General features: G+C 47.3%; 1 protein-coding gene across 1 annotated transcript; it reads left to right on the top strand.

The window, feature by feature from the left end:
• KIF14 (kinesin family member 14) lies at positions 13,836-68,376 on the top strand. Its single transcript, XM_021064497.1, is given in 33 exon segments — positions 13,836-14,316; positions 17,370-17,914; positions 17,917-18,166; positions 18,168-18,563; positions 19,693-19,947; positions 20,633-20,720; positions 23,863-23,961; positions 25,472-25,524; positions 26,960-26,990; positions 28,004-28,111; positions 29,688-29,804; positions 30,136-30,251; positions 31,848-32,020; positions 33,185-33,332; positions 33,607-33,670; positions 34,342-34,526; positions 38,118-38,137; positions 38,140-38,219; positions 39,205-39,365; positions 41,431-41,578; positions 42,219-42,371; positions 43,693-43,819; positions 46,062-46,155; positions 47,055-47,187; positions 50,551-50,651; positions 55,570-55,664; positions 57,607-57,831; positions 58,003-58,184; positions 60,783-60,941; positions 61,495-61,617; positions 64,523-64,597; positions 65,649-65,787; positions 66,140-68,376. Coding segments are annotated over 32 exon segments (4,971 nt in total). The 5' UTR covers positions 13,836-14,316; positions 17,370-17,418; the 3' UTR covers positions 66,517-68,376.

The raw sequence follows: 71,282 nt of genomic DNA, 5'->3' as shown, positions 1-71,282 counted from the left end.
AGCAAGCTGGGCCACAGCAATGACAATGCTGTATCCCCCCCCCTTTTTTTTTTGTCTTTTTCTTTTTAGGGCTGCACCCGTGGCATATGGAAGTTCCCAGGCTAGGGATCCAATCAGAGCTGTAGCTGCCAGCCTATGCCACAACCACAGCAACACCAGATCTGAGCCTTGTCTGTGACCTATGCTGCAGCTTGGGGCAATGGGGGATCCTTAGCCCACTGAGCGAGGACAGGGATTGAGCCCATGTCCTCATGGATACTAGTCAGGTTCATTACCATGGAGCCACAGTGGGAACTCTTGGATCCTTAATCTACTGAGCCACCAGAGAACTCTTCTCAATATTTTCAGGTTGTCCATTAACAGATGACTAGGCAAAGACAATGTGGTACATGTATACAGTAGATTACTACTCAGCCATCAAAAAGAATGAAATTTTTGCCGTTTGCAGAAAGATGGATGGACTTGAAGGGCGTGATGCTAAGTGAAACAGGTCGGACAGAGATAAACAAATATTGAATGATATCAGCTACATGGGGAATCTAAAAAATACAACAAGCTGGTGACTATAACAAAAAAGAAGCAGACCCACGACATAGAGGACAACCTAGTGGTTCCCAGCGGAGAGAGGGAACTGGAGAGAGAACAAGATGGGGTAAGAGACTAAGAGATACAAACTCTATGTAGGCATTCCCATCATGGCTCAGTGGAAACAAATCTGACTAGTATCCATGAGGATGCAGGTTCGATCCCTGGCCTTGCTCAGTGGGTTAAGGATCCGGTGTTGCCGTGAGCTGTGGTGTAGGTTGCAGATGCAGCTCCGGTCCTGTGTTGCTGTGGCTGTGGTGTAGGCCAGTAGCTTTGCTCTGATTCGACCCCTAGCCTAGGAACCTCCATATGCCATGGGTGTGGACCTACACACACACACACACACACACACACACACACACACACACACACACAACACACTATTTTTAAAATAAATAACCTGCAAGGATTATATGGTTATACAGCACAGAATATAGTCAGTATTTTATAATAACTATAAATGGAGTGTGATCTTTGAATCACTATGTTGTACCTCTGAAATTTATATAATATTGTAAATCAACTACACCTCAATTTTAAAAATGTTATGTTACTATGTATTGAAATGGTATTTCTGAGATGTGTTAGATACAGTACGTTGTTAAATCGAATTGCCCTTTTCTTTTACTTTTTTTCTTTTTTTCCGTCTTTTTAGGGCTGCGCCCACGGCATATGGAGGTTCCCAGGCTAGGGATTGAATCAGAGCTGTAGATGCCGGTCTACACCACAGCCACAGCAATGCAGGATCTGAGCCTCATCTGCGGCCTACACCACAGCTCACGGATCCTTAACCCACTGAGTGAGGCCAGGGATTGAACCCGCAACCTCATGGTTCCTAGTCAGATTCGTTTCTGCTGTGCCACGGTGGGAACTCCTTCTTTCACTTTTCTTAATGTGGTCATTGCAAGATTGAAAATTCACATGGGTGATCGTACCTTGGACAGCCCTGCTTTAGAATTTCAAAGAGTGCAACCGGCATCTAGAGCTGTGGTTTGCATGCCCCTTGTTACATTTAGAAGAATGTAACAACTCAGGGTGCTCACTCATCACCCAGAAGTTGATTTTCCTGTTCTTTCCTTTGAAGATCATCTCTGATTGCTCTGGCGTCATCACTGTCAACTGGAGTGGGTGTTTGGGGCCACTGAGAGGCTATGGTGCAGAAATGTCACGAATAGTATTGAAGACATGCAGCGGGGAGGAATGCAAGACAAAGCGGAGAAGACTAATTCTTTGGGGATTATTTCACATGAATTAAACTAGTCCCGTGAAGTCCATACAAACCCCTGTCACGGTCCTCACAGAACACAGAAAATGCCAGCCTTCTTCATCTCTGTGCTGGGGGCACTGAGGGACACTAACGCGACAAACACTAGACCCTCTGTTGAGCCCCAGACCACTAGATATGGAAAAAAAAAAAATGCAGAGCTCTTTCTATGGTGGATTTATTTTATTCCTGAGGGAGTCAGAGAACAGACTGTGGTCTAAACCAAAAGAAAAAAAAAAAAAAATGAAGCTTTCTGCAAACGGGTAGAGGCCTGTGGACGGGTGTGGAATTATTCATGGAGCTGCAAGGCTGGCAAGCCTGCCCTTTCTCCCACTAAAAAGGCTGATACGATGGATAATTCTTGCAGGCCAGGTGGCCTCTTCTTTGGCAGCTGCCCTTTTAAAACGACAAATAAGAGAAGCAGTCCCTTGGAACAGTGTTGTCTTATGATGTTTTTTAAATGAGAAAACGGATTTATTCAAACACCAACTAAAAAGTGATTATAAAAACAACTGAAGTTGTATCAGTTTAGACAATTCTAGATACTCCTAGTATTACAATTTACTCATAAAAACTATGTGATTATAAACGACTTTGGGGCTAAGATGGACAGCTGAGGGAATTCCTGTCATGACTCAGTGGTAACAAACCCGACTAGCAGCCATGAGGACGTGGGTTCGATCCCTGGACTCGCTCAGTGGGTTAATAATCCGGCATTGCTGTGAGCCGTGGTGTAGGTTGAAGACACAGCTCAAATCCCTCGTTGCTGTGGTGGTGGTGTAGGCTGGCAGCTGTGGCTCTGACTCGACCCCTAGCCTGGGAATCTCCATATGCCACAGGTGCAGCCCTAAAAAAAAAAAAAAAAAAAAAAAAAAAAAAAAGATGGACAGCTGAATGATTTATACACATTTAATTCTTTAATGAGATCATCTAATACCTCTTTTTACTTTTTTTTTTTTTTTTTTTTTTAGCCACCCTGAGGTCCCAGGTCTGATCCTAGCTGCAGTTTTGACCTACGCAGCATCCGAGGCAATGCCAGATCCTTAACCCACTGCACCAGGCTGCAGATGGAACCTGCATCCTTTGTGCTATAGAGATGCCTCGGGTCCTGTTGCACCACAGTGGGAACTCCTCATACCCCTTTTTAAACTTGTTGAAAGTGAAGTGACGTGAAACTCTTTCATTCTCTGCTCGAGAAAAGCAGCCTCCATTCCGCCTGGAAGAGACAGCAAACTTTTTAACAGGGTGTCCACATGACCTCGGGCCCTGTTGTCAAATCATGGGGTGGAGGGGAGAAGACACCTGACGGGCAGTCAAACTTAGCCTCTCTTTACAAAAACTGTTCTTCCTGGAGTTCCCATTGTGGCTCAGTGGTTAAGGAATCCCACTAGGAACCATGAGGTTGCAGGTTCAATCTCTGGCCTTGCTTAGTGGGTCAAGGATCTGGCACTGCTGTGAGCTGGCCTCGCTCAGTGGGTTAAGGATTCAGCGTTGCCGTGAGCTGTGGTGTAGGTCGCAGATGCAGCTTGGATCTGGTGTTGCTGTGGCTGTGGTGTATGCCGGCAGCCGTAGCTCCAATTGGACCCCTATCCTGGGAAACTCCATATGCCGAGGGTGTGGCCCTAAAAAATAAAAAAAAAATAATAAAAAAAATTAAAAAAAGGATTATGGACTTAATGTAATTGTTTCTTTTAAAATTCCTGGCAGTGTTGCTAAATATATATATATATATATATATATTTTTTTTTTTTGTCTTTTTGCCTTTTCTGGGGCCACTCCCGCAGCATATGGAGGTTCCCAGGCTAGGGGTCGAACCAGAGCTATAGCCATCAGCCTACACCAGAGCCACAGCAACGCGGGATCTGAGCCACGTCTGCAACCTACACTGCAGCTCACGGCAACACTGGATCCTTTACCCACTGAGTAAGGCCAGGGATCGAACCCGCAACCTCATGGTTCCTAGTCGGATTCGTTAACCACTGTGCCACCACAGGAACTCCAGCTAAATGTATTTTTGATTATGTCACTGAGAGACCATAAAGATTTCCTTGGTGGCATCGAAAATTACCAGCCTATGATAGTACATGCTTCCAAGACTCTTGGTCTTACAGGCATTTGAATGTAGAGATGAAATACAAAATATGGCAAATTTGTTTTATTTATTTATTTATTTTTGTCTTTTTGCCGTTTCTTGGGCTGCTCCCACGGCATGTGGAGGTTCCCAGGCTAGGGGTCGAATCAGAGCTGTAGCTGCTGGCCTACACCAAGAGCGACAGCAACACGAGATCCGAGCCACGTCTGCAACCTACACCACAGCTCACGGCAACACCGGATTCTTAACCCACTGAGCAAGGCCAGGGATCAAACCCCCAACCTCATGGTTCCTTGTTGGATTCGTTAACCACTGAGCCACAATGGGAACTCCCAAAATACGGCAAATTTGAAACCACCTGTATGTTTGTTTGACTCTTATGCTTTTCACAGAGGTATGGAAATGTGGGGACCAGAACTATAAAAACAGTTGTTCAACACAGTGGTACTGACTTCTGATCTGCCTCTGTGACCTAACAGGCCAATAATACCAGGCAGGTTATCCATCTGAAAATTGTTTCCCTCGTCTGCAAAAAACCAGCAGTAATCACCATAGTACCTACCTTATGGGGTTATGGATATCGAATGAGCTAATGTAAGCATCCTGCTTAAGGAAGGGACTCAGGGAGTTCCTGCTGTGGCGAGGTGGGTGAAGAATCCAACTTCATGGAGTTCCCATCATGGCTCAGCGGAAATGAATCTGACTAGGAACCATGAGGTTGCGGGTTCGATCCCTAGCCTTGCTCAGTGGGTTAAGGATCCAGCATTGCCGTGAGCTGTGGTGTAGGTCAAAGTTGTGGCTCAGGAGTTCCCGTCGTGGCGCAGTGGTTAACGAATCCGACTAGGAACCATGAGGTTGCGGGTTCGGTCCCTGCCCTTGCTCAGTGGGTTAAAGATCCGGCGTTGCCGTGAGCTGTGGTGTAGGTTGCAGACGCGGCTCGGATCCCGCGTTGCTGTGGCTCTGGCGTAGGCTGGTGGCTACAGCTCCAATTCGACCCCTAGCCTGGGAACCTCCATATGCCGCGGGAGCGGCCCAAGAAATAGCAACAACAACAAGAACAAAAAAGTTGTGGCTCAGATCTGATATCCTTGTGGCTGTTGTGTAGGCTGGCAGCTGTAGCTCCAGTTGGATCTCTAGCTTGGGAACCTCTATATGCCGAGGGTGTGGCCCTAAAAAGCCAAAAAAAAAAAAAAAAGAATCCAACTTCAGCACCTCCGGTTGCTATGATGACTCTGGTTTGACCTGGGTGCAGTAGTTAAAGGATCTGGCATTGCAGCAGTTGTGGCTTGGGTTTGATCACTGGCTGGGAACTTCCATATGCCACAGGTGCAGCCATAACAAGTGTGGGGGTTGTTGGTTTATTGGATAATTTAATGCAGTAATTAAGTACTGTGCAGGGAACTGCACAGGGAGATCTGCCTATGCCCCCCCCCCCATTAAACTGTGACCATGCCCAGCTCTTACTTACTTCTCCTCTTTTGCTTGGACTTTAAAATTCATTTTCACAGTCCTGTTGCTCTTTTTCAGTTATGGACCAGCAAATGCAGCCAAGTGCAAACACCTACAAAGCCAGAAAATGCATGCTTATTTAAAAAAATTAAAAATCATGAAATTGTAATATATTTTTATCCTAAAAGACCATTCTTTAGCAAGAGTTGGTTATTTTTCTTGAAATCTTAACATAATTGAAGGTTTCAAATGCGTTTGCTTTGCTTCTGAACATTTTTTACATGTTTTCTTTTGGTTTGTCTCCCTCTGGTGGATTAAAAAAATACTTTGATTTTCAGAATATGGATTATTTGGAATAGGATTGGCTCACATCAAGAGTTTATCTGGGAGCTCCCACTGTGGCTCAGTGGGCTAAGGACCTGACATAGTCTCCGTGAGGAGGCTGGTTTGATCCCTGGCCTCGATCAGTGGATGAAGGTTGCTGTTGCTGCAAGCTACGGCACAGGTTGCAGATGCAGCTCAGATCCAGTGTTGCCATGGCCGTGGCGTAGGCCCCAGCTGCAGCTCTGATTCGATGCCAGAAACTTCCATATGCTTCAGTTGCAGTGGTTAAAAAAACACAGAGTTTATCTGTTGTCAGTCTGGTTCATGTTGTGGAACTTCTAGATGGGAATCTCTGCAGAGGTTCCGAATCAAGGAGGGCAGAAGTAGGATAAGACCCTGCTCCCCGATGCTAAGTTCAGGCCAAGACACAGAGGTTTATTCAGAGAGTGACAAGTGGTTCTGAAACCAACAACACTTATGACTTAAACCTAGCCCGAACCAAGCTTGGGTTCTCTGAGGCCAGAACTAAACAAGGGCTTAAATGAACTTTTTTTCTTTATTTTTTAGGGCCCCACCTGTGGCATACGGAGGTTCCCAGGCTAGGGGTTGAATCACAGTCACAGCCCCTGGCCTACACCACAGCCACAGCAACACCAGATCTGAGCTGCGTCTGCGACCTACACCACAGCTCAGGGCAATGCCAGATCCTTAACCCACTGAGCCAGGCCAGAGATCAAACCCACATCCTCATGGATCCTAGTCGGTTTTGTTACGGCCGAGCCACGACGGGAACTCCCTCAAATGAACTTTTAATGCACCCTTGGCATATGTAATTCTCTGGCCAGGGATCAATCTACATGGCGACTGAGCAATGCTGGATCCTTTAGCCCACTGTGCCAGGCTGGGGAGTGAACCCATACCTTGGCAGTGATTTGAGTCACTGCAGTTGGTGTTTTTTTTTTTTTTTTTTTTTCCAGTCTTTTGTCTTTTTAGGGCCACACCCTCAGTATATGCAGGTTCCCATGCCAAGGGTCTAATCAGAGCTGTTGCTGCCGGCCTACGCCACAGCCATAGTCACACCAGATCCAAGCCGCTTCTGTGACCCACACCACAGCTCACGGCAATGCTGGATCTTTAACCCACTGAGCGAGGCCAGGGATTGAACCCGCAACCTCATGGTTCCTAGTTGGATTCATTTCCGATGCACCAAGACAGGAACTCCGCAGTTGGTTTCTCAATCCATTGCACCACAGTGGAAACTCCTTTAATGAAGAGTTTAAATGAAAATTTGCCGCGGGTGGCAAATGAGGCCACAAAGAAAAAAAATTTTCCAGTAGGGCTACCTTAGATGATGGAGCCACAGGTGGTTCTGATTTAGTTGCCATTTCTGGAGGCTTTATGCTCCATGTAATGTGTGCGCAATTTTCATGTACATTAACTGTTATAATTCTCATGTATATTTGAATTAACTATATACAGTCAAAACATATCAATTTAAGTTTATATATAGTAATGTTTCACATGCCTTATCTAATTTAATTTTTTCTAGCTGTTTTTTTTTTTAATTAAAAAATTTTTGGGGAGTCCCCGTCGTGGTGCAGTGGTTAACGAATCCGACTAGGAACCATGAGGTTGCGGGTTCGGTCCCTGCCCTTGCTCAGTGGGTTAAGGATCCAGCGTTGCCGTGACCTGTGGTGTAGGTTGCAGACATGGCTCGGATCCTGTGTTGCTGTGGCTGTGGCGTAGGCCGGTGGCTATAGCTCTGGTTCGACCCCTAGCCTGGGAACCTCCATATGCTGTGGGAACGGCCCAAGAAACAGCAAAAAGACAAAAAAAAAAAAAAAAATTTTTTTTTGGCTGCACCCATGATGTGCAGAATTTATGGGCCCAGGGATTGAATACTCACCACTGCAGTAATTTGATTCACAGCAATGACAAATCCAGAACCTCAACCCATTGAGCCGCCAGGGAACTCCTAGCTATTATTGATGTATCATCTCATTTTACAGGTTAAGAAGCCAAAAGTCAGAGTTCCTACCATGGCTCAGTGGGTTAAGAATGCACCTGCAGTGACTCAGGTCACTGTGGAGGTTTGGGTTTGATTCCTAGCCCGGTGCAGTGGGTTAAATGATCTTACTTTAACCCATGGTGTTGCTGCAGCGGCTTAGATTCAGTCCCTGGCCTGGAAGCTTCTATATTCTGCTAGTGCGGCTAAAAAAAAGGGGAAAAATAAAAAAGAAGTCAAGGGTCAGAGTGATCTCTGAGACACAGCACTGAGTGATGGCTTGATGTGACATCTTAATTCTCAGCTCAGGAATTGAACCTGGGCAGCCTGCATGAAAACCAGGAATCTTAGCCACTAGAGCAGCTAGAAACTAGAAGCAGAATTGCCCTGATTCTTGGCCCCTGTTGAAAGCAAGAGTGTTTCAAGGAGGCAAAGACTGTAAAAACAGGTATAAAGTGTATTGTTAGAATCACACGACAGCATGTGGGAGAGCACACAGAGAGGCAGTTTATCTAAGTCAGAAGCAAAGAAGCAATGCACACCCTAAAGAGGAGTGTGGGTGCAGCCCTGCCCCCGAGAGAGAAGTGCCCCAGAGAGGGGATGTAAATCACAGTTCTTCTGGGTCTTTGTTTTCTTTTGGCCAATTACCTTGTTTTATTTTTATTTTATTTTATTTTATTTTTTGTCTTTTTACCATTTCTTGGGCCGATCCCGTGGCATATGGAGGTTCCCAGGCCAAGGGTCCAAATGGAGCTGTAGCTGCCAGCCTACACCAGAGCCACAGCAACGCAGGATCCGAGCCGCGTCTGCAACCTACACCACAGCTCACGGCAACGCCGGATCATTAACCCACAGAGCAACCTCATGGTTCCCAGTCAGATTCGTCAACCACTTCGCCAGGACAGGAATTCCCTTGTTTTAGTTCTCACACCCGTGTGGGCACAGGCCCCTCCCCAAGATGCGTGCGCACCTTTTGGCAAAGATGGATTCCAGGGCAAAGGATGCTGGGAGGGTGTCAGGACTTATTATGGCCTGGCGCCCCCTCCCTTTTGACGCCCTCGGGGTCTTTCTGCGCATGTGTGATTGGGGAGGCCTCCTTGACCCCAGGAGTGCTTGACCTGGTCATCTTATCTTTCTACTCCAGCAGAGCTCAGCTCCTGCCCTCACCTTTCTCCTCGACATGCCAGAGAGAAGCCAGGCCCAGTATAATTGGCCTAACGAGTGCCAGCTCTTCTCAGCCCAGGGACCCATCGGCCTCCTACCTCAAGAGAAGTAAGGAAATATGAGGGGCAAACAGGTCTTATGACTTTAGAGTCCCAAAGGCAGTATTCTTTTAATGAATCAGATCTGAAAATGGGGCTGAATTATGGGACATTTGAAACAGCTTCTCTATCAGCAGTGTTCCCTCTGTCTGAGCTGGAGAACAGGGCTCTGACACCACCAGCGTTTTGTGGGTGTTGGTGGGGGCATGTGGCTTGTCACAGACTCAAAGCCCCAAGGCTTGGGATGAATGAAATGAGATTCCTTCAGGCTGCTCACCCTTGAAGTTTGTGTGGTCAAATCTGCATTTCCTAGATGCCTTTTCCTTGTCGTCCATCAAAAATGTAGAAAAGGAGTTCCCTTTGTGGCACAGCAGAAACGAATCCAACTAGGAACCATGAGGTTGCGGGTTCGATCCCTGGTCCCGCTCAGTGGGTTGAGAATCCAGTGTTGCCGTGAACTGTGGTGTAGGTCGCAGATACGGCTCAGATCCCACATGGTTGTGGCTGTGACGTAGGCTGACAGCTGCAGCTCCAATTAGACCCCTAGTCTGGGAACCTCCATATGCCATGGGTAAGGCCCTTAAAAAACCCTAAAAAAAAAAAAAAAAAAGACAAAAGACAAAAAACAAAACAAAAAACTCAAAACGTAGAAGAGCTCAAGTTCTTAAAAAAAAAAATTAATCGAATTAAAGCAAAATGGAGATTAGTTGTGCTTCCCCTGGAAGACGGTTTTTCTTGCTCCTGCCTGATTTTTAATAGCGTCCAGTGAGTCCAGTACAAAAGGTCTGCCTGTTTTCATCTTGTTATTTCTACGGATTTAATCATAATCCTCAGCTTTTATAAAGTAAGATGTGTCATTATCATAACAGAGAGCCTGCAACATGCCTATCGAGGTTCTTCAGCCCTGGCCATGAACAGGGCTTTGCAGCATTTTGGAGAGTGCTTTTAGGAGCTTACATTTATGGATTGAAATCCTGTGCCTGGCTCTAAGCTAATCACTCTACAAGCACTATCTAAATTAATCCTCATGCAGCTCTTTAGGGCAGGGAGCATCATTTTTATTTTTCTTTCTTTCTTTTTTTTTTTTTTTTGGCTGCACTGTGGCATGTGGAAATGTCCAGGCCAGGGATTGAACCCCAGCCACAGCAATGATCTAAGCCACAGTAGTCACAACACCGGATCCTTAATCCCTAGGCCACCAGGGAACTGCTGGGGTTGGGTGGTGGTAGCAGCTGCAATCCCCAGATGAGGTCCCCAGATGAGGAGGAGGCTTCCCCTGCTGGTTGACTGTGGGCAGGATTTGAAGAGAAGGGCCAGTGTGGTGTGATGAATAGAAAGACCCAAATCCCTCTTGTGTAACCTGGAGGCGGCTTCCCCCTTGCCCTTAATTCTGCAGAGTATTATCCTGGTGCCTGGAATTAAACTGCGAGTTTCTAACAGGGAGAGAAGAGGGAGTGTGGCTAGAGTCTCTGGCCCGGGCACAGGAGAGACAAAGGGACACAGACTCATTCTGTTCCACTTGGGCTCAGAGTCTTGGGGAGGAGGGGTCTGGCCTTTAGACCACACCATGTCTGGTTCTAGATACTTCATATTGTACCTTTAATGGGCAGTTAATTATTGTAATAGAATTTATTATTTTTGCTCTCTTTTTTCCTTTTTTCTGTCTTTTTAGGGCTGCACCCGAGGCATATGGAGGTTCCCAGGCTAGGAGCTGAACTGGAGCTATGGCCTAGGCCACAGACACTACAACGCAGGATCCGAGGCATATCTGTGACCTACACCACAGTTCACAGCAACCGGGGATACTTAACCCACTGTTCGAGGCCAGGGACCAAACTTGTGTCCTCATGGATGCTAGTCAGATTTGATTCCCCTGAGCCACAATGGGAACTCCATTTTTTTCTCTCATTTTGTACCATTTAAAGCATTCTGTCATGATTGGCTATTGAGAGTTTTTCTGCTTTGGGGCTTGCATGGTTTTTTGGTTTCTACTGAAATATTTTTTTAAGAATAAATGTTTGTCAGAGTTCCTGTCATGGCACAGCGGAAATGAATCTGACTAGCACCCATGAGGTTGCGGTTTTGATCCCTGGCCTCACTCAGTGGGTTAAGGATCTGGTGTTGTGTGAGCTGTGGTGTAGGTGGCAGACGCGGCTCGGATCCTGCATTGCTGTGGCTCTGGCGTAGGCTGGTGGCTACATCTTCGATTCAACATCCACATGCCACAGGTGCAGCCCTAAAAACACCAAAAGACAAAAAAAAAAAAGAATAAATGTTTGTCTTGCAGTTAGTAGGTTAGAGAAGAAAAGCATATTGCTTTCTAGAAGGGTTCGATATTTACTCAACAAATATTTATTAAGCTTCTTTTTGTATTTAAAAAATTATGAAAGTATAGTTGACTTACAATGTTGTGTTAATTTCTGCTGTACAGCGAGGTGATTCAGTATTCAGCATCTTTTATATATCAGGCCTTGTATGAGGTTGGGGGGGGGGACACTGTGAGTGGGTGTGGTGGTCCCTGCCCTCAAAAAGTTACCAAGTCCTGTCATTAGAAATGTGTCCTTTTTTTTTTTTTTTTTTTTTTTTTGCTTTTTAGGGCTGTACCCATGGCATGTGGAGGTTCCCAGGCTAGGGGTTGAATCAGAGCTGCAAGCTGCAGGCCTACACCACAGCCACAGCAATGCTGGCTCCTTAACCCACTGATGGAGGCCAGGGATTGAATCTGCATCCTCAAGGATCCTGGTTAGGTCCATTAAATACTGAGCCACATAGGGAACTCCTAGAAATGTATACTTTGAATTTTGATGCAAAATCACCAGCTCCAAAACTAAAAAACATTTTTTTTACTTGTACCTAATTTTTTTTAACATTTGCATTTAATGGCTGGGTTTTACATTCTCCTTTTATCTATTTTTTTTTTGTCTTTTTTTTTTTTTTTTTGTTGTTGTTGTTGTTGTTGCTATTTCTTGGGCACTCCCGCGGCATATGAGTTCCCAGGCTAGGTCGAATCGAACTGTAGCCACGCCTACGCCAGAACCACAGCAACGCGGGTCCGAGCCACGTCTGCAACCTACACCACAGCTCACGGCAACGCCGGATCGTTAACCCACTGAGCAAGGGCAGGGACCGAACCCGCAACCTCATGGTTCCTAGTCGGATTCGTTAACCACTGCATCACTACGGGAACTCCATCCTTTTATCTATTTTGTGATATGCGAATTCTTTATTGTGAAAAATTCCTTTGCCAATTTTTATATTTTATTTGTTTTCTTATTCTATTTATAAACTTATTTTCCTTGTAACACTGAAAGAGATCTTTGTCTTCTGCTATATTTATTTTTCTAGTTTACTGCATTTTTGTGTTAATTTGAACCATGCAGACATTTAAATTTTTTTCTGTATTTTATTTATTTATTTTCTGCATTTTAATTTGTCGATTTTTTCCTTTGCCATATTTTCATTTGCTTCTAGACGTGATCATTTTCCTATAGGTCTGATATTGTAATTGTTTCTCTGATGGTTTCTCTATAACTTAATATTAACACATTTTAGAATTTTTTTTGAGTGAGTTTTAGCATGAGGACTTTATCATCCATTCAACTTTCTATAAAGTTGGAGTCAACTCTGGTTTCTCTTTTTTCTCCCACTGAATCATTCTCATTATCTGCACTTTTTGCTCCTTAAAAAATATATAGTTGCTTTATAATCTCTGCTTAAGTAGATCTCTCTCACTGATCTGGTAATTTTTCAGCATGTATTTTTGTATTATTTTTTCCTGTTTCAAACTCATTGCAATATTTACAGAAACTGAGTTATATCTCACGACATGGGCTTTGGAATTCTAGTTACATCACTTCTGCCTGTCTGATTTTCCACAAGTTTAACTCTAAACCTCAGTCCCTTATCTGTAAACTGGGGATCATATTAACCTTTACCTCCTAAGATATTCATGATTAAGTGAGGAATTCTATAGAAGACACTTAGGATACTTCCCATCGCCAGGCTTTGAACGGGAGAGCCTAGAAAAGTGTGAATGTGGTTAACTTGGGGGGAAACAGCCATTTCCGCACTAGGAAGTCCTGGCTGTGAGGCGGACAGACTGCTCATTTTACACCGAAGCTGGACAGCGTTGTTGTCACTGTCCTCGCTCACACCCACCCAAGCGCCCCGCCCTGGGAAGTGAGTCCTGCTCTGCAGCCGCAGCCCAGGTGGGTGCGGCCGTTGCCTAGGAGACCGAGCGGCGGGTGGGCGGGAGCTCGAATCCGCGCGTCCGGCGAGCGCGCTTCCGGGAGTACGTGCGTGCGCGACGCCCGGCAGCCAATCAGAGGGCGGGGCGCGTATTCAAACCTTGGTCGTGCGGCGGAGGGGTGTGCGGAGTGGAGACTGACAGGTAGGGGCCGCGGGGGCGGGGGGGCCCAGCACGGAGGAGGGAGGGGGGCTGCGAGGAGGGGCTGCGGCGCTGGGGCCGGCGCGTCGGTGCCGAGAGGGGGCAAGCGGCTCGGGAGTATGGGCTGGGCTGGCCCGCGGCCCCAGTGGGGCCGGTCCCCGGGAAGGACCGGGGTCCCAGAGTGGGGCGGGGCCGGGCCTGGCCCTCGGCGTCGCTGACCCTTTCCCGCCCGAGGTGACAGCTGAGAACCCTTCCGGTCTCTTGGCCACCCCGGCCCCCGAACAAAGAACCGTACAGATCCTTTAAGCGGCTGTAAGTGGCAACCGTTTTGTTTGTTTTTGTTTGCTTTTTAGGGCCGCACCTGTGTCATATGGAAGTTCCCAGCTAGGGGTTGAATCCGAGCTGCAGCTGCCGGCCTACACCACAGCCACAGCAACGCCAGATCCTTAAATCACTGAGCGAGGCCAGAGATAGACCCCGCGTCGTTGGCTCCCTTACCATTGAGCCACAACTGGAACGCCAGCCTGCCGGTTTTCAGCCCAGTGCAAGGTCTGGAATCTCTTCTTGCCATTATGTTTGCTTCCGTATTAGGAAGAGTCAAAAGGTTGACGGGAGATGCTTAGAGTCTGGCGAATTTAGAGGTAATGATTGTGCATGATTTTAGAACTCTGTAAGACTTACTTAAAAATGAGCCTCTATTATTTTGTTCCTCCAGAGCCATCATCTCTGGTGTGGACTTTAAAAATACAACAGTCAGCTTCTGTGTTAGCAGGAAGAGTTTATGTGGGACCAGCAGGGAGGGAGCTGCAGTTCAGGAAGACCTTGCTGTGCAGAAAGGACAGACCAGTCCCAGAACAAAGAAGAGGGCTTCCCTGTCTGGGCATCTCCAAGCTGTTGTGGGTTCTGTTGGGGCCACCTACAAGTCCCAGGAATGTTTTGTTTCCCAAGGTATATAAAAGTTATGTTTATGTTATACTGTAGCCTATTCAGTGTGCAATAGCATTGTGTCTTAAAAAAAAAAAAACAATGTATATACCTTCATTTAAAATACTTTATTGGTGGGCGTTCCCATCGTGGTGCAGTGGAAAAGAATCCAACTAGGAACCATGAGGTTGCGGGTGCGATCCCTGGCCTTGCTCAGTGGGTTAAGGATCTGGTGTTGCCGTGAGCTGTGGTGTAGGTTGCAGACACGGCTTGGATCCTGCATTGCTGCAACTGTGGCGTAGGCTGGCAGCTGTAGTTCTGATTCAACCCCAGCCTGGGAAACTGGGAACCTCCATATGCCCTGGGTGTGGCCCTAAAAAGCAAAAAATAAAATAAAATACTTTATTGGTAAGAATGCTCCCCATCATCTGAGCCTTCAGAGAGTGGTCATAGTAACATCAAAGATCTTTGAACAGAGATACCATAACAAGTAGAGTCTAATGAAAAAGTTTGCAATAGTGGGAAGATTACCAAAACCTGACACAGATATGAAGTGGGCAAATGCTATTGGAAAAATGGCACTGATTTGCTGATGTAGTGTTGCTACACTACATCAACTTCCATTTTAAAAAACCCAGTATCTGGGAAGGGCAGCAAAGAACCTGAGACAGGTCTGCCTGTGTGGAGGGAACTGAATGACGGTCCTTGGAGGTGAGAAACAGCTGGTGGTGATGGCCTCTTTAGTGGCTAAGCTATGAATTTTCTCATTGGCTGGGCTGTTGCTAGGCAAAGAGGAAATCTTTCTTCCTCTTTGCCCTGGGATATGAAGGAGGTTCTTCCAGCAGAGTCTGTCAAAAAAAAAAAAAAAAAAGGCAAGGGGTAAAACACAAGAGCTCCTGTTCAGATCCCCGCAACTCTATCTTAAATGAGGTCTCCCGTATTTACTTTCACGATGAAGTAGTTTGATCAGGCGTCATTTTACAAGTTAGGATCGGCATAGATGTGTACAGGCTTGTTTCCGTCTGTATAACCAGTTAGATGCAGAGTGACGAGAAGCCAGACCTCTTCGCTGTCGCTGCTCTTCTCTTTTCTCTGAAACATTAATGCTGGGTACATACAGTTGACACGTGTTTCCATAAACACTTGTTTACTTATGGTCTAACTGCTAGAGGGCAGGCTGTCTGCTTAACTAATCTTGCGTGATTTTTCTTGACACAAGCAATTAATATACAGTTCTTGTCATAGATATTGTCTCTGGTGCTTATTTGGGGATAATCTGGCTGGTGGCACCTTGCAACTTCATCTCCACAAGGCCTTCTTGCATGTAATGTGTGATCAGTGGGTATAAAAATGCATCACTCCCGTCTTTAATTTCAGTGCTAGAGTGTCAGTCCCCCACCCTGCTCCCCAAGCTGGGGGGATGCTTAAAAAAAAAATCTTTGTTGACATGTACTCTTTTCTAACTTTCACCATCTCAACCATTTTTAAGTGAACGCTCTTAAATATGTTCCTTTTGTTGTGTAGTCATCACCACCATGGGTCCCCATAAGTCTTGCCGTCTTGTAAATCTGAAACTCTCCACCCCTTAAACCATAGCCCTCCCTTCCCCCAGCCCCCGGCATCAAACATGAGACTTTCTGTCTTGTTGACTTTAATACTCTAAGTGCTTGATAGAAGAGAAGTCATGTATTGTTTGTCTTTTTGTGACCAGCTTATTTCCATTTAGCAGAATGTCCTGGAGGTTCATCCATATCGCAGCGTATTGCAGAATTTCTTTCCGTTTTAAGGCTGAATAATATTCCATTGTATGAGTATACGACATTTTGGTCAATGGACGCTTGGGTCGCTTCTCCATTTTAGCTCTTGTGAATAATGTTGCCATGAACCTGGGTATACACTTATTTCTTAGAGACCCTTTTTTTCAATTCTTCGGGGTATATACCCCGAAGTGGAATTGCTAGTTCTTGTGGTGATTTTATTTATAATTTTTGGAGGAACATTGACACTGTTTCCATAACAGCTGTACCATTTTACATTTCCACCAGCAGTAGACAACGGTACGAAATTCTTCACATCCTTGTCAACACTTGTTTTCTGTTTTTTTGCAGTAGCCATCCTAATGGGCCTGATGTGGGATCTTATAGTTTTGATTTGCTTTTCCCTAATGATTAGTAATGCTGAGCTTTTTTTTTTTTTTTTTTTTTTTTTTTGCTTTTTAGGGTCGCACCTGCAGTATATGGAAGTTCCCTGGCTAGGGGTCGAATCATAGCTGTAGCTGCTGGTCAACACCACAGCCAGATCTGAGCCACATCTTCGACCTACATCACAGCTCATGGCAATGCCAGATCCTTAATCCACTGAGCGAGGCCAGGGATCAAACCCGCATCCTCATGGATCCTAGCTGGGTTCATTAACCGCTGAGCTATGAAGGGAACTCCCTTGAGCAACTTTTTGTGGGTTTATTGGTCATTCTTATATCTTCCTTGACATCTTATAAGTCACCTGGCACATTTGGCCCCTTTTTTTTTTTTTTGTCTTTTTAGGGCCCCACCCATGGCATATGGAGGTTCCCAGGCTAGGGGTTGAATTGGAGCTGTAGCCACCAGCCTCCACCACAGCCACAGCAACATGGAATCCAAGCTGCATCTGTGACCTACAGCACAGCTCACGGCAACGCTGGATCCTTCACCCACTTATCGGGGCTAGGATCGAACCCATGTCCTCATGGTTGCTAGTCGGTTCATAAACCACTGAGCCACAATGGGAATTCCACATTTGGCCTCTTAAAACGGTTATTTGTGCATTCCTTCTCAACTTAGGAAGTGAAAATAGGGGTCTGGTCTTTGAAACCCATAGTATCCATCAGAGGGCCTGGCACCTCATGGGCGCCCAGTACCTATTTGTTGAGTAACAGCTCTAAGCTCTTTGCGGTCAGAGACTTGTCTGAAGCTGCTTGGGAACAATGTCTGAGCCAGAGGTCACCATCTATTCTAATGTATTCCTCTGAGACGTGACCATCACTCATACCTTTAAGGCCTGTAGTCTGTGCAATTTAAATTTATTTTATTTTATTTTAGCGGATACTTTTGGGAGCTGATGCATAAGAAATGGCTGGAGATCAAATGAATGTCCAAAGGAGAGCTTAAGGTTTCTTCAGCCACATTCCTTTTCAAAAAAATTGCTGCCGCAATGTCGGTTTACACGGCACATAATACCCGAAGCGACAGCACTCTCCTCGGTGCTCCTTCCTCCAGGAGTTCGTCCCTGCGCGTCCTCACCGCCGGCAGCAGGCGGAAGCTGCATTCCACATCGGATGTGTCCAACTGTGAAAATGACGATCCGCTGTCGAGGTCTACAAGTAAGATCAGAGACATAAATCGCACTTACGTTATTTCTGCCTGTAAAAAGGCCGAAGATCGGCCCCTCTCCCCTGACCCTGAGGGTAAACTGACGCTTCAGAGGAGAGTCACGAGGTGCAAAGAACCCGCTCCACTTGGCAGTGAGCTGGGGGACACAGCAGAGAAAACGGCCGAAACGAGCCTGGCATTGTTGCAACGCACTCAGACGGACTCTTCGGAAAAGTGGAAAACAGCGCAGAGTGTGGGAGGTGAGACAGAGAAAAACTGTGCTCTGCCAGGAGCCGGTGCAGATGTAAAGACGTAAATAATGATCAGAGCTTTTTCGCGGTGCCATCTGCACCTTTACCTGTAAACCCGAATGGCATTGACGTGAAGGCTGATGAAAAATACAAAGAAACGCTTTCCACCCGCAGAGGGGCAGGTGGAAACAGAGCCCTGAAGTCCTTGACTGATAGGGGACCCGTTGGCCCTCGGAGTCAGATGGCAGTTGCTGGATCGGGGTGCTTGGCAGCAAAACTCTTCCCAGCAAGGTGGACGTCAGAGCCTCGGACCAGGAAACTTACATCCCAGAAGTACTGGCCCAAATTCTGGGAAACTCTCAGATAAGTTGGGAAGTTTGGAAAAAAGAGCACCTTCGAAGTGTAACACAGAGCCCAGGCTGGCGCCAAAGCGTGGCGTCCCTCAGCCTGAGAGCCCAGCCACGTGGGTCCTGAAAAGCAGGGTGCCTAGGCTTCAGGTTCAACACACGCCCCAAAGCCCTCTTCTCGCAAGTAAAAGGGAGAGGTTACAAGAAAAAACGTTCCTTCTTGAAGGAGAAACCACACTTCAGAAAACCTTTGCAGAAACAGACCCCTTAAAAGTGGAGAACTGTCAGGTGACTGTGGCCATCCGCGTCCGGCCTTTCAGCAAGAGGTATGTCACATCTTTTCATCTGGTGGCAGGTGGCAGGTCTAGTTCCCCTTCACCTGGGCGTCTTCAAACGGGCTGGTGATGTGTCTATAGAGAGAGAACGCCTGGGTTTAGTTGGGGTATGTTAATTCTTTTTATTTGATTTTAAAAAATTTTTATTTTGTCTTTTTGCCTTTTCTAGGGCCGCTCCGTGGCATATGGAGGTTCCCAGGCTAGGGCTCTCATCAGAGCTGTAGCCGCCGGCCTACGTCACCGCCGCAGCAACGCCAGATCCCAGCCGCATCTGCAACCTACACCACAGCTCACCGCAACACCAGATCCTTAACCCACGGATAGAGGCCAGGGATCGAACTTGCAACCTCATGGTTCCTCGTCGTATTCGTTAACCATTGAGTCACAACGGGAACTCCATTTGATTATTTTCGTTTCGTTGTGTTTTTAATTTTTATTTTATATTGCAGTCTAGTTGACTTACAATGTTGTGTTCGTCTCAGGTGTACAGCACAGTGATTCAGTTACGCATATAGCCACTCGTTTTCTGAGTCTTTCCCATACAGTTTATCATGGAATATTGAATAGTGTCCCCCGTGCACTTTAGAGGTCTGTATTTCATATGGTAGGTTGATTATTTTTGACATTGGCTGTAAAATTAAAACATCGAAATCACCATATTTTGCAAATTTAGATATCTCTAGTTAAACTGCTTTCATTTTTATTTATTTTTTGGTGCCTGTGTGTTTTGTGTCTTTTTAGGGCTGCACCCATGGCATAGGGAAGTTCCCTGGCTAGGGGTTGAATCGAACCCCTACACCAGAGCCACAGCAGCAAGGCCGGATCCGAGCCGCGTCTGCGACCCACACCACAGCTCATGGCAACGCTGGATCCTCAACCCACTACGCGAGGCCAGGGATCAAACTCTCATCCTCAGGGACACCATGTCGGGTTCTTAGCCTCTGAGCCACAGCGGGAACTCCTACACACTCTTTTTACCATATTCTTTCCTGGTTTATCATGGGAGGCTGAGTGCGGTTGTCCGTGCTGTGCAGTAGGCTTTGTCGTCAGCCCCTCTGTGTACAGCAGCTTCTGTCCGCTAACCCCCTCTGCTCCCCCTTTCTGTGTGCCACTTTTCAAGAGAGAAGAGTGCCGAAGAGCCCCAGGTGGTCTTCACGAACGGGAAGGAAGTAGCTGTGGAGCATCCGGGCAAGAGACAAGTGCACACTTTCACTTACGATCTCTCCTTCTGGTCGGTTGACGAGCGCCACCCCAGCTTCGCCAGCCAGGCAGCCGTGTACCAGGCGCTGGCAGCCCCGCTGCTGGAACAGGCCTTTGGCGGCTTCAACACCTGTCTCTTTGCTTATGGCCAGACTGGCTCTGGCAAGTCGTACACGTACGTTTCATCGTAGATACCATGGTGCAGGATGCAAACACTCTCTGGGACAGGCAGCAGCGTTTGAGAGAAAGAGGATGGCTTTGAGCCACTCAGCCCTGGGCTCAAGTCTCATCCGCTTTATATGCTATTTCTGCAGATGTGGCCCAGGTACTTAAAGTCTAAGCTTCCACTTCTGCACGAGACACCATCTACCTTGTAAGGATCCTGGGCCTCGTACTGTAAATTATGTGTCAGCCCAAGCCTGGAGAGTCTTGGCAGTGTTATTGTGAGAATTACAAGTCAGTCATCTCATGGACAGTTAGCTCGCAGTACCTGTCCTGGAAGGAAATAGGCAGATGTTAATAGCGGCTAAGAGTTACTGCGTTCTTACTGTGTTCCAGGCACCGTGCTGACAGCTCTGCCTGTCCCTTTTCACAACCACTCTCAGAAACAGATGGTCCTTATTCACTTGCATTTTATGGAAGAGGAGATTGAGGTTGACTGGATTAAGTATCTTGTCTGAGGTCACAGAGCTAATACGTAGCAAAATCAAGATTTTTCACTCAGGCACCAGAGCCAGATTCTTAGGTACTAAGATGGGGTTTATTTCGCTTGCTCTCCATTCTCTCCCCAACTCACTTCTCCAAAAGGAATTTTTAGAAACCTAATTAATTTCATTTCCCCCCCTTCATATCTCTTTCAGGATGATGGGATTTAATGAAGAGGCAGGAATAATTCCAAGATTTTGTGAAGACCTTTTTGCTCAAGTAGCCAAAAAACAAACCCAAGAGGTATGTTCTCAGAGCATCTGTAGGCCTTCATATTTGACTAGAAAACAGTCAAATTGAGTTATAATCAGTCTCGGGCCTCTAAGAAAGTACTCAGCAGAAGATGTTCTGATTTCTCGTCCCCGTTCCTGCGGACAGTTGTGTGCGGTGTGGGTTCCAGATTCAGAGTTGGTCCCTCCTGGTGGACAGTGATAGAGGGGTGTTCTCTGCCGCCCTCCCCAGCCTCCTCTGGTTTATCACTTCCGAGGACATGCGGGGCTCCCAGTGCCCTGGTTACACCCATCAGGTGCGTCTGTAGCTGGGCAGGTGCACAGACTTCCCCAAAGACAGCAGGTGGCATTGTTAGGACAGCAGGAGCAGACAGGAGTGGCCTGCAGATTCAACCCAGATTTGGCATCCCAGTCACACCTGCCCTGGCTCTCACCACCACACCCCTTCCCCCAAGTTCAGCTGCTTGCCTAGAGACCAATTTCCCCCAAATTTGCTTCATCATGAGAGTCCTCATGAGTGTGTCAGGGGGCGGGTGTGTGCACTTGCTTGCTTCTGGAGATTCTGGTTCAGTTGGTTTGGAGGAGAGCCTGGGAATTTATAATTTTCATCCTTTTCCTCTAGTGATTCTTATGATAAAGGAAATTGGGAAAACACATGTGGGAGCATGGAGCTGAAAGACCTGGTGCCTGTAGTTAAGAGGGTGTGATGGAGAAACGGCCCACCAGCCAAGTAGTCAGGGAGATGCTGAATCAAGAAAACCCTTCGAGAGGAGAGAGCAGCCTGGGGACGTGGAAGATGGGAGGGGTCCTGGGAGGAGAGAGGGCTGAGCTGGCTTCTGAAGGAAACAGAACAGTTAGTAGCTTGTTGGAGGGGGCGCAGCATGAGCAGGGACTTCAAGAAAGTAGGATCCTCTGGGAACCTGTGCCCTGGGGAATTGCCAAGCGATAGAACTAAAGCGGAGGGACTTTGGCTCCCGAGCTTGCAGGGATCCAGGAGGCTGGCGGGGATTTTCAGCAGGAAGGAATAGGGTCGTGTTTGCTCTCCCACAAGGGCAAGACCCTTGCCTTCTGTCTGCTTCCATCATCCTTCCGGTGTGGTCCACGCGTACACAGAGCAAGCAGGTGCTTACCCGATTGAATTGAACCTTACCTAGACGGTAATATGAAAGGCAGAGACTTCTGTTGTTGAAATTGAAAAATTTTCTTTTTTGAGATAAAATTCACACAACATCAGCCCTTTTAAAATAGAAAACACAGTGGAGTTCCCATCGTGGCACAGTGGTTAACAAATCTGACTAGGAACCATGAGGTTGCGGGTTCGATCCTTGGACTTGCTCAGTGGGTTAAGGATCTGGCACTGCCGTGAGCTGTGGTGTAGGTTGCAGACGCGGCTCGGATCCTGCGTTGCTGTGGCTCTGGTGTAGGCCAGTGGCGACAGCTCCGATTCGACCCCTAGCCTGAGAACCTCCGTATGCCGTAGGAGTGGCCCAAGAAATGCTAAAAAGACCAAAAAAAAAAAAAAAAAAGAAAGAAAGAAAGAAAACACACAGTGGCATTTAGCGCATTCATAACGTTGTGCCACTGCTGCCACCTCTGTCTGGGTCCAGAAGATCTTCATCACCCCCAGAGGAGACCCTGCGCCATCAAGTAGTGGTGACCTGTTCCCCTCCCCTCAACCTCCACTCCTGTCTCTGTGGCTTTACCTATTTGGGACGTTTCCCGCGAAGGGAGTATCACGCAACAGAAGCTCACCAGCTTTCTGGCACGTGGCTGTTACACTCCACTCCTTCCTATGGCTAACATTCTGTTGTGTGACCACAGCAGTTTTGCTCAGGCGTTCATCAGGTGATGGACATGTAGGCTTTTCCGTGTTTCAGCAATTATAAACAGTGCTACTCTGAACATTGTACCTCTTTTTTTTTTTTTTTTTTTTTTGTCTTTTCTAGGGTCGTACCCATGTCATGTGGAGGTTCCCAGGCTAGGGCTCTAATCGGAGCTGTAGTTGCCACCTACACCACAGCCACAGCAACAGCTAGATCCTTAACCCACTGAGTGAGGCCAGGGATCCAGCCGCAACCTCATGGTTCCTAGTCGGATTCATTTCTGCTGCGCCACCACAGGAACTCCGGTACACCATTTATTTGAGTAATTTTTAAATTTATCTATTTCTTTATTTATTTTGGTTTCTAGGGCCACACCTGCAGCCTATGGAAGTTCCCAGGCTAGGGGCTGAATCAAAGCTGCAGCTGCTGGCCTCCACCACAGCGACAGCAACGCCAGATCCAAGCTGCGTCTGCGACCTACACCACAGCTCCTGCCAATGTTGGATCCTTAACTTACCAAGAAAGACCAGGATCGAACCTGCATCCTCATGGCTCCTAGTCGGGTTTGTAACCTGCTGAGCCACAACAGGAACTCCCTTCTCTTTGAATTTATTTGTGACTTTCTTTTGGGTAGATGGGAGGAAGGTCACTGGGTTTATATATAGTAACTCTCTGCTCAGCCTTTTGAGAAACCGCCCACTCTTCCACCAGCAGCTGGAGGGCTCGGGTTCCTCCACCTCCCTCATCGGCATTTGTTGTTCTCCATTCCCTGATTGGAGCCAACCTAGGGGATGCAAAGCGGTTTTGAGGAGTTCCCATCGTGGCTCAGCGGTTAGCGAACCCGACTAGCATCCAGGAGGATGCGAGTTCAATCCCTGGCCTCGCTCAGTGGGTTAAGGATCCAGTGTTGCTGTGAGCTGTGGTGTAGATCACAGACGCAGCTCAGATCCCACGTCGCTGTGGCTGTGGTGTAGGCTGGCGCTACAGCTCCAACTGGACCCCTAGCCTGGGAACCTCCATATGCTGCGGGTGAGGCCTTAAAGAGACAAAAAAAGACAAAAAACAAACAAAAACAAAGTGGTTTTGACTTGACAAGTCCTTCCTGACTAATGATGCGAGACTCCTTTTCCTACACCTGTGGGCCATTTGTATGTCTTCTTTGGAGGAATATCTGTTCAGGCCTTTGCCCGTTTTTAATTGATCGCAGTGTTTCTTTTGTTGAGTTATAAGAGTTCTTTATATATTCTGAATACTTGACCCTTATCAGATATGATTTATCAAAAATGCAAGGATGTTTGCAGGAAGTCAGTGCTGTGTTTCTGTTCCCGCTAGGTCAGCTATCACCTTGAAATGAGCTACTTTGAAGTATACAATGAAAAAATTCATGACCTTCTCGTTTGTAAAGGTGAAAATGGGCAGCGAAAGCCAACAGTAAGATTAAAGATTTTATTATTTGTTTGCAATTTCTGTTTTTATCAGTGTATATAATTAGTTCTCAAGATGCTCTATGGGTTACATTTTTACAAAAATGCTCTTATGTGGTACACGTGCTTGGGATCTACAGTCTGATTACATTGCTATTTAGTAAATAAGGTGAACATTATTGTTAGTGGACATTAAAAGTTAACATAGTCCAAGATTTAGTTGGACCTTTATGTCAGATACCAAATTGCTAAAAAGTCTGTAAAGCCAAAAAAGCAGTAAAAGTCCTAAAAACTATGTTGTTATTACTTATTATAGAATATGTAATTTGCTGGATTATTTAGCAAGTTGATATCTTATAGCTAATATTTTCTGTGAAATAGAAAGTTTCACAAAGGCATAGACTTTTTTAAAAAGCTGCTATTAGAATTAAAATTTAATTTTGAGGAGTTCCTGTCGTGGTGCAGCAGAAACGAATCCACTGGGAACCATGAGGTGGCGGTTCGATCCCTGGCCTCGCTCAGTGGGTTAAGGATCTGGTGTTGCCCTGAGCTGTGGTGTAGGTCGCAGACGCAGCTCAGATCTGGCGTGGCTGTGGCTGTGGTATAGGCCAGCTGTAGCTCTGATTTGACCCCTAGCCCGGGAACCTCCACATTCATGTGTGCAGCTCTAAAAAGCAAAAAATAAATAAATAAAATTTAATTTTGAAAAGGACTGTGGCGCGCTAGAAACTAAAATCTAAAGAGGTCACTTGTCTTGCTCAAGGTCATGCGGTTTGCTTTGGGCAACATCGAGAAATTTAAAACTTGGCATTTCCTGCTATGACTTCTTTGTGTTTTAAATTTCTACTGACAGAGTTTAAAATGCGTAATGTAAAACTGAAAAATGTTACCTGTCTCAAATTTACTGAACCTATTTCAGAAAGCTAGTTGAAAGCATATCATTGGAGTTCCCGTCGTGGATAACGAATCCGACTGGGAACCATGAGGTTGCGGGTTTGATCCCTGGCCTCGCTCAGTGGGTTAGGGATGTTGCCGTGAGCTATGGTGTAGGTCACAGATGTGGCTCAGATCCCGTGTTGCTGTGGCTCTGGTGTAGGCGAGCAGCAATAGCTCCTATTGGACCCCTAGCCTGGGAACCTCCATATGCCATGGGAGCGGCCCTAGAAAAGGCAAAAAGACAAAAAACAAAAACAAAAACAAAAAAACGAAAAACCAAAAAAGAAAGCATGTCACTAATAGGCTGGGCAAGACTTAGGAATCAAAAAACCAATCAGATATTTGATGCTGTCTCGTGCTGTGGAGTCCTGTGCGAGGGCGAGCACTTTGTGGTCTTGAGACTGCTTCTTAATGCCTTAGAGATGGGCTTTTTGGTGAGAACTCACTTTTGTATTTATTTCTGGGCAAAGTAGAAATGAATCTCTTTACCTCAGACTCAAAACATAGAAAAGAAGATGACTAGAAATTCTGTTTCCCATGAAACTCCTATCTTGCTCTTATTACGGCTCTTTGCCCCACAGCTAAGAGTGCGGGAGCACCCGGCCTCTGGGCCCTACGTCGAGGGCCTGTCCACGTGAGTGGGGGCTTGGAGGGGGGGACCTCGGGCTCTCTGGGGGGCCTCTGGGTGACTGGTCTTCCACCCTGGATGTTATCCTCCTCTTTCCAGACAGTGTAAGCTGCTGGTTTGTGTATTTGCCTCTCTTGCCGCACCTGTGATGGGTCTGCGTAGAGGCGTAATTACACTGAATGGGAGATATTTGGCTTTTCTCCCTTTCCCCTGCTTCCCTGTTAAGTCAAGGCTTCGCTCTGGAGCTGCCTTTTTAAAATGTATTAGTCTAAGCTGAAGAGGGGATCCGTGCCGAGTTCAGTGTTTAGAGTTAGCAGTATGCCGAGAGTCATTTGTGTGGCTTTTAATACTCCAGGTGCTTTCTCAAAGGAAAAGGAGACGACCAGGTATGGATTTGGGCCCATTTAGTCACTCTGGGGTTGTGCTGAGACGCATCCATGCCAGCCTAACTACGCCCGTGTACCTCTGCCTGTGCCAACCACACCCCTATATACCTATACCTGATCTTATACCTATATGTGTACCTATAAGTGTGCCTTAGCCTAACATACCTGTCTATATAGGTACATATACCTCTGTATGTACCTGTGTGTGTACCTTGGCCTAACCACACCCATCAATACACATATGTATACCTATGCCTGATCATACCCGCCTATACAGGTACCTGTACCTATTCATATACCTGTATATGTACCTGTGTGTGTACCTTGGCCTAACCACACCCATCAATACAGGTACCTACACCTATGCCTTTGCCTGATTATACTCACCCATACAGGCACCTGCACCTATTCATATACCTGTATATGTACCTATATGTGAGCCTCGGCCTAACCAGCCCTGTCTATACGGGTACGTGTACCTATGCCTTTGTCTAATCATACCCACTTATACAGGTACCCCACCTATTCATATACCTATATATATATATACCTGTGTGTGTACCTCGGTCTAACCACACCCATCAATACATGTACCTGTACCTATGCCTCCATCTATGCCTATGCCTGATCATACTCACCTGTACGGGTAATGTACCTATTCATATACCTACATATGTACCTATATGTGAACCTCGGCCTAACCACACCTGTCTATACAGGTACACATACCTATGCCTCTGCCTATGCACAGAGGTTAACGTTTATCTTTTGGTCTCATGACCTAGACTTGGATATTACAATGTTAAGTTGCTAAGGTGCTTCATTATATTAAGAAAAATCATACTTTAAAAAAATTCGGTAAAGTTAAAACATTTTATTTCCTACCTTTGAACGTGGAGAAAATGAAGGATTCTGTAGGAATCAGTATAATAATACCTATGAATTATTCCACCTGATCCTCAGAGAGTAATTATGTAGTTGAAGGGTGGTTGTTTTATAAGAACAAAAGTGCGATCATTGGTGAAATCAATTTTGTCTTTTTGCTTTTTTGACAGGAATGTTGTCAGTTCTTACTCTGATATCCAGGTAAGGCTGATTGAATTTGTCTTCTTTCCACTTGATAGAAAGATTAGAATCATAAGTATTCATAAGAATATTTCCCGAGGCTTACTGTTTGCATAAATGAAAGGCTGATCTTATTAGTTTGTAATGAACAGCTTTTGTTTGTGTAAACAATAATCAAAAGAATCATTCTTTCAAGTTCCCATTGTGACTGGTATCTATGAGAATGCGTGTTTAATCCCTGGCCTCGCTCAGTGGGTGAAGGATCCAGTGGTGTCGTGAGCTATGGGGTAGGTTGCAGATGAGGCTCAGATCTTGAGTTGCTGTGGCTGTGGTGTAGGTTGGTAGCTGCAGCTCCGGTTGGACTCTCAGCCTGGGAACTTCCATATTCTGTGGTGTGGCCCTTAGAAAAAAAAAAAGAATCTTCTGAACTAAGAATTTCAAATGGTCATCATGCAAGTTTAGAGTCATAGATAGAGGCTTTTAAAGGTATCATTTCCTGGGAGTTCCCTTTGTGGCTCAGTGGTTAACTGAGGAACTAGGAACCAGGGGGATGTGGGTTTGATCCCTGGCCTCGCTCAGTGGGTTAAGGATGTGGTGTTGCCCTGAGCTATGGTGGAGATCACAGACGAGGCTCGGATCCCCCCATTGCTGTGGCTGTGGCTGTGGCTGTGGCTGTGGCTGTGGCTGTGGCTGTGGTGTAGCCCAGCAGCTACAGCTCCAATTTGACGCCTAGCCTGGGAACTTCCGCATGATGATGGTGTGGCCCTAAAAAAAAAGCAAAAAATAAAAACCAAACATTAAATAAAGGTATCATTTCCTGATTCAAATTTTCGTGACAAAAAAAAAAAAGAAAAGAAAAGTAGACAATGGGAATACATTTTACTAAAGAAACATTTATTAATAATCTTATTGTATAAACTGATTATGAATGTGCATATATAACCAAATGTGCTTTTGACCTTGTGCTTTAATTTGCTCTGGCGGCCGCGATCTGCAGGCCTGAACCCCCCCCCCCCCCCCACGCTTCTCCCTAGATTTGGCTGGAGCTGGGAAATAAACAGAAGGCGACTGCGGCCACTGGAATGAATGACAAAAGCTCGCGCTCCCACACGGTTCTCACCCTGATGATGACCCAGACCAAGGTATTGTCTGTTGATTGGTTTCCTAGGTAAGATGGCATATTCACGTTTCATGGTTTCCTTGTTTTCTTCTTTAAATCAAAGGTAAAAGTACGGTCGTATAAATAGACAACATTGTTGGACTCGAGGGCCTCTGCATAAGAACTCTGCATGACTTTTGCCATATATGGCCATATGTTTTTCTCATGGTTTTAAAGAGCAATAACAGGAGTTCCCGGCGTGGCGCAGAGGTTAAGGATCTGGCGTTGCCGTGAGCTGTAGTGTAGGTTGCAGACAGGGCTCGGGTCCCACGTCGCTGTGGCTGTGGTGTAGGCCAGTGGCTACAGCTCTGATTTGACCCCTAGCCTGGGAACCTCCATATGCTGCAGGTATGGCCCTAAGAAACAGAAAGACAAAAAAAAAAAGCAATAACATGATTATTAATTTATTATGATATTGGCATTGTCATATCAATATATGAAAATATATTATCAATAATACATGATAGTTATATAGTATTTGAAAAAACATATCAGAAGTTAGAAGATTTTATTTATTTATTTATTTTTGTCTTTTTGCCATTTCTAGGGCCGCTCCCGTTCCATATGGAGGTTCCCAGGCTAGGGGTCTAATTGGAGCTGTAGCCGCCGGCCTACACCACAGCCACAGCAATGCAGGATTCGAGCCGCATCTGCAACCTACACTACAGCTCACGGCAACGCCAGATCCTTAACCAACTGAACAAGGCCAGGGATCGAACCCACAACCTCATGGTTCCTAGTTAGATTCGTTAACCACTGAGCCAGGATGGGAACTCCCAGTGAAAAATTTTAAATAATTCAGCCATAGGTTCTATTACTACAATAAAATCCCTCTAAACACTTCGATATATAATCCTTCAGTTTTTTTATAATCACACTTAAATTTAGAAAATCTGCTACAGTATTATGCTGTTAAAATTATTTGTGGGTAGTTCCCATTGTGGCACAGCAGAAACAAATCTGACTAGTATCTGTGAGGATGCGGGTTCGATCCCTGGCCTTGCTCAGTGGGTTAAGGATCCGGCGTTGCCGTGAGCTGTGGTGTAGGTTGTAGAGGCGGCTTGGATTCTGTGTTGTGTGGCTGTGGTGTAGGTCAGCAGCTGTAGCTCCGATTTGACTCCGAGCCTGGGAACTTCCATATGCTGCAGGTATGGCCCTAAAAAGCAAAAAAAAAAAAAAAACCCTGAAAAATATTATTTTTCATAGCTATGTAATATTCCTTTGGCTATTAGAATTCCTCAAAATTTTCTCGGCTGTCGGACCTTTATTTTGTTTTTAAATACTTTGCCCCTTTAATGCTGAGATAACACGTTTGTACAGTCAGCCTTTTCCTTTGTAATTGAGTAGTCGTGGGGTTTTAGACCTTCAAAGCCATTCTTCTATTTGGGCACAGGGCAAGCTCTGCTCGGTGTATTGTTATAAATTGTCACAGATTCAAGGAGGGATAGTTTCAGTGGTAAATGAGTGGTCTGTAATCTTGTCTAACATTCTGTCTTACAGACACTGATGGAAAGGCATAGAAGAACTTAATGATTTTTTATTTCGGTATTTTGCTCCAGACAGAATTTGTGGAAGGGGAGGAGCTTGACCACAGGATCCGGAGCCGCATAAACCTGGTGGACCTGGCGGGCAGTGAGCGCTGCTGGGCGACTCAGAGCAGCGGGGAGCGGCTGAGGGTAAAGGGTGCCGTCCTCTTGGTGGAGGGGGCGGCGGCGGGGGGAGCCTCATCCCAGGTGTTGTTTTAAGGAGGTCTCAGGCTGTGCTTATGTAACAGCAAGAACCGCCTTTCCTTGCACGGTAGAGACTGTGCTGCTGAGGCCGAAGGAGGGATCCACAGTTCCTGGTTATGATGCTTTTTGAAGACAATGAGTGAATTTTGAGTCCTGAGAACGTTGGTAGTTTGGGGAAGAAAGGAAGCACCCAGCAATTTTCTGAGGGAAGAAATACACTTTGTGAAATGAAGGGATTGCTGAGCAGTGACTGTGGAATGTTCCATCTTGTCCCCAGGAGGGCGTGAGCATTAACAAGTCCCTGCTGACCCTGGGCAAGGTGGTCTCCGCGCTGTCCGAGCAGGCCGGCGGGAAGAGGGCCTTCATTCCTTATCGAGAATCCGTCCTTACCTGGCAAGTGGCTTTTGCGTGTAAAGAACTGTGTGAAAACACAGCGACTGCCTCAGGAGGAGGCGTGTAGACGGACTCTGGGTAACCCGGGGACAGTGGTAAGCCGTGGGGGTTTGGGAGCCAGGCTGCCCACCAGCTCTGGGACTTCGTGTAGGTCACTTAACAGCCCTGCAGCCCATTTTCTTCATCTGTAAAATGGGGACGATATCAATGCCTGTCTTTTGGGTTATGGTGAGCGTTAAACAATGCAGGTAAACCTCTTAATGCACAGCGCGTGCCGAGTCGGTGTCAGCAACTCTTATTATGCTTACTGTTACTAGCACCTGCTGCTGGAGCCTAGAGGGTGTCACCTAACGTTTTAGTGTGTATGTGAAGTGGAATCGGGTAGTGTCGCTTGCTGAGCACACACTGGCTCATTCAAAAAGTGTTTTCACTAATGACTGTTTAATTTCCCATATATTACACTCAGATTACACAGTCAAGATTTAATATCCAGGGCTGTTCCCATCATGGCTCAGCAGGAATGAACCCAACTAGTATCCATGAGGTCGTGGGTTCAATCCCTGGCCTCACTTAGTGGATTAAGGATCCAGCATTGCCGTGAACTGCAGAGTAGGCTGAAGACATGGCTCGGATCCTTTGTGGCTGTGGCTGTGGCATAGGCTGGTAGCTGCAGCTCCGATTCGACCCCTAGCCTGGGAACCTCCAAATGTTGCAGCTGCAGCCCTAAAAAGCGAAAAAAAAAAAATTGATGTCCAATTCTGAGAATCCTGTGTCTCTATTTGATGGCGGTGTATCTTTTTATAATTGACTTACTGTAGTGCACTTGCCACCCCAAAACTTATAAGGCAAATCTATTTTTTTTATGCCTTTTGAAAACTAAGAATAACTTTTGGAAGTTAAGAATAATTCATTCTGCATAAAGAAAAATAGGCTTTTTAGTCTCCTACCATTTTCCCTCTAAAATAAGGCCTTTGCCTCTATGGAAAACAATTTGTGCTTGCATGTTCAGCCATCATTTTCTGCACTTCTTGAGCAGCATCTCTGAAGAGTTGTGGTTACCATGGAAATACAGAGATGTCCTAGAGTCTCTCATGGGCTGGTGTGGCGAGGAGGGTTTTACTAAATATTAGATGTTTCATTTTAAAATCTCCGCACAGACTGTCACTTCGCAAACAATATAAAAAGTGTAAGAGGGGCGTTCCTGTTGTGGTGCAACGGAAAAGAATCCGACTAGGAACCCTGAGGTTGCGGGTTCGATCCCTGGCCTCGTTCAGTCAGTTAAGGATCTGACGTTGCCATGAGCTGACGCAGCTTGGTTCCCGCATAGGCCGGCAGCTGTAGCTCCCATTCGACCCCTAGCCTGGGAACCCCCATATGCTGTGGGTGTGGCCCTAAAAAAAAAAAAAAAAAAAAAAAAGCGTAAGAGGAAATAAAGTGCTCACGAGATCTAAAAACAGCTGCAAATACCAAAGAATTCCAAAACTGTCTTTGGGTACAAAGTGTAACTCTGTACTATCTGTCCCATTGCTCTCCAGGTAATGGTTGTTACTGGGTCATTGGAGGAGCAGAGTCTAATTGAGTCTTTTTTCCTTGAAGGCTGTTAAAGGAGAGTCTGAGTGGAAATTCAAAAACCTCGATGGTCGCCACCGTCAGCCCGGCCGCCAGCAGCGTGGAGGAGACGCTGAGCACGCTGAGGTACGCCGCCCAGGCCCGGACCATCGTCAACGTCGCCAAGGTCAACGAGGACATGAGCGCGAAGCTGATTCGAGGTGAAACGCATCCCACAGATTTGAGAGTTGCTCTTCAGGAGTTGAGCCTCCGATGTTCACGTCGGTCGTGAAAGTCCGTGTACAGACCAAGAAAGTTAAAGACACTGCCCCGGGCCTGAGTAGGAGAGCCCAGGCATTCTGCACAGATGCAGGAGGGAGGGGAAGGAGGGTGGGGACAGGGGTGAGAAAGAGGGGGAAAGCCAGAAAAAGTGTAGGAAACAGAGGGGGTGACGGGGAACAGCAAGTGCACAGGAAGATCACCTTGACCGGGTGGCGTAGGCGTCACGCTGTGACGGTGATGGCCTTTCTTTCCCCTCCCGGGACCGCTCCTCCATCGCTCTCTTTCTCAGCTCTCTCCTGCTTAGTCCACTGGGCTGGGGCTGCGTGGTCCTGGGTTTCTGGCCCAGGCCTGGCTTCAGCTAAGCTTCCTCCTCCCGCCAGGGGTCTTGGTCTGTGCAGCCTCATCCCTCTCCTCTATACACGGGACCACTGGCATTAAAAATGAGTATGCTGGGGAGTTCCCATAGTGGCTTACTGGGTTAAGAACCCTGCATCTCTATGAGGACGCAGGTTCGATCCCTGGCCTCGCTCAGTGGGTTAAGGACTTGGTGTTGCCATGAGCTGCAGTGTAGGTCGCAGACTTGGCTTGGATCCTGGGTGGCTGTGGCTGTGGCTGTGGTGTAGGCCGGCAGCTGCAGCTCTGATTTGACCCCTAACCTGGGAACTTCCGTATGCTGCAGGTGTGGCCCTGTAAAACAAAAAAAGAACTTAGAAAAATATTCTGGATTCCAGCTTGAGCAATCTTTGCTCGTTCTCCAACAGGCCCTCATGAGTAGGTTGGCCTGGGGTGGTTCTCGTTTACATCTGTCGTCACAGGGTCATTGACAGTGTCCCCCCTCCTTCTCAGCAGCCCCCCCCCCTTTGGACACTGCGTTATATGGCCATCCTGTTTATGAGGGAGGAAGAGTCACTAATGTGGGAGCAATTTTTCAGGTTAAGGTTAGGTAGAGATTTATGTAATTAAATGAAAATTTCTGCAAGTATGCTGTTTTACTTAGTAGTGCTTAAAACTTCAAATAAAACAGAAGATTGGAGGATGATGTCTAGCTTGGAAACTACTATATGGCAATGTTATTAATCCTGCATCTTTTTACTTTTATTTAGAATTGAAAGCAGAAATTGAAAAGTTAAAAGCTGCTCGAAGAAACAGTCAAAATATTGACCCCGAGCGATATAGGCTCTGTCGGCAAGAAATAACATCCTTAAGGATGAAGCTACACCAACAGGAGAGGGACATGGCAGAAATGCAGAGGTGGGCTCTGGTTGCTACCTTAGATGCTCATCGTGTGGCTGGAAAGATTGGACTGGCCTCGGGGGAGGGGTGTGTGGGGGGTGGGAGGCGTGGGGGAGGGGAGGCTCCTGAGTCGGCCTGTACCCTCCCCCCCCTTGAACAGAGAAGCTCCTCCCTAGACGGTCACATTTTGAATATTCCGAAGTAGTTTCCTGACCAGCATTGATTGTCTCTTGCTTTTCAATCTTATACACCCGCGTATTTTTCACTCTGTTATTTCGCTTGTCTTTGAAAGAATGTGGAAAGAAAAACTTGAACAAGCTGAACAAAGAAAACTTCAAGTCACAAAGGAGTTACAGGTAATATTTCAACTCTTTCAAAACTGGCTTGAAAATTTGCAAAGGAATACACCGCTAAATATACGGATTGAATTTCTGAACTCCTCGCTGCGCACTGACACTGTGCAAAGAAGCATCACCGTAGAGGGAATTCGTATAAAGAAGTATTAGGACCCAGCGGGCGCTCGTGTGAGGTCACGGGGCAGGGGATGCGGTTGGAAGGACACAAGTTACGGTTAGTTCCTTAAGGGCTCGATTTCCAGGCCAAGGAATTTGGGGTTTATGCTGTAGGAAGTGGGAAACCGTTGACCAGGGAACTGGCGTTTGAGACGTTTTGCGTGTGAATTCAGTAGGATGCACTCGGCAGGGGGCGTTAAGAAGGACTGAAAACAGGAGGGCTGTTGACAGGGCGTCAGGAGGCGGAGGTGACGGCTGTGGTGCAGCAGGTGTGGCCTGTGACACTGGACGGGGTCCCAAGTGGGCTCAGGATGGTGACGGGTAGGGCCACCCCGGGCCAGCAGGGCCAGAAGTTTAAGAAGGATGGTGGCCACACTTACAGGGAAGCTCGAGGAGCGGGTTTCTAAGAAACTGAATTTCCTGATTTTACTGTTGAACGGAGACCGTTGCTTTTCGGTGGATTTCACAGTTTCGTGCTTCTGGCTGAGGGTGAGCCTTTCTCTGACTCCTCCTAGAAAGCAGGGATCACGTTGCAAATGGACAACCGCTTGCCGAACCTGGTCAATCTCAGCGAGGACCCACAGCTGTCGGAGATCCTGTTATACGTGATCAAGGAGGGAGCGACCACGGTGGGAAAGGATAAGCCCGACTCGAGGCACGACATTCGCTTGTCGGGGGTGCTGATCGCCGACCATCACTGGTACGCTGCTCCCCTGGGTCTCCCGCGCCGATACCCCTGCTCCCTGGGAGAAGCCCGCAGGGCTTGGCGGCCGGGAACACAGGTGTGCCCAGGGTTCTGTGACATGGGAACGGTGTCATAGGCTCTGTTTCTATTCTGTGCACTTGGTCTTTTGCCTGAGGGATAATTTCTTTTCTCGGAGGTACGATCGCAGGCACAAAAGGAAACGAGTCTCCTTCATCTGTGGCAGGATTTCGGGTTGGGTTGACAGACTTAAAAATTTTCTTCCGGAGTTCCCGTCGTGGCGCAGTGGTTAACGAATCCGACTAAGGACCATGAGCTTGCGGGTTCGATCCCTGCCCTTGCTCAGTGGGTTAACGATCCGGCGTTGCCGTGACCTGTGGTGTAGGTTGCAGACGCGGCTCAGATCCCGCGTTGCTGTGGCTCTGGCATAGGCTGGCAGCTACAGCTCCGATTAGACCTCTAGCCTGGGAAACTCCATATGCCATGGGAGTGGCCCAAGAAATGGCAAAAAGACAAAAAAAAAAAAAATTTTCTTCCGAGGAATTGAACGCAACTACTTATATTGTTGGGGTGATAGTAATTGCAAACTCTTTCAGCTCCCCAGCATGTTTTCCAGATCTCCCTGTGTTGATCCTGCAAAGTATCCAACTGTGTGAGGTTACCCTTGGCTTTGCTCATAGGCGTGTCAGTTGTTTCTGGCCTTCGGCTCCCGCAGTCCTGCATCTCCTGGTACCAACAGGAAGGGCTTCTCCAGAGCAGATTTCCTGGGTGATAAAGGGACAGGGCCCTCAAGGCAGTCCCTCAGAACCAGGTGGCCAGGCCTTTCTTTGTCCCGGTGGGTGGTTTGAGTGTGGTGATTTTCCACGCACCCTGTAACAATAATTCTCAAGTTTGGGAAGCACTCTTTTTTTTTCTTTTTTTCTTTTTAGGGCCACACCCAAGGCATACAGAGGTTCCCAGGCTAGGGACTGAATTGGAGCTGTAGCCACCAGCCTACACCACAGCCACAACAACACAGGTTCCAAGCCGTGTCTGCGACCTACACCACAGCTCATGGCAACACTGGATCCTTAACCCACTGAGTGAGGCCAGGGATCAAACTTGGGTCTTCATGGATGCTAGTCAGATTCGTTTCCCTGAGCCACAGTGGGAATTCCTGGGAAGCCCTCTTAAGTTGTCAGTCTACGAGTAGGCTATAGGATATGGGCTTATCCCCTTCCGAGGTAATTTCAAACCATCTTCCAGGATGATTGTCGGGTCCCTGGCTCTGGGGGTGGCTGTTACCCCACCTTCTCGCCAACACTTAGTACTGTCAGGTGGACGTGAGATGGCATCTCGCTGGGGATTCCATTTGCATTTTCCTGACTCATAATCTTCATATATTCATTGGCCACTTTTGTTTGCTTTTCTGTAACTTGCCTGTTCATGTCTTTGTCCATTTTTCAATGTATTGTTTGTTTTCTTCTCCATAATTTCTTGGAGTTCTTTATATATTCTGGTTGCCAAGCTTTTGTGAGTCTTATGTGTGGTAACTGTTTTCCAGTGCTTGGCTGACCTTTTCACTCTGTTAGGTGCCTTTGGGTGGATCAGAGTTCTTAGTGTTGTATATTCATTTATCTGTGTTTTCCTTTGCGGTTATCGGTTCTTTTGTCTTGTTGAAGAAACTCTTTCTATATGGAGGTCATGGAGATATTCTCCTAAATTATCTTCTAAATATTTTTTTTCTTTTTTCTTTTTGTCTTTTTTTTTAGGGCCACACTTGTGGCATATGGAGGTTCCCAAGCTAGGGGTCTGGTCGGAGATACAGCTCCTGGCCTACACCACAGCCACCGCCACAAACATGCTGGATCCGAGCCTCATCCGTGACCTACACCACAGCTTATGGCAACATGGGATCCCCAACACACTGAGCGAGGCCAGGGATCGAACCCACGACCTCATGGTTCCTAGTCGCATTTGTTTCTGCTGCGCCACCATGAGAACTCCCTCTTCTAAATGTTTTGAAATTTTGCTTTCAGATTGAAGTCCCCTACGTAGCAGGGGTTTTTTTGTTTGGTGTGAAGTGGGATTTAAATTCATTTATTGTCCATGTGAATAACTAATTCTACCAATACCATGTATTAAATAACATATGGGGTTTTTTTTGTGTGTGTGATCTACAGTGTTCACGCAAAAACTTCCAGAAATACAATGTGTTTTCTCACTAACATTGCCCAGGCTTAGTTATTTGAGCTCCGTGATGTCTTTGAACCTGGCGTGGTGCTGCTCCTATTCCTCTGATCCTCTTACTCGCCTGTTAATTGCTTTCTCTGTCTTAATCCAGTGTTGCAAATAAGTCCTGTCTTATTTACCCTGTGCCAAAGATGCAGAACGTGCTCCCCAAAGCACTGAGAGTCAAGTTGGGGACCAGGAAGTCCCCACTTGCGGGCACTTGGGGTTTCCCTTTTAGTACAGGCTCAGTGTTTGTCTTACTCCCTGGACCTTGAGCTTCATGAGGGCAGAGCAGATAGAACTAGGAGAGAGAGGAGTTCCCGTCATGGCGCACTGGTTAACGAATCCGACCCGAAACCATGAGGTTGTGGGTTCGATCCCTGCCCTCGCTCAGTGGGTTAAGGATCCAGCATTGCCGAGAGCTGTGGTGTAGGTTGCAGACACGGCTCGGATCCTGCATTGCTGTGGCTCTGGCATAGGCTGGCAGCTACAGCTCCGATTTGACCCCTGGCCTAGGAACCTCCATATGCCGCGGGAGCGGCCCAAGAAATGGCAAAAAGACCAAAAAAAAAAAAAAAAAAAAAAAAGAACTAGGAGAGAGAAGTTGCTGTTTAAACCATTACCTGGTCAGGACAGGAGGCCGAGGGCCAGCTGTCCTTCTCAGGTGCTCGTCCCCAGGCACCCAAACACACTACTGCTCTTTCATTGCAGAGCTTGGCGCCTCCTCTAGAGCTAGAGGTGTTTGTTTAGGGCTCAGTTCGCTGCAGTTTGCTCTTTATTTCTGTCTAATTAATCCAAAGACATTTGGACTTTGGAGTTTCTTTCCTGTTTTCTGTCTCCAAAGACTCAAAGGGATGCATAGCATTTACAGCTGATTTTCCACAGCATCGTCTTATAGTCAGGGCCCAGTTAATCATGACCAAGGAGTATGCTTTAATCTCCATGCTTTTCCTTTTCCGTGCTACCCACTTTTCGTGAGAGGAAAATGTTCATTCCCTTATTAAAACTCATATGTACAACTAGACTGTAAGGGAAGTAAAAATAAAAACACTTAAAACTGTTCCATCCATAAGTAAGCCATTGTCAATATTTTAATATATTTTTCTTTCATGTTTGTCTATGTGTATTTTTTTTTTTAATTTGGGGGGATGTTTAAGTAGTTATAATCAAAGGGCCTATAATGAAAAATTTTCCACCACTGGTGGATAGAATTTCTAGAGAAGTCAGGCTTTTTCACCAGAACTTCAAATTCGAATTGGGAGGAAAAGAGGAGAATCCTAAGTTGTTGTTGTCACAAACTGATAAGCACCTTCACGCCAAAGGAGTAACCTAAGGAGGACTGCCTGTGCTGCCTTTTTCTTGTGTCCCCCTTCGCAGTACCATCAACAATTGTGACGGACAGTGACTGTCACCCCAGCCGGCGAAGCAAAGACCTACGTAAATGGAAAGCTGATCTCCCAGCCCACGGTACTGCATCATGTAAGTTGGCTGCTGCTGACAGGGCAGAAATTGTTGGACTTGGGGCAACCTTTTTTTTTTTTTTTTTTTGGTCTTTTTGTCTTTTCTAGGGCTGCTCCTGCGGCATATGGAGGTGCCCAGGCTAAGGGTTCTAATCAGAGCTGTAGCCGCCGGCATATACCACAGCCACAGCAACGCCAGATCCGAGCTGCGTCTGGACCTACACCACAGCTCATGACAACACCAGATCCTTAACCCACTGAGCAGGCCAGGATCAACCTGCAACCTCATGGTTCCTAGCTGGATTCATTAATCACTGAGCCACGACGGGAACGCCAACTTTTTTTTTTGAGGGGGCATTCTTTTTTTTTTTTTTTTTTTTAGCTGGGTTCTCTGCTCTGGAGGCCAGTGGTGAACGAGATAAAGGACTTCCCGTTTTCAGCCTTCTCTTTCCCGTAACCTCCCTAATTGCCTCCTCTGTGCAAAGACCTGCGCCCGGGAAGCTGCCCGGCAGCATCACCATGTCCCCGAAGAGCTGGGCTGTGGAATCCAGGCTGGACGGGGTGGAAGCCCCGGCCCTGCCGTGAGCTGCGTAACCTTTAAAGTGTCACCAAGCCAGGGTGACGGTGTGTCAAGAGCATTTGAATAAGTGCGCTGGGAGAACAAGCATGCTTCAGGGTGTGTCTCAGGAAGGGCCCAGGGAGGAGCAGATGGAAGAACCTGAGTCACAAAGAGTGAGCTGCTATTGTTACTGTTCCCCCTGCTCCATCCGCTCTCCTCATCCCTAGAACTGGGATGGAATGCGCATGCTCGTGAGAGGATGTGGCCACCAAGTGTGGACACAGCTCTTGGCACACAGAGGCCTCCAATTAATGTTCGTTGCTGTGATTTTTCTGTTTATCATGCGTGGTACTAGGTTATAGTGAACTGTGGAGCATAAAGAATTGTCCCATGTAATTTGGGGTGCAGACTCACCTCAGGCCATACATTTTTTTGTGTGCTTTAGGGTGACCGGCTGATTCTTGGCGGAGACCATTATTTTAGATTTAACCACCCAGTAGAGGTCCAGAGAGGGGAACGGCCCTCCAGCAGACACGCGCTCATGAGCCAGGGGCCAAGAGACTTCGAATGTGCCAAAAACGACTTGCTCTCGGCCCAGAGATTACAGTAAGTACTGTGGCTGTGAAGTGGTAAGTGCCATGGATGTGGAGCAGAGGCCTGGGGAGAGCCTTCTCATCTCATCTCAGAACTTTCTTGTCTCCCCAGCTGAGCATCTGACCCACTAACCTGTAGCTCCCTGTCTCCTCCCTCCGGGCCCTGGTCACCACCAGCTCTCTTTCTTTTTTGGTAAAATTGGGTGTGGAAATTTCTATATGTACAATTGTTTAAGCATTTTTTTGGTTTGTTTGTTTTTTTAGGGCTGCATGTGCAGCATATGGAAGTTCCCAGGCAAGGGGTCGAATGAGAGCTACAGCCGCCAGCCTGTGCCACAGCCACAGCAATGCAGGGTCCAAGCCGTGTCTTCGACCTACACCACAGCTTGTGGCAATGCCAGATCCTCAGCCCACTGAGTGAAACTAGGGATCGAGCCCGCATCTTCATGGGTCCTAGTTGGGTTCGTTTCTGCTGAGCCACAAAGGGAACTCCCAAGCGTTAACTTTTTTTTGAGAAGAAGCGTTAATTTTTTTTTTCTATAATTATCACTCCTTCCCTCCCCATATTAAAAGGTCACAAAGTTAATTTAATGTTTTGACTTCTCAAAATGTCTAAGTGTTATCCCCAAACTGGCTCTGCCTCTTGGTGGGTGTGGAGCCAAAGACAACCAAGCCAGGGCTGGGGCCAAGGGAACAGCAGTAAGGAGACCACCGGGCCCTTGCCCAAAGCCCGTCGCCCACAGCCAGACCCGGGAGGCTTTAAGCTGCGGGCTTATGCATATTCATGAGGGGCCTGGAAAGGGACAGAGTCCTCACTTCAGTGGATTGATGTCACCAGAGTCAGAAAAGGTCACTGACCTCTCTCAGGTCCCAGCTGATCTGGAGGTTGGGGCTTCAGGCTAAGCTGTACTGTGGAATCGAGCCGGAGTCCTTACCTCTGATGGATGGTCTTTGCCGCTGTTACTTCTCGGCCTGATGGCGGGTGTTCTTTTGTTCCTTGAGATCAGTATGACAGAGACCTGTTCAGAATCACCACGGCTTAGGAAAGGGGATTCTGTTATGTCCAGGGAACCACGCTGGTTCTCTGTCTTGGGGACCCTGGCTGCCGCCCCCTCCCGCCAATCTGCTTACAAAATTAATATAGATGTTTTTTAAAAAAATGGTACAATCTCTGCTTATCATGCTTTTAGTGTCATTTCAATCTATTCCTAATCTGTGACCTAAATATGAATTGAAAGATTTGATGTATGAAAAAATTTTTGCTCTAACCATTGTTAAACATAAAATGCCTATATCTTGTGTTTACTGTAATGTTAGCTAAAATATTTACTGCAGTGTTCACTATAACATCATTTTTATTGGCGTGCCATTGTAGGTTATAAATATATACTTAATATTTTTATATAAATTAAAGCCTTTTCATGGAAATTAGGCATTTGAAAAATATATTTGTGGGAGTTCTCTAATGGCTCAGTGGGTTCAGGGTCCGGCATTGTCATTGCTATGGCTCAATCACTGCTGTGGCATGGGTTCAGTCCCTGGCCCAAGAACTTCCACATGCTGTGGGCATGGCCAAAAAAAAAAAAATTTGTTCCCATCGTGGCTCAGTGGAAACGAATCCACGAGAGCACAGGTTTGATCCTTTGCTCAGGGGGTTAAGGATCCAGTGTTGCTGTGAGCTGTGGTATAGGTCACAGACGAGGCTTGGATCCTGCATTGTTGTGGCTGTGGTGTGGGCCGGCAGCTGCAGCTCCGATTTGACCCCTAGCCTGGGAACCTCCATATACAGTGGGTGCGGCCTTAAAAAGACAAAAAAAAAAAAAAAAAAAAAGATTAAATATCAGGCCTCTCCAATTGTTACTAAGTTAGAAACAAGCAGCTTTTTATCCTTTTATATTTTTTTGTGTAAATAGTTCTAAAGCTAATAAGAATTTAGGAACACCGTTGGCAGAATGTCAGAAATTAAGTTTTGAGATTTGCACTTTTGTTTCCCTGGAAACATCTTACCACAGCTGGGAACTGTTGCAGTGTGTGAAAAGTTCTTGACCCTGAGCCTGTGCCTTCTTGCTGCTTTGTAGCCTTGAGGCCGAGATCAAAGAAGCGCAGCTGAAAGCCAAGGAGGAGATGATGCAAGGGATTCAGATTGTAAGAGAAATGGCTCAGCAAGAGCTCTCCTCTCAGAAAGCTGCGTACGAAAGCAAGATAAAAGTCCTGGAAGCAGAACTGGTAAGAAGCAGAGTTGTTCTCTCTCTGCACCCCAGGTGTGGCTGGAAACCTGTGTCTCTGTGCAGGTGGGGGTGGGGGTGGGGGGTCAGAGGGAGCAGAGGCTGCGGTGGGGGTGGGGGGAGCAGGGCGGCCCGCCCTTGGCCCTGGCTCCTGAATTTGCTGGCAAAGCTGCCTCCCAGCAGCCTTTTTTTTGGCCACACCTGCGCATATTGGAGGTTCCCAGGCTAGGGGTTGAATCAGAGCTTAGCTGATGGCCTACGCCACAGCCACAGCCATGCAGGATCTGAGCCGTGTCTGTGACCTACACCACAGCTCATGGCAACAACAGATCCTTAACCCACTGAGCAAGGCCAGGGATCGAACCTGTGTCCTCATGGATGCTAGTCAGATTCCTTTCCGCTGAGCCACGACGGGAACTCCCAGCAGGGAACCTCTGAAAGGTGGGATCGGGGTCCTTTGGTTTAAGTTGGATTTGTCAGCCTGACTGAGGCTGAGAGGCCCCAGGCCCCTGAGTCGCTTTTGAGTCACTTTCTTGGGCACTGATGTTTTTAAAAAGGGACTTTAGTACTTTTCGGGTATCAGTTGGGAAGAACCGCTCTGTGTTTGCTCCCTATTTATTTTGTATTATTGATCTTTACAGAAAGAAGAATCTCAGAGGAAGAAAATGCAGGAAATAAATAACCAAAAGGCTAATCACAAAATTGAGGAGTTAGAAAAGGCAAAGCAGCGTTTCGAGCAGGAAATATACGTGAACAAAAAGCGGCTAGAAATGGAGGCTTTGGCCACAAAACAGGTAATTTCCCTTGACAGCTGGTTTGAGCTGCCTTGAGGAAAAGGGGGTTCTTTTTTAAAGAACCAACGGTATATTGATGGGCACCAACCGGCTCCAAGTCGGCCGGCCAGGAGGCTGTTCTTGCCTAGAAGCGTCTGTCCTCAGACCTGCCACCCACAGCGTCTTGCAGACAGAGCTGTTAGTTCCAGCAGGTTCTAGCAGGCTCTCTCCCCGCACCCACAGTGATCCTGGGGTCGCTCCCACCAAGCGATGCAAAGGGCGGTGATACCAGGCAGGACACTTGGAGGGAAGGTGGCCTGGCTCTTGTACCCGATATATCCAGGCTCTGGGGAGGAGCAGCAAGCAGCCACGTGCCCGTCTCAGTCCCCAGGGCCCTATGGCAGGGCCTTGTCGCCTCGGGAGGGAAGGCACTGACCTCTGTCATCTCGCTGAGCACAGAGGCCTCTTTCAAGGGCAGCTCACATTAGCCAAGTTCACACGACCAATGCAGAAAACCCGGATGCGGTTGTGCTAATGCTGTCAGCCCTTGGCCGTTCCCTGTCTGTGTCCGTGGCTCTCCACGTGCTGGGCCCGCAGCAGCAGTAGCTCCTGGTGGCTCGCAGATCTCAGGCCGCGTCCAGGACTGAGGGCAAGGACCTCTGAGGCCGCGCCTAGAATCCGTTCTGAGCGGCCTACAGTGGGTTCTGATGGATACTGCGTTCGTCTTGGCTTTGGTTTCTTGTGTCTTAAGGTTTTACTCTCAAATCGCAGTTTTCTTTCTTTTCCTGAGTTTATAGTCAGAGAGGGATTGGGGGCAGAAGGAAAATTCTCCCAGTAACCCCAAACTACTGGTAGTGTAATCCGGTGATAATACACGAATTAGCCAACTCTAGAACACAAGGGCTGGTCACAGAAACAGAACTATCCAAATCGTGAAAAGTTATTACTGGTAGGTTGTTGTTATATGGCTTATTTGTATCTAATGCAGCTTTTTGGTGTCTTTACTTTAACTTTTTAATGTAGTCAACAAATGTGTGGGCTTTTTTGAGTAGTTTTTTTCCTTTTTTTTTTTTTTCCGGATGGTTTTTATGCTCCTGTCCATTCATTGGAAGAAAAAGACCAATCTATGCCATCAAACATTCCTATGATTTTGTTGTGGAGGAAAAAAAAAATCATTTTATAACAATGCTTTATAAATCGTTTTCTAAAAGCCTCTTATGCTTCGTAAAACATGTGCAATGAAAGGAGAGTTATATAGTGTGTTACCATTATCAGTCTGATTTGAGAATTCCTCTCTTTGCATATTCTTGTGTTTGACTCTCTGTGGATGGATATCAATTAGGCATTGGAAGACCACAGGATCCGCCATGCAAAAATCCTGGAAGCTTTAGAAATTGAGAAACAAAGAATTGCTAAGGAAGTCCAACTTCTACAGCAAAATCAGAGTAACAGGGATAAAACTTTGACAAGTGAGTATATGATGATTTCAGCAGGCACTTTCTCCAGTTATGTGTGTTATTTCCTGTAATTACAAAATGTTAGTTATCTTTGTATATTCAAAATGTTTTATTCTAGGAGTTCCCTGGTGGTCAAGTGGTTAAGGATCTGGCCCTGTCACTGCTGTGGTATGGGTTCAGTCCCTGGCCCGGGACTTCTGCATGGACATGGCCAAAAGCAAAAGTTTTGTTCTAGATGTTGCTGACTTTTCTGGAACTAGATAAATTTGTACAAATGCTTATTTTTAGAAGATTGACTTTTTATTTTTTATTTTATTTATTTATTTATTCCGTCTTTTTGCCATTTCTTGGGCCGCTCCCACGGCATATGGGATATTCCCAGACTAGGGGTCTAATCGGAGCTGTAGCTGCCAGCCTACGCCAGAGCCACGGCAACGTGGGATCCTTAACCCACTGAGCAAGGGCAGGGATCGAACCCGCAACCTCATGGTTCCTAGTCGGATTCATTAACCACTGTGCCACAACGGGAACTCCCAAGATTGACTTTTTAGAATATTTAGTTAGAATATAAGCAAAATGATAAACAAAATTCCAAGTATTATTTGAATGTGTATTGTTTTTTAAATGTCCTAATCTAATCCTTAGCTCTTATTTTATTAGAATTAGTGTCTAAATTGTGCTTAATCATTGGGTACTTCATTTTCTTTCTCAGAAGTTATTATTTGTGTGTGTGTGTGTGCATTTCTACATTCCTAGCTAGAACTTAGCATGTGTTTAATGTGAACTTTTTGTTTTTTTGGCCACCTGGCAGCTTATGGGGTTCCCAGGCCAGGGATCAGGCCTGAGCCACAGTTGTGACCTAAGCCGCAGCTGTGGCAACACTAGATCCTTAATCCACTGTGGGCCAGGGATCGAATCTGTGTCCCAGCAGCTCCTAAGATGCTTCTGATCCCATTGTGCCATAGCAGGAACGCCTGTAAACTTTTTTTTTTTTAATTATAGAAAATCTCAAACTATGAAGGTAGCGAGATCACTACAATAAACACTTACATGCTTATTATCCAGCTTCACCCGTCACCCCCACAGGTTGAGTTTCGTTCCAGCAGAGCTCAGTGCCCCACCCCCAAGGACTGTTCCAGAGCCAGACTCAGCAGTCCTGTCATTCGATCTGTAAACACTTCACTCTGCAGCCCTAAGTTAGATCAGGACTCTTCTTTCTCTCTTTCTCATCACTCCCTGAAGCACAGCTCTGATATTATTATCATCCCTAAAAATGTTGGTAGTAATTTCTTGCTCTCATCAGCTATCCTGTCCATATTCAAATGTCCTCGATTATTTCATTTTTACGTATATTGGGTTTGGAATTCCAGAAGTCAGGTTATTGACCTCTAGAATTTCCCAGGATCTGGGTTTTGCTGACTGTTTTCTAGGCTGTTCCTTACCTGGTTCCTCTGCCTCTTCCTGCAGAGTGCCTGCCATCCAAGCCCAGAGTTCTGTAACGTCTGTTTTTAAATTATGTCCAAACTATTAATGTTCTTTCTAGCCATTGCAAGAAATAACTACATTGTAATTTTTTAAAACTTTTTTGGGGGTTGGAGCCCCACACACCCATGGCTTGTGGAAGTTCCCAGGCCAGGCATCAACCAGAGCTGCTGTAGTAACAACACTGGCTCCTTACCCCACAGAACCTCAGAGAACTCCATAACTATGTTGTACTAATGCATCTCTTTATTCCTCTTAGGTCCTAAGACAGTGCTTTGCAATGAACACTTGATTTTTTAGGATCCGTTTGAATAATAAATTTTGTCCTTCCAAAAAAAAAATGTTTTTAATGGAATACTAGCTACAGGTTTGACTGACCAATTTAGGAAATGTTTATGATAAAGTCTTAAATTAGGAGCATGGGATTGTAGACGGAAATTGTTTTAAATGCCTTGGTATATGTCTATATCTCTGTGTATCTGTTTTTCAAATTTCAGGCAAAATTTAAAAGATTGGGGTTCTATGTACGTTAAGGCATACTTTACCCGATACTTTCAGTCAATCAGCATCTCCCATGCCTTCCACATTTTCTGTGAAGCTTCTTTTATTTCCCCAGTGAGGTTGAAGAGAAGCTGCTGAGCAATCACTCTACCTCCTGGGATGCGTAGTGGAAGCCGTCGGGCTGAAGTCGGTTTTCCCCCAGACTTGTCCTGCCGGGAGGTGTGTGTCATGCTCGGGTCTTTTCTGAACACTCTCTCTGTGCTTCTACTAGTTCAGCCAAACTGGAGCTGCATGAAGCTCTCCCTGATGATTCAGGAAGCCAATGCCATCAGCAACAAGTTAAAAAAGAATTACGTTTTTGGCAGGTGAGTACCTAGCTTATTGCTGAAGTCGTTCTCGTTGCCCTGTGTGTGACTTTCTGTTTTAGCATCTCCACGTGCCTGTCCTGGAACGGGCCAGTGTCAGTCCTCCAGGCACTTCAGGCTCCCCTCTCAGAACTTGCTCTGGATGAAAAAGGCTTTCACAGTCAACATTCTAGAACATTTTATAAACAGAGTAATTTTAGATGCTTTAGGAATTCATTAAAATTTCATTTGAGTTGAAAATGTATCTGTATTCCACATTTTAAAGGGATATGTGGAGTTCTCATCGTGGCTCAGTGGAAACACATCTAACTAGTATCCATGAGGATACAGCTTGATCTCTGACCTCGCTCAGTGGGTTAAGGATCTGGCATTGCCATGAGCTGTGGTGTAGCTCGCACATGTGGCTCGGATCTGGCGTTGCTGTGACTGTGGTGTAAGCCGCGGCTACAGCTCCGATTCGACCTGTAGCCTGGGAACCTCTGTAATGCCACTGGTGCAGCCCTAAAAAGACCAAAAAATTAAAAAATAATAATAATAAAAGGGGTATGCAATATTAAAGAAAAATTTTTGGGCCGTGTCTGCAGCATATGGAAGTTCTCACTCCAAGGATGGAACCTGCGCCACTGAGTGACCTGAGCCACTGCAGTGACAACACCAGATCCTTAACCTGCTGTACCACAGGCAGACTCCTAGAGTTTTTAAAATTTAAAACATTTTTATATGAGAAGTTATTTTAACATAATACATAGTAGGCATGATTATAATAACAAAAATACCTAACTATGGAGAGATTTAGTCTGTGGATTGAATTTTTATGGGAGTTATTCTAATTAAGAAAATTCTTCTCAGTTATGTATGTTTTAGGATAAGCATTTTTCCCTTTGGTATTTTTCTTCCAGACATGAAGTAGGAGATAAAGGAAGCAGTTCTGACACTTATATCCAGGTTCGAAACCTGCAACTAGGGATCTCCACTGTCTGGAGTCTGGAAAAGTTTGAATCTAAGCTTGCGGCAATGAAAGAACTTTACGAGGTTTGGGATTTTATTAAAATCTCTATAAACTTTTTGAGGTAAAAAAATTAGGCAATCCACATTACCCAAAGCAAGCAGTATTAACAATTACATGCTTTTACTTTGCTTTTGCCTGTAGAAAGGATTGCATGGGTTTTAATATCATTATAACGGTGTAGAGAAATTTAGTGCTGAAATCTATTCAGCTATAATTGTGTGTTTTTAAAATTTGACATTTAAACTTAAGAAAGATTTGATGGACATAAGGCAGTTTGCATCGGTGCAGTCCTCTTCAGTGCCTGATAATGTGTGTTTTGGTTTTTTGGGTTTTTTTGTTTGTTTGTTTTTTTTCCCTTTATTGGCTGCCCTGCAGCAAATAAAGTTCCCCGGCCAGGGATCAGATCCGAGCTTGCAGTGGTGACCTGTGCCCCAGCTGTGGCAACACTGGATCCTTTAACCCAGTGTGTTGGGCCAGGGACCACACCTGCATCCTGGTGCTGCAGAGATGCCGCCGCCGATCCCCTTGCACCCCAGCGGGAACTCCATCCACATTGTGCATTTGTACATAATTGCCTTTACGTTTCCCCATTCCTATGCTTTTGTGTGCTTTCCGTTGTTCGCTGCTTTGAGTCCCAACTCTGCACGTATTAGTTTTTAATGTCTCATGTCTTTGACTTCAGTTTTCTAAAATTATACCAAAAATAAGAAGTTTCTGTTATATTTTGCTCACTGACAGTTTGCTTGCCAGAAATATTGCCATTTACCAATGTCACTGGTTTGTTGTCATTTCCATTTTAATAACTAGAATTTTGTGGCAAGTGAAATGGGGGTGATAGGCTAATATCTGTAAGGGTGGTTAACATGCTTTGCTAATAAACCTTTATGTTATACTTATTGTCTACATTCCCCCCCACCCCGCACCTCCTCCCCTGCCCCCCTCCCCCGTTATATTGACTTTTCCTTGGTTTCATTTTGTTATGCGGTCATTTTTAATTTTGCATATTTGAATCTATTAATCCGAAGATCTTCTTACTGAAACAGTGTCCACTTCTCTGCGCTTTCTTGTAATTTTATTTAAAGCATTTATATCTTTGAGTCATAGAACACATGGCAGTGTACTGTGAGGAGTATGAACCTAAAGTTAGTTTCTCTCTGTGTGATTATCTTCTTATCCCTGAAACATTCAGAAACAGTTGCAGCACATATTAAATTGTTGCTACTGTGCGGAGTTCCCTCTGTGGCATAGCGGGTTAAGTACCTGGCATTGCTGCAGCTGTGGGATAGGGTGAAACTGCAGCTCATATTTGATCCCTGGCTCAGGAACCTCCATATACCTTGGGTGTAGCCAAAAAAAAAAAAAAATTAAGATAAATAGGGAGCTCCCTTCGTGGCTTAGCGGTTGACAAACCCGACTGGGATCCATGAGGACGTGGGTTCGATCCCTGGCCTTGCTCAGTGGGTTAAACATCTGGTGTTGCCTGGGTTAAAGATCTGGTGTTGCCGTGAGCTGTGGTGTAGGTCAAAGACGTGGTTTGGATCCCTCGTTGTCATGGCTGTGGTGTAGGCCAGCAGCTGTAGCTCTGATTCCACCCCTAGCCTGGGAACTTCCATATGCTGCAGGTGCAGCTGTAAAAATTAAAAAAAAATTTTTAATTAAAATAAATAAATAAATAGTTGCTACTATTTGTCAATTATCTCACCTCTAAATAATGTAACTTTATATGGAATTATATTCTATACTACTTAGGTAATAACGATAATGAAGGTCTTTTTTGTTTGTTTGTTTGTTTTTGTTTTTTTTATTACTCAATGAATTTATCACATCCGTAGTTGTATAATGATCATCACAATCCAATTTCACAGGATTTCCATCCCACAACCCAAGCACATCCCCCCACCCCCCCGAAGGTCTTACATGTAAAAATGTACAAGATGCTGTCAGATTATAGCCTTAATGCATGAATTATTTAATAGAAAAATGAAAATCAGCCAAATAGTTAATCTAGAAAATTATAAACTAAAACAAAGGCGAGCAATTGAAGGGATCACGAAACAGAAAAGCAATAATTGATAAATCAGCATTAGTAAACTCAGGCTCTGGCTCTTTGAAAAGATGAACATGTGATTTTAGGAATGTGCACGGCATTTAAATAAAGATCACGAAAACATTTTAAAATTATGTTACATTTTTATGTAAAATTTTATGCTAAGTCTAATGATTTTCTAGAAAGAAAAGGTTTTTCTAGAAAAAGATAAATGATGCACGTTGTTTTAATGAATCACCAGGCAATAAATTGAAAAGTTTGTCAATGAACTAGCCTGAAAAAAAAAAAATAGAGAAAAAGAGAGATGCTGATTCCAGTCAATTTCATAAGTAAGCACTTTTGAACCTTCAGAGAGCAGATAAATCCTATTGCATCTAAACTATTCTAGAGCATAGCAAAGAGTAGAGAATGTCAAAATTATGAGGTAGAATAACACACTAAAGTCAAAACAAACAAAAACTGAAAAGATGATTCAGAAGAGAACTACAAACCCATCTTGAAATGAACACAGCTGTAAAAATCCTGAATGAGCCATTAGTAAGTCAAACCCAAAGTTATATTTAAAGAGTCCTTATACCATGGTTAATAGAGTTAATTCCAGGAATGCAATGTATATTCATAATAGAAAAATACAAAGCACTAATAGTGTTTACCTCGAACGGAGGATTTTTTGGAGTGGTTTAAGTTTTTTCTTTGTGTTTATTTATACTAATAATTTCCAAATTTTCAACCATAAATGTGAATTGTTTTCATAATTGGAACAGCCAAAAATTGCACTGATGTCCTTTGATAATTCTTGCCTTAACCTATACATTAAAATCTGGTGAGTAATTACCTTATATCCTATTTTCAACTGTTTGTTGCCATAGTCTTTACCTATTTTTCCATATGATTATACTGTTTCTGGACCAAAGTCTAGTGTTTTGCTAGGACTTTAACTGGCATTGCCTTAGATGTTTCAGTTAAATGTAGGTTATTATCCTGATCAATATATTCAACCAGGAAGTGATTGAATCTTCATGTCAGATTATCCTTTTATTTCTCTCCTGAGGATTCTATCTTTTTTGCTTTTCCTGTGTCTTCTTCATCCCAAGTTTATTATTTTAAGGTGAGCTGATAATGTCTACTGCTTTTATTAGTAGATCTCTTTTACGGTAATTCTTAGTGTCCTGTAATCTTTTAAGTTTTATCCAGAATACAGTTTTTCTTAGCCTTTGATCAAATAACCTGTACTTTGCTAATTTTATAAATGCAACAAAGTTTTAAGCATTTTGTTTTCTTAGTTGCCAGACATTTTTAACCCCTAATTATTAGAAACGTTATGTTTTATTTTTCGTAGAGTCACGGCGATAACAGGACTGACGACGCCTTTTGCGACCCCGAAGATGAATGGGAACCAGACATCACAAACGTTCCAGCCTCCTCCTTCTCCAGAAGGCGGTGAGGACCTTGCTGTTGCCAGCTTTCTTGTTCTGGGTCCACACAGGTGTCATTTCCTTTTTAGAAGAACTAGCCGTTGGCTTGATGGTGACCAGTGAGCGGCTCCCAGTGTGTTACCGATCAAGTTACACGTAGAGCATTAAACTGCTTAGCACTCAGAACAGGGAAAAAAGTCCTCAGTGTGTTACCATGTACATTTTAAGAGCAACTTAGAATAGCATAGATCTGATTTCCTACAAAAATGAACAGTGTTTATTACGCTGAATTACCCTTTCTCCAAACCTCGGTGTGTTCTGAGATACTTTATTGTGGGTTATAGAGGCTGAAGTGCAGTCAGGTTCGTCTGAGCACCTCAGAACAGTAAACCTTGCGACAGGGTCTTCCGTACGTGATGGATGTTGCTTATTCACCACCGCATGGAAGACTTGCGCAGGGAATAGATGCTTTTCAAGTAAAAACTGGTTCTGCTTAGACCGCAGATGCTTCGATTATAAAGAGGCACATGGTATAATAGAAAGGCCTTCGTCCTGGAACTAGTTTAGCCCCTTTGTTTGGTTTTTAAACCAGACTCCCGTGTCCTGAGGGTACGAAGAGAAATAAGAATACCCCATGTGTCAGAGGCCAGGCCTGGAGGACTCCAGGGCCAAGAGCCGGTGGTGGAGACCTGAGCTGGGGCGGGCAGGGGGCTGGCGAGGAGGGCAGGCTTTGTCCGCATTTGGGAGGCAGAATCCTGGGCCTCGGGGGCTGGTGAGGGGGTGACGGTGATGCAGGGCTGCAGGGTGGGCCCTGGTCTCAGCATGACCTGGGGGAGAGCACGGTCCCCGAGGTGAGAAGTGGGAGGAGGTTATTGTCCACGTGCTGAGTTTGTTACTCAAAGGTCTAAAGCTTCAAAGAAGGGATTCAGGCGTTTCTAGGATGTAAAGTCTGGCATTTCACCCACAGAAGCATCATCGTCCTCGAGAGCGTGTGCTGACTGCATGCCAGGCAGGGGGTGGTCCAGCCCTCGCCGCAAAAGTCTGCTGTCCTCACCCCCATTTTACAGATGAGGTGGCTGAGGATTTAAAGAGATTAAGTGACTAGTCCAGGGTCATGCAGCTGTTAGGAGGAGGAGCTAGTTCAGAGATCCTGAGCTTCCTGTCTGCTGTGCTGTGTGGCCTCTGTGTTGCATAGGCAAGAACAGCACCTTTCTGGTTAAGGTTTGTTTTAATTTCATCACCTTCAGCCACAGCTCAGAATCTGTTGGGGTTCTAAACCTTTTTAGGCCTTTCTTGGTTTTGACCATGCTTAGTATTATCATTATTTTTTATTATTTTGGCTGCACCTGGGGCATGTACAAGTTCCACAGGCAAGGATCGAACCTGTGCCACAGTAGTGACAACATCAGATCCTTAATTTGTTGAGCCACAAGGGAACTCCTGACCACGCATATTTTAAACTTTTTTTTTTTTTTCTCTTTTTAGGGCCACATTTGTGGCATGTGGAGGTTCACAGGCTAGGGGTCGAATCGGAGCTACAGCTGCCAGCCTATACCACAGCCACAGCAGCTCGGGATCTGAGCAGCATCTGTGACCTACACCACGGTTCTCGGCAACGCGGGATCCTTAACCCACTGAGTGAGGCCAGGGATTGTAACTGTGTCCTCATGGATACTAGTCGGGTTTGTTACTGCTGAGGCTCAATGGGAACCCCAAACTCATTGATATTAAATTTAATTAAATTTAAATTTAAATATAATTAATATCCTCTAAGAGGTGGAACTACTTAATAACAACCTTTTCCCTGTGACTTTCCCTTTGTTTACTGCAGTCTAACTGCTCAGCTAGAGTTAAGAAGTAGCCAAGATGTAACAAGCCAGACAGTTAGATGTTCTGTACAGAACAGCCAGGTATTTCAGGCTGAGGGACATACAGAGCAGGTACTCTAGACAGATGCTGAGCTCCCTGTGTCTCCCGTACAGAGCAGTTATTAGGAAAAGTCACAGGTCCCACCTGACCTGGGTCCCTGTTGTGCCCCGAGTAGCAGAGGCCCAGGACGTGAGCCCTCGAGGCTTCCGTGTCCTTGTCTGTAAGGAAGGGTCCTGTCCTGGGACCAAGTGGTCTCTGGTGTGGACCGATGGAGAGCAGAGCTGTGAGGTGTGAGGCCAGGGGCCTGCAGCCCAGCTGCCTGGATGGGCGCTTGGCGAGCAGGGAATGCTGTGAGGTCTTGGCGTGATTGCGATTCAGCACCAACAAGCAGCAACATGGACACCACACAGCTCAGAAGGGACTCGAGCCCACCTCTAACTGAAGTGGCACACCCGGTGTCAGCACTCACTGATACTCAGGGTCTCGATGTCATAGCGCAGAAGGAATTCGGTGGGAGGCAGAGTGTAGTTAACAAGTAGGTTTACTGAGAAAGACTCTCCTTAGGCAGAGTGAGGTCCGTCTCAGGAGGTGAGCGGCCCTGAGGTACTGCGTGGTGAGTTTTTATGAGCTGGGTGATTATGAGAGGATTATTCCAGCTGTTTTGGAGACGGGGTGGGGTTTCCAGGAATTGGGCCTCTGCCCACTTTTTGGCCTTTTCTGGTCCTGTCTGGAACTGTCTGGCACCTGTATGTGATCACAAAGATGCTGATGGGTTCCAGGAAGCGTGATTGAGCTCATGGTCACTGGAAGTCTTCTGCCAGCTTGGACCGTCATGTCCTCTGGGGCTCAATCGTTCTTTAAAGATCATGCCCCACCCCGTGCCCGTTTCAGCATCTTCAAGTGGTTTGTCTCGAGGACTTCACGGTAGAGTTGGCCTCTGGTGCTCAGACGAGCTCACTGGTCCTTAGGGCTTGGGACACCTCCACCAGCCTAGAGGGATAGTCTCCCGAAACGCAAGCCAGACCTGTGGAGTCAGGAGCGTGTGATTTACAAACTGCTTTCGATTCGAAAATTACTGGTTTCTTGCCGCTTATTATAAACAGGTACGCACTCTGTGTGCTTAGGATTGTGGATCACATAGGAGCATTAATTATTCACCTTAAAAATTTAGCCTATGGAAAGTCAGCGATCCACATCTTACATCCTGCTGACTTTTAGGTTCATTAGAGAGTCACTAGAAGTTTCCATTGTTACCGAAAAATCAAAACAACATTTTCTAAGATTTTGAAATCAGGCGTTTTCATTTGGCAGAGCTGTTTTTGAGAACTTCTATAATTTAAAGATACCGTTTTTTTTTTTTTCAAAACATGACTAGCTCTTGGTCAGAAGCCTTGCGTGTGACGTTTCAGCCTTGTACAAATGTTGATGACAGACAGCATTGCAAACTCTGAGAGCGCCCGCAGGTAGTGGAGACGGACGGATTCTAAATCATGGAGCCGCTTCTGGGCAATGATATGCCACAGTTGCTCTGCAATGAAACAGACGGGTCAGGCTGCCTGTAAATTTTGATGTGTGCTGTCGACAGTTAAAAGGAAAATTTCCCCTGATGTTAAGTAAAAATTCTTTGAAAGGAAGGTGGCAAGCATTTTCTACTTGGAGTTGAAGCATTGTTTAACCGCAACAGTGTGGACAGACTCAGCCCTCCTGGTTCAGACTTAGTGGGACCCCAGCACGTTCCCTTTCACTGAGTAAGAACACTGTAGCCTGGGAGAACTGGTGGTTTCTCTCCCTATTAACCAGGTATCATTCTGTGCTTTCCTGGTAGGAATTCATGGGCGGAGCTTATATTTGAAACATTTAGACGACCACAGATGGAATACTTGTTTCACAATCTTTTCAACAAATAGTGTTTTTCTTGGCATCACCAACGGTAGTAGGGCCTCCTGTGAAGAAAGACTGCCAGGGGCCATAGGACCTGGATCTGGGCAATAGCTCGAGTGTCACCGACTCTCCGGGGCTGGTGTTGGGGTTGAGAGAACTGGCCCCTGAGTGGTGATATGGAAGCATAACAGCTAGACAGCCCGTCCCACTCAAGGGCGTGTGGGGGGGGGAAAGGGGGGGAACAGGTGCTTCCCCTCCAGGCCGGGGGGTGGGGAGGCGGGAGAGGAAGCTTGTGATGCAGAATCTCAGGCACCTCCTCCCTTTTGCTGTCTATACTTCGCAGCGCGTACAAACCTTCACCCTGACCGGCTCCCTGTCTAGAACCTTCCCTGGGATACCGGCTCAGGGTCAAGCCACTTTCCCTTGGTTGGCCCCCGCGGTGGGTCCCAGACAGTGGCCCTGTCCTCAGTTGGTTCCTCCATCACCAGCCTTCCCCGGCCTGGTGCCCCTTTCAGCCGCACAGCCTGCCTTCTGGCAACTCTGGCTCAGCCTGCAGTGTCCGTGCCAGGGGGTGGGGGGAAGGTGGGGTGGGGGTGGGGAGTCCAGGCTCTCAGCCAAGTTCTTCCCCAGAGACCACCCCCCCACCCGAAGTCCTCTGTGCTCTCAGAAAGGCACCTTAGTGTAATTATTTGCCTTATTTCTCTCTTTCCTGTGGACCTGCAGCTCCATGCACCCAGAAGCTGTGTTGTGTGTTTGACTGCAGTATCCAGAGCCTATAAATCATAGGACAGTTGGCCCTGGAACAGCGTGGGTTTTCAGTAGTAAATGCTCAGTGGGGGTTGGGGGGGCGCTGGTTCAATCTGAGGATCTGGAGGACACTCGTGTGCAGAGGTGACTGTACACGTTACACGCGGACTTCCAACTGTGCGCGGGGTCGGCATTCCAGCCCCTGAATTCGGGGGTCAGCTGTATGCTGTAAATATTTACTCCACTCAGTTAACCATAGGCTTAGAATAATACCTGTAAAGAATGGAATTCTTGCTGAATGATCCAGATGAATTTAACCCGCGATGAAAGTGTGCCCGTGGAAGACATGCACGTGGATGTCCGTTTCTTCAGAGAATTGAAAAGGCAGTGTCCTCTGCACGATGCCATTCGGCAGAGCTGCTCATCGGTGGTTCCTCCGTTTCCAGGAGCAGGAGTCTGATGAAGAACCGGAGGGTCTCCGGCTGCCTGCAGGGCCTAGAGGCCCGCTCAGCCCAGGATCTGCGCTGTTCCCATCCAGCAGGTACTTGTCCGCAGATTTTGTCGAGTGCTGGGAGGGGCGCCAGTCTCTGCTCTCCCACTGCCTCGTCTCCTGAAAATAGGAGGGTGGACGAGGGCTGCCCTGCATCTGAACTCTGCTCTCTGATGTCATTCAAAGCCTTTGGTGGAAGGGCTGCCTCAGATGTTGGCGATGTGTGTACATTCACAAGTACGTGAGATATTCGTCCTTCAGGATAGAGTGGTGGGTGACGAGGGAGCCCAGGATAGAGTGATGGGTGACGAGGGAGCCCAGGATATAGTGTTTGGTGACGAGGGAGCCTGCCGGAAAGGGTGATGGCCGTGCTGCATGCATTGATCCGAGTGGGGTTGCTTGGTGCACACGTTTGTACACTCAAGCTGTACACTCAAGATATGCACACTCTACGCCTATGTAAACGGAGTATTAAAATCGCCGTGCAGTGTAATACTATTTGATAAAGGTTTCTGTGGAGTGTCCATAAAAAAAGAATATCTCATCTTGACTTTAAAGACACTAAGTTTTTTTCTTTCAGGAAGATAATTATTATCCTACTACTTTTAAAATCGAAGGTAAAACCAAACATGCTGTAGGCTCTTTGTTTACCAGCAGAATAAAAGGTCATATATCTGTGGTAGCAACGTATTTATTCATTATAATTTAAGAGTAAGATGTTTTATAAAGGTATTTTTTCCAGATAACTGAACCTGTCTCTTCAAGGGTCATTTTTTTTTTGAGGGGCCTTTTAAAAAACGAAAATATTAAGAGGAAGTTGGACATACAAGAGGCCTCGTTTGCAGTTTTCAAAGGGGGAGCTGGAAATCCGCATGTGCCCTGGGTGTGAACCCCGCCTGGGTGGCTGTGTGTGTGTGTTTGTGAGTGTGTGGGAGGGTGTGACAGGCGGGGTGGGATGCAGGGGTGGGGGTGGGGACACGGTCCAGCTTTGGAAAGTCAAGCAAGTATCTGAACTTCTTACTTTCACGGGCTGTGTTCTTTTTTTTTTTTTTTTTTTTTTTTTTTTTTTTTGTCTTTTCTAGGGCTGCTTCTGCAGCACATGGAGGTATCCAGGCTAGCAGTCCAGTCGGAGCTGTAGCCACCGGCCTACACCAGAACCACAGCAACACAGGATCCAAGCCGGGTCTGCGACCTACACCACAGCTCATGGCAATGCCGGATCCTTAACCCACTGAGCGAGGGCAGGGACCGAACCCGCAACCTCTTGGTTCCTAGTCGGATTCGTTAACCACTGCGCCTCGACGGAAACATCATGAGATGTTCCTTTTAATGTTGCCTGCCCTGTTACTGCCTGCTTTTCCAGCTTATGAATTAATTAACCTATTTTACTTGTATTTATTGTGTTTATATTACTTTATTTTATGTAACTGCCATTGTTTTCACCAACTCAAAGTTCCTTAGATGTTACCAAAAAGTGAAAAGGAGATTAAGGGAGTTCCCGTCGTGGCTCAGCGGGTTAAGAACCCTATTAGTATCCAGGAGGATGCAGGTTCTATCCCTGGGCTCACTCAGTGGGTTAAGGATCCGGCGTTGCTGTGAGCTGTGGTGTAGGTCACAGACGTGGCTATGGCTGGGGTGTTGCTATGGCTGGGGTGTAGGCCAGCAGCTGCAGCTCTGATTCGACCCCTAACCTGGGAACTTCCATGTGCCGCAGGTGTAGTCCTTCAAAAGGAAAAGAGAAAAAAAAAAAGGAGATGAAGACAGTGGTACATGATATTCGCTGTTATCTGTATCCATAGTGACCAGCCTTTGGAGTGATGCTGTTGAGAGGGGGGTAACGACTCCTCTGTGGCACATTCTCACTTTGGCACAGAGAAATGAGGGTGCACAGAAACAGGAGAGGCTCCTCAGGACTCGGGACCCGTGCTCTGTAATTGCTTGCACTGATGCATTTGCTGGGAAGTATTGAGGTGGCTGTTTTCTGTCACCACAGGCGTCTTGGGGAACTCAAGCCACGTTTCCCCAGCATCAGCAGAATCCTTCCTTCCTGGAGTTTGCAAAGAATTGATCGGTTCATCATTAGAGCTTCTGGGACAGAGTTATGATGAAGAAAACACCATGGCAGACAGCCTGATTCGTAATTTCCTTAAAATCCACGATGGGGTACTTGCCATTTCCAAGGCCCATGGGGAGCAGGACGAAGACGGCCCCTGTAATCGTAAGCAACCGCGGCTTTACCCACTCACGGGAACCGCTGTTTTCTGCGCTGGTTTGAGTGTCTGTCCCCGCAGGCCTGTGCTGAGTCTTCTCAATGTTTTCATGGCGTTCATACGTGAGTTCTTTTATCCGGAGATGATGTCTTCTCATGACGTTTCTTCTTCTTTCTAAGTGTTCTCTGATCGAGCAAACCAGTACCTCGCTGTCCAGGTAGCAAGCGCTTTCGAACAGCTTGCGGTGCTGGTGACACACTGGCTGAGCGGCGTCCTGCCTGGCGCTGGCCCCGAGGGTCTGCCGGACGAGCTGAGACAGGAGGTGCGGAACCTGGGCGCCTGCCTGCAGGTGTTTCTGCAGGTAAAGTGATCGCTGATTGGCCGTAGAGTTCGTTGGCTCCGGAAGTATTTGCTGACTTTCTCCTGTTCTTGTCTTGCCCAAAATTAGACCCATAGGATTTTCAGAGGTGCTTTCTGGGTTGAAATCCTGAAACTCTTGGTGTTTAATAACTGATTGATTGAACTGAGACTTTCCAGGGCTTTCTGTGTGCTGGGCACTAGCAGTTCCCGTGATCTCCACATATTAGCGCCTCTGGTCCTCCTGGCAACTCCAGGACGTGGGCACAGGTGTGGTCACCCTCCTACCAGTGAGGACAGGCTGAATGGGCAGGGTGACCATTAAGTCATGGACTTGACCCCAGGTGCTCCGGGTCACCGTGCCACCCTGCCCCTCCACAGGGGTGCTGGGAAGAGGGCGGAGTCCCGTTCTGGTTGTGGGGGGTTCAGCTGGTGGTGGGTTAGGCACAACCCGCTGGCACAGCGGCGAGGAAGGTAATTTTGTTTCCCGGTACCTGTTTCCTTATGTCAGGTAAAAGGTTTGGCTGTGGGAAGAGGTAGATAAAAGTTGCTTTCTCTCATATCAGATCTGTAGGCGGCCGTGCTGGCTTCCTGGGAACCTCAGTTCCTTCCAGGACGTCCCTCGGCTGTGCCTGGAGCTGGTCCTGGGGGGGTACATTCATGTCCACTGTGGTGGGGCTCCGTGGGAGCTGGGTGCACAGGATGGAAGAAGGAAGAAGAAGGGCAGGGCCATGGGGGGCTTCTTTTAAGGGAAGTTTCTGGAAATTGCCAGGTAACATTTCCGCTTAAGTGTCTTTGGCCAGAACCTTGTCACATGACCACATGGAGCTACAGGTGTCATGGGAAATAAACTTGTACTCTGGAGGCTGTGTGCCAAGTGAGAAGTGGGGGGTTCTGGTTCTGTGGGAGAAGCGGGAGCTGATGCTAGAGACTCCCAGCCATCTGCCAGTCCCCAGATTTCCTCCAAGAGAACTCCCGTGTATATGGGGGAACCCAGGAGGAAGTCCAAAGGGTTGGGCTTCACTTTTAGAAATGAATTATTGGAGGTTTTCTGGTGGCACAGCAGGTTAAGGATTTGAGGTGGTCACTGCTGTGGCTCAAATAAATGCTATGGCATGGGTTTGATCCCTGGCCCAGGAAACTTCTGCCTGCCTTAGGCGTGGCCACACACACACACACAAAAAAAAACCTCAAAAAAACAAACAACCCCCGACCCCCACAAAAACCCAAGAAGGAAAAATTAGGCTTTGTAGCAAAATGCTGTATTCAACCAGGGGACTCCCAGCTCTGCACTGTACCGGGCGCTTGGCCCGATCAGCATCCTGAGAGGGGTCTTTACTGCATTGACTGGTCTGTCTAGTTGTGTTGAAATCAGGTGTGTGGCTTTCATTGTCCACTGCTCTCCCCTAGGAGGTCTTCTCCCAAGACCCCGCCACCCAGTTCTCCCGTTTGCCTCTGGCGGTGACCCTGTGCTTCACTGCTGGTGCCTGTAGCGCCTGTGTTCCCAGCATCACAGCCGCAATCGCTGCAGGTGGAGGGAGGGCCGTCTTCTCCCCCAGGCCTGCCTGGTGCTCGGTCTGGCACCTGCTATTGAATTAATTATGGACTCACAGGGATGAAGGGTCCCTTTGGAGATAGGTCACAAGGAAAGAGAGTGACAATTATCAGGAGGAGTGGGCTGCAGGCAGGGGTGGTCCAGGGGGCAGAGCCAAGGCTCTTGGACATCACGGAGCCCCGAGGGGGGAGGGCAGGTGGAGCGGGCCGGGGGGCCACCTCGGCTCCGGCCCACGTGGGAGCAGGACGGCTGGGTCCCTCAGGCCACCGACTGACTCTGGAGGTGCTACAGGACAGTAAAAACCAAGCCAAAGCCACCGTCCGCATTTGGGAACCCCGTGTCTGTGTACAGACCGCAAGACTCTGTGAGTCCCCCGTGCCCGTCTGGAAGAGAAGGCAGCAGTTCCCACCTGGTGAGGCTGGTGTGACAGGGAGGCCTCAGGACTGGGCTGGAGCTTCCTGCTCCAGGAGGAGCACTCTGACGCAACTCAGGGCTGCGGCCTGCTGCCCCGTGAGGACTCGGGGACAGAGGGACGAGGTGACCTGGAAGGAGAAGCTTACTGGATTTAGGAACCAGACTTTGAGCATCCTCACCTGGCAGTGATGCAATTAGCGGGTGGGGAGCAACACCCAGTGTCAGGGCAGTGGGCGGGGTGGGGGGGGTGGCCGGGAGAGGAACTGGATCCACCCGCCCCCTTCCCCCCCTCTTCCCTTCCCGGCCCTGATAGAGGACGGCATCTCTGGTAGCATCTGGCAGCCTTGCGGCACAGGCAGAGTCCCGCCCCTTTGGGGCGTCAGTCGTCTGTGCACGCCTCTTAGCTGCCAGCTCGCCCTCCGCCTCCTATTAGCGCAGCGGCTCCTTGAGGGAAGGCTGTAGCTCAGTGGCTTCATCCCTGTTACTGTCACCATCATCTGGTTCTGGCCAGATCTGCGGTGCTCGTCACTCCGTCAGTGAACAAGCGCAGACCCCTGCCCTCGGGCTGGTCCTCTCGCCTTTACCCCGCTGCGGTCCCACGTGTCTGACCCTGGGCCCATCTCTCTCTCACAGGGATGCTCTTCGGATATTTCGTCCATGGTGACAGAGGCTCAAGTGCAAGTGACACGGATGGTCCGGCGAGCTGTGGGGCACGTGGGGCAGTTGGCAGCCCTGGCCGGGGCAGAGCTGCGCCTCCTGGGGAGCAGCACCGGCGGGGTGGCCGGGCTCCAGGTACCGGGGAGAGACTCCTCTTGGGGGACGGCTGAGGCGCCTGGCCGTGTCACGAGGCAGGATAAGTCTTGTTTATCAGAGTGTCACCACTCGTACTAGTTTAGCAGGTTGAGAACTGCTAGAGCTTAACTCACCTGGAGGTTGGCATCCTCAGCGTACCTTCTGGTCTTTGATGGTTTCATCTGCCGTGGAGCTTTGCTCAGGCAGTCGTCAGTAAAGAATGCGCTTACATTTTCACGTAATTCTAGATGATGTGTGCTGGCTTGCCTTAATTATTCATGCCACTGAAAACGGTGTTATATTAAACTGTTCCAGCCACCGTGTCCTGCCTGAGACGATGAACGTCCTTTACCACGTGGAATACAAAAATTACCGGCGTGCTAGTCTTAATTCTGGTTCTTATTCTACACCTGCTGGTTCTTACTCTAGCTTTAGTTGAAGGCATAAACTTGGAATGTATTACAGTCCTACAATAAGCAGAAAATAAACCTTCATTGTTGGATAATTTTTAAAAAGTACAGAACTTGAATTTGCCCGTGAACGCTTCTTCTAGGATGACTTTGCGGCTGCTCTGTGCGATGGCGTGGGCTTAGGAATAACGAGTCTGCTAGATGCTGGACTTGAAAAAGCGAAAGAACTTCAAGATGAACTCCTAGGACAGAGTCCCCAGAATGAGGTAAGGAGAACAAAGGGATAGATACCCTTTAGGACCAGATAGCACAGAAAGTTGCTTTTTAAAGACACTCTAACCTGGTGAACGAGGCTTTTATAAAGTTGTGTGGTTTGTGTTGCGTTATTTGTACTGACAAGGCAGGTGATATCATTTCAGGGTGATGTGTCCCGAGTCACCCTGAGGCACCGCAGCCCCTCGGGTGATATTTTGAGGGGTGCAGCCCAGCGTTCACTGAGAGGACGGAGCGTGTCGGTGCCACCTAGTGTCCACTCTCTGCTTCTGTTTTTCCTGCTTGTCTTTAGGGCTCGCTTTTCCCCTTAAGGATGGAAACTACCATTTATGGGTCCAATATCTTGAACAAGGGGCGTTCACATCAGTTGTTTCATGTCAAGATATGGGACCGAGGGCGATGTCAGTGGCTTCCTAGGACAGGCCCTTCCTCCCTCTCCCTGCCTCCCACCCGAGTTAATTCACACTGAAGCGTCAAAGCCGTGCTGTCCTGGAGGTCCACCGTTGGTCGTTGGAGGACCTGTGTGTGTGACTTGTCTGGCGACTATCCTCTAAGTCACTCAGTGCTCTGACCCTGTGTCTCCACCTGTCACGTGACAACACCTGTGTCACCGGTTATGAGCCGCTTATTCTTCATGTCACTGGCGGAACAGTCCCTGAATGAGGCACTTTAGTTGGGGTGACCCCCACTCACCGCCTGTGGTGGAGCTGCTGCCAACCCTGAGCCTCCACTGAGCTGGGGCCCCGGCCAGGGTCCTACATGCTGCCTGCCTGGCCCCCAAACAGGCTGCTGCTGTAAGTTGTTTTCTCTATTGAGAGCTGACAGTAGTCAGGTGGGCGCTCTGGAGTAAAAGGTCAGATCTCCCGACAGTGGACTTCAGACTTGTCTTGTTGAACAGCTTGTTGATACCCCCCTGTGTCTGAGTCAGAGCCAAGGGGGCTCCTGGGGCCACAGATGCTCCCGTCACCCCCCGCATGGATGGAGACTCACCTGCTTCGTGATGGATCCGGGAAGGGCAGTCGAGGGGGGACCGTCAGCACCCCCCTACCCAGGGCACTTTTTCCAGGAGGGCGTGGGAAGTGAGATTTCACCTTTGCTTTTAGCAAACCCTTTGCATGAAGGTGTTCCTAGCTCCCTGAGCTGAGGGTGAGCTTTTCACGGGAGCTGAAGAGGGTCCTCTCCCTGCCTTCAGAGTGGCGGCACCTCGGCCTATCTCTGTGCAGCCTGTCTAGGAGCAGGGAGACCTGAGCCTGGCATTGCTCTCCCGTGTCCCACGTGCCTGAGCCTCAGTTGCTCGGGGGTGACCCCGCTGACTGCAGCGCACAGGCAATCCTAACCCTAGTCACTCGGCGGGCACCTTCCTCTCTCACTCTGTGGTTTGTTTTGTCCTGTTTTTAAGATAAACACATTCCGAAGGAACTCACATTATCACCAAGTCAAGATCTGTGGGGCTGATTGTGACCAGCAGACACGAGCTGGTTTCAGTTCCGCGGTGCAGCTCCAGGGTGTCCCTGACCCAGGCCTGCTGACACCTGCAGCCCAGCCTTGCCTGGCGCCGGCGGCCGTGTCCACACTTAGATGCTTTATGTATTGCTCTTTGCAAAGTAGAAGTTCTGCTGCCAGCAGCACAGAGGGTACAGAGGAAGTTCTTGGAAAGTGGAGCTGTAGTGTGTGTTGCAGGTTCGCTCAGCGAGTGGTGAAGCTGGTGCAGAGCCAGCGTGGGTGCTACTTTGCGGAAATAAACAGCGAAAGGGTCAGGCCCATCTCGCATGAAATCGATGTGATCTGCTGTCCATGCAGACCTACACCCCACATTTTCTTTCTGCAGAGCCTCAGCCGTGTGAGTTTTAGCTTATCCTACCTGTTCTTAGAAGTAGGTTAAAGAAAAACAACATATCTGAAGAAGTACAAAGTAGGCTCACACACGAGGCACTGGAGCTATAATTTAAAGCCAGAGTTAGGGGGACAGAGGAACAGAATTTGATGTCCTTTTTTTGCCACAAGGAGGAAATCGTGAGTTAGATCCCGGTTAAAGGCGTCTGCAGGACGGCCTCCAGGGGGCAGCACTGAGCAGCACAGGCAGCGGGCTTAGCTGGGTTCCGCCCTGGGTCCCATACAGCAGAGTGAGGCCACTGCTTACACAGGGCGGGGACGACTGAGAATCAGATAACAAAGCCACTGAAGCTGAAATGACTGACACACAGAGCCGCGCGCTGTCTGATCCCTCTTGTACTTAGAATCTAAAAACCTGTGCGCTCCCCGATGCGGGGCTGGGGGTGGAGGTGGGCGGGAATGGGGGGGCAGAGGCTATAAGGCATACAAAGCACACCTTCCAGCTGTAAGGTAAATAGGTCTTGGGGATGCTGCCTCCGGTGTGATGACCGTAGGTAACAATACCGTGTTGTATGTTTGAAAGTTGTGAAGATGGTAGATCCTAAAAGTTCTCATCTCAGGAAAAACATCGGATGTTCCCAGACCCTTGGTGGTCATTTGAAAGTGTTGCCACCTGAAGCCAGCGCAGGGGCACAGGTCCTTTCTCTCCGTCGGCCTGGTGTGGTGCATAGATAAAGACCTGAGCGTGTGCTTCTTGCTTCATGTATTAGTTACCAAGGGAAGGTTTGGAAATTTCACTCCTATAAATATTAATAGACCAAAGCTATTCCTATAGCCAGCATCAGAGGGTATCCATATTTAATGTAGAAGCAATGTGTGATTTATTTCGAAAGAAATTCCACATGTATGATTACTCTAGCCGCTTCATTATAGGGTCGGTAGTAGAACTCCAGGCTCCTGACGGCTGGGTCAGAGCCCTCCTCCCGGCAGATCCCACAGCCTTCCAGGACTTTTCTACGTCCAAACAATTATTTGTATTTTAAAGCACTTTCACGTTCTCCGTAGGTTGCCAGGCAGATGGAAACTAACGCCTTGGGATTGATTGGCTCCTTTGAAAACCTCTGTGCCGAGTGGAAAACAGTAAGAGGAGCTTGACACTGTTTTTATGTTCAATTTCATTTAGTGTGTTTTATCACTGCATTTGGGTCCAGTGTGGGTTTATTTAGTTCATTTTCTGTTTTCAGCCAGTTGACTCCCCTAAGCTTGTTCAGTTGAAGCAAGTCCAGGAGCTTTCTTCCTCTTGGATGTTATAACTTACTAGTTTGGGGATAGATAAATATTGTCTAGAAATTTATTAGTGTGAATATATTTTATCTGTTTCTTATTGCTATTGGCTTAGTAACTGTCTGCTTCTGCTTGAATAGTCAGCACAGGCTAAAAAAATGTGTTTAATCGTCAGTAGGCCCAAACTATGGGCAAGTTAGACAGCTTATGTTATTTTCCTGTCATAGCAAAATAGAAAAATATGAACTATAGAATCAGCGTGTTGAGAAGGAGAGAAATTTCTGCGCCTCGAAAATGTTTGTTTAAATGAAATAAATGGGAGATATAGAGTTGAACTCTTGAAAGTTAAATAGATTTATGTCTCACTCCAACTTTGGATAATACATGGTACTGTTGTTTCATTTCATTCTCATGTAAGAGGATGATTAGACTTGGATTTAAAGTTAATTAAAGGGAGTTCCCCTCATGGCTTGGCAGAAGCGATCCGACTAGGATCCATGAGGATGCGGGATTGATCCCTGGCCTTGCTCAGTGGGTTAAGGATCCGGCGTTGCCGTGGTGTAGGTCGCTGATGCGGCTCAAATCTGGCATTGCTGTGGCTGTGGTGTAGGCCGGCAGCTGTAGCTCCGATTCAACCCCTAGCCTGGGAACTTCCATATGCCGTGGGTGCTGCCCTAAAAAAAGCAAATAAATAAATAAAATTAATTGAATATTTTTATTTCTTCTGAAAACAGTAACTGTTAATACCGAACTTCGGTCTTGCTTGTGGACGTAAAGCCCTGGCGAGGAAATTAAACTCAATCTGTTTTTTGAAGATAAGATGCTGGCACTTAGAATCACTTTGACCAAGCCTTTCCACCAGGTAGCCTATTATGTATTTTTAAAACTATGAACTTTATTTACACAGAAAAGTTGCCAAACTCAAGTACAGGAAGACGATTCTGGATGCCGAGACTTGAAGAAGATGGTTAATCTTGCCCCGGAATTCTTGAAGTTAAAACGTTGCTTAGAGCAAACTATTCAAATCGTTATTTCTACGCTGAAAGGTATACACTCCACATGGGATTCGTGGTTAATCCGCGTTTGGTAGTTTTTGCCCGTCTTTTCATTGCTAGTCTGATTCACTAACTAAAGTCTAATTAACACTCACTCCTTCACGGACGTCAACCACCCGGAGGAACTGGTGTGACTGAATTTCCACTTAATAAATATGAGTTCCTCCGCCTGAATCATTAGCTCCTCAAAGACAAGTTGCTTATTTAGCAGATGGAGTGAATAATCTTAGGTAGTTTGAAATTGTCTTGAACAGGGTCCCTTTAAAGCTGTCTCCAGTCACACAACGGTAGTAAATTCCTGATGGAAAATGACGCGGGTAACTAGCTGTCCCTTCTCGCACAGGGCGCCCGGCCGACGTCCCCCTCCTCAAGGACTGTGTTGAGAGTCTGCGCAGCTCGGCCCGGGGGCTGCGCGGTGACCAGAGCACCGGCTCTGAGGGCCACGGGGAGCTGGAGTCTCTGGAGTCTCGGGCGGCCTCGCTCCTCCTGGGGTTCGAACTGGTGGAAAGACCTGGTGTGTTGGAGCCCCGGGCAGCGTGTGGTCAAGACCCCAGAGCAGAAGGCCACGAGCAGCAGGGGAGCCGGCCTGGCCCCCGGAGGGACCGGGGTGTCCCGAAGCGAGTGTACGAGCTCCAGGGCCCAGTCCCGGGGGGCTCAGGGCAGGGAAGGCCCAGGGAGGATGTGCCAGCTGGTCCAGGAGGGCAGTGGGGAGCAGTGTGAGCACTGCCGGGCCGTCCAGTCTGCGGGCGCCTCCCGGGGATGGGCTTGCTGGCTTCGCGGAGCCCTCATTCCAGCGCTCAGTTAGAACCGTGTTTACCGTGTTGGATCTTTGCAGCAACAGAGTGAGAGTAACTCAAAGCCAAGTGAGTGGTCCTTTCTCGCAGCGCCTTGCGTTTTCAAGATGTATCTTTCACATCGACGTGCAGGCTCTGGTTGGTTCACAGCCTGTGTGTCAATGGTTTTAATGGTTACTGTGGTGATGGTAAGTTATTTTCCCGTGAGTGGAAACCTTTGCGCCTGTATCTTCTCTCCTCTGCCGATGGCTACGATGAGGTTTATGGTCAAATTGCCAAAACATGTTGAACTAGGGCAGCTCAGCTTGCCTTGTTGAATTGAAAGCTCTTTCCTTGAAGGATTAACTGGTTGCCAACCTGAGGAGTGTGTTCATGGCACAGTTTCCTGTTTCTTTCCAAATTATAAGTAGCTTCCTAAGTAGAGTAGGATTCATATTAATGACAGGGTTTGCTGGCATAATAGTTGACTTCCTTATCCATGGGGGTGGGGGGTTCCCTGTAGGGGCTGTGTGACTCTAATTTAAAACCAATTAAACATCGCCAGAATCACACTCAACTCTTGGACGGGGTTGGGAGCTCAGAGGCCGTACCTTTTCCTGCTGATCTTGTTTTGATGAAGGAGTAATGAGAGAGTTTGCTCACAATTATCGATCCTTATTACATCTCACAGCTCTAAAAACCTTCCTCTGCCATCAGGTAATGAAGACGATACCCTATTTGGGGATCTTCCATTAAGGAAATAGTTCGACATTTTTGACTGTAGGAATGTGTGTAAGTTGGAGAGAGACATGGTGGTTCGGCTTGGGTGATAAGAGCAGTTCCTGGAGAATGGTTTTTTTATTTTATACTTTATTTTTTATTTTATTTTATTTTTTTGTCTTTTTAGTGGCATATGGAGGTTCCCAGGCTAGGGGTGGAATCAGGAGCTGTAGCCACCGGCCTACACCACAGCCACAGCAACGCAGGATCCTTAACCCACTGATCGAGGCCAGGGATGGAACCTGCGTCCTCATGGATCCTAGTCGGGTTCGTCACTGCTGCGCCCTGATGGGAACTCCCTGGAGAATGATTTTTAAGTCACCTGGTCGTTCTGTTCTTTTTGCCCTTTTCACTGTCAGATACACGGCACCCTTGGTGTGGCTGGTGGGCGTCGGCTGTTGGTGCCACAAATGAATTTGATGGTTTTCTTGTTAGGCAGAGCTTGTTCTGACTAAAGGACCAATATTTATTCACAACATTAATGAACTGTGCTGTGTTTTCAGGTGCTTTGAGATGGTGCAGTATAACTAATTAGCTTTCCTTTTCTTTCTTTCGGTTTCTGACTTTTGAGCTTGGGTTCCTTCTGAGGTGCTATGTGTATCTGTTCACTGACGCTCTTTCAAGTGGCATTTTCATTATCAAGTTTTACAGAGGGGACTTTTCCTGAAGACTGTACCTCTCTGAAGAACTCCCTAAAGTATTAGTATCACAGTTTTTATCTTCACGTTCAGTATTTAATCTTGACCTTCCGTTTTCCAAACTTATGCCTTCATTGGTCAGAAACCTTTTAGTGTCTTTGTAAATGTATTTATCTATATATTTATACTCTGGATTGTTACACAATTTTTGAATGGATGGTGAAACAGTATATTTGCTTTTGAAATCACGTGCACTAATAAGAAATGTTTAATAAAGAGAATGCCTTTAATAAGTCCTGCCTCGTGCTCTAAGGTCCAGCTCAGGTTGCTGGTAACGCTAGTGCCCACCCTCCTTTCCTTCACCAGTGACGAGACCCTCGTCACTGTGCCCACAGGGCCACCCTTGGGGGAGCGTCCGCCCTGGGCCAGCGGCCCTGTCTCAGGCTCAGAACCCGTGAACTCGCTCCATCGCCCGCCTCGCTCATGCCCCAGACCCGCTGACCTTCCTCCATGGGGCCCGGCAGCCTGTCTTCTCCATTCCCACTGGCCAAGCTCTGTCCAGGCTCGGTTCCTGCCGAGAGGCCGCTGGCGCCCCATCTCACTCCCAGGGCCCCGTTCCCTCTGCCCGCCGCTGCCAGTCTCCAGGAAGCTCTTCTTAATCTGAGTCCATCTCCTTGAATCCTCCTCAAGAACTCCTGGGCTTTGCTTCCACCCACAGAGTGATGGGCAGATACAGAGCTCTGCGTTCTCCTCCTCCAGGCAGCCCTCCAGGGGTATCTGTGCCTTCCGGCCTGCGGGTCTGGGCAGAAGTATCCCTCCTCCTGTCTGCCTCCTCAGGCCCTGCCACCTTTATGAGAATCTCTGGGTCACATTCACTGCACCCCCAGGCAGAGGTGGGCAGGGCCTGAGAGGCTGAGGATGCAGTGACGGAGGAGACAGCTCGGACCTCGGGAGGACGACCAGACGGTGGCTCAGCGACGGCTGTGTGGCCAGTGGCCTGACGGGACAGGTAGGTGGCACCCAGCCCGCACGCTGAGACCTGATGTGCAGGGTCGGGCCCGGTGGGGAGGGGTGGGGGTTGCTGAGCATCGCAGCAGAGAGACCCCCATATGCAAACCTGCAGCTGGCAGGGCCGGGGGCATGGCCAGCAGGCTGGGTGGGGCCCAAGGCAGGGGCGTCCTTGGAAAGACATCAGGTGGGCCTTGGACCCACAGTGGGGCCCTTGAAGGGTTCTGAGCCAGGAAGTGAGTTTGAATTTGGATGCTAAGAGGCGTGTCTCTGTAGGATAGAGCCAGCGTTGGAGGGGGCGGCTGGAATGGCTGGGGGGTGATCACCAGGACACCGGGACCGGGGTCGGGGTGTGGCTGGAGACAAGGTGCCGGGTCCCAGCAACATTCAGGAGGGAACCTGGACCAGACTCGGTGGTGCCGTGGTGAAGGGAGGGCGGAGGAAAAGGAAGGAAGAGACCGACACCCAGACCTGGGCAACCAGGCGGGGCTGGGACCCTTTACCAGGAGAGGGACTTGGGGAGGCGGGTCTGGGCACCACACACGGGGTGCCTGGAACCGCAGGAACTTGGTGTCTCACAATCTGGAGGCCTGAGGTCCCAGGTAGGGTGTCAGTGGGGCCGGACCTTCTGAGGCCGGGAAGGAGGATCCGGCCCGGCCTCTCTGCTGGGCTTGTGCGTGTCTGTCTCCAGATTTCTCCCTTTTATCAGGACACTGGTCATATGCGGTGGGAACCCCTTCATCGTCTCCTTTCCACTTGATTATCTCTGCAAAGACCCTCTCTCCAAATCGGGCCACAGGCTCAGGGCTGGAGGTTAGAGTTTCAGCACATGGGGTGATGGGGAAACAGCTCAACCCGGAGAAGGAGCTGGAAGGCACTTAGTCTCAGGTCTGCTGATCTGGGTGATCTGGACACATCCACGGGCTGCCAGGGGGCAAGTTGAAAGTACAGGTCTGAAGTGTGAGAGGGTTTATTGGTCCCTTACATTTCCATACTGTGGTGTGTGTTTCCCCTTTTCCTATAAACCTTGTCCCTCCAATACACAGATAGGCTGCCTGGGGGCAGCTGAGTGCGTCATTTAATTCTCCCAGTGCCTTTAACGCATAGGCACAGGCAACCGCCCCCCTTTTACAGAGGGATGAACAAAAACTTAGACAATTGGAACTGTCCAAAATTACACAGGAAGAGTTAGACCTCAGAGGCTTATCAGCTCCCAATATCACACTTCTTAATAAATCTTGGCAGATGGAGGGGTAGAGGGAGGAAGAAAGAGGTCGTTAGATGATGGATGGATGGACAGATGGAAGGGTGGGTAGATAGATAGGTGGATGGATGGATGGATAATGACCTGTGCCACAGCTTGTAGCAATGCTGTTATCTTTTTTTTTTTTGGTCTTTTTAGGGCCGCACCTGAGGCATACGGAGGTTCCCAGGCTAGGGGTCCAATCGGAGCTGTAGCCGACGGCCTACACCACAGCCACAGCAATAAGGGAATCCGAGCCACGTCTGCGACCTACACCACCGCTCACGGCAACGCCAGATCTTAACCCACTGAGCGAGGCCAGGGATCGAACCTGCGTCCTCATGAATCCTAGTCGGATTCGTTTCCGATGGACGAGCTATGACAGGAAGTCCCCTGCAACACTGTATCCCTAACCCACTGAGCCATGAGGGGAACTCCCAATATTTTAAAATTTAATAGAAGGAAGATCCTCGTGCAATTTCCTGTAACAATTTTTTTCATTTTAAAAAATTTTATTGACGTATAGTTGATTGACATGGTTGTGATTGTTTCTGCTGTACAGCAAAGTGATTCGGTTACACATGTACACACATCCATCCTGGTTCAGATTTTTTTCCCATATAGGTTATCACAGGATGTTGTGCTAGGCAGCAGGTCCCTATTAACAAGGACAGAATTCCACATCAATAGGGGGCATACGCCAGTCCCAAGCCCCCAGGCCATCCCTCCCCTCTGCCTTTCCCCTTTGGGAACAATTTTAACATGAAATTTCGCCCTATTCTGCAAAGTATAGGTCACATCTGTGTGTCTTTGGTTTCATCTAAGACTCTAGAAAGATGCTTTTTTTGTTTTGTTTGTCTTCTTAGGGCTGCGCCCGAGGCATATGGAGGTTCCCAGGCTGGGGGGTCTAATCAGAGCTGTAGCTGCCAGCCTGCACCACAGCCACAGCATCTGAGCTGCATCTGCGACCTACACCACAGCTCATGGCAACGCCGGATCCTTAACCCACCAAGGGAGGCCAGGGATCGAACCTGCAACCTCTGG

Source organism: Sus scrofa, chromosome 10 (assembly GCF_000003025.6).
Source record: "Sus scrofa isolate TJ Tabasco breed Duroc chromosome 10, Sscrofa11.1, whole genome shotgun sequence".
NCBI lineage: Eukaryota > Metazoa > Chordata > Mammalia > Artiodactyla > Suidae > Sus > Sus scrofa.
This window is presented reverse-complemented; position numbering and strand designations above follow the sequence as displayed.